Source organism: Populus nigra, chromosome 15, assembly GCF_951802175.1.
Source record: "Populus nigra chromosome 15, ddPopNigr1.1, whole genome shotgun sequence".
In the NCBI taxonomy this organism is placed as follows: Eukaryota; Viridiplantae; Streptophyta; class Magnoliopsida; order Malpighiales; family Salicaceae; genus Populus; species Populus nigra.
Window position 1 is genome coordinate 9055729 of NC_084866.1, and position 71228 is coordinate 9126956.

The following is a 71228-nucleotide window of genomic DNA, read 5'->3' on the forward strand; positions in this document are numbered from 1 at the left end:
ATTATGTAAATTAAACCAAGAAATTAACATATAAATAATAAGATAACTTAGTGATATGTTATAAACTTAATTTATCTTTGAATCATCTTTATAGTCTTGTTGAATCATCTTTCTAAGATATATTTCTCTTTTCTACTCATTTTCAAATAATTGTCGCTAACTATTGTCGGATAAAATTCCTAATTGCTAGTTAACTAATTTCACCGCCCCTTAATTGTGCATTAATCCTATCTGTCGCACCTGACATCGTGACAACCTTTTAAAAAGCTGATATCTAACATCTTATTCTTATAAAGAAAATGTCTCATTTATGGAGTGGCTACATAGTATTATAGTCATTGGGATCCTAACTAATCTTCAAAGATTCTATGACAAGAGAATAGTTACGCTAGAGAAAAAATACTATCACCTCTAAAACGTCTTATATTAGGTAAGTTAGATTGCTTATTTTGTCTTAAATTGTTATGAATTGTTGTGATATGTTATCAATGACTTATCTATAATATTTTTAATTTTGATACCAGTAAATATTAGGGTTTATATTTCTAACTTTGACATTAATAAATACTAGAATTGATATTTCTAACTCTAACATAAATAAATAACAAGATTGATATTCATCATAAATCCACTTACTTTGAACCGAATAATCTTGGATTGAGTTTTACAATTGTCATTATCCTTGTAAAAATAGCAAAAATAGGCTTAGAAACCTTTTATTCAAAACTCTAGTAATTTAGTGAATTTTCACAACTGTTTAGTTAAAAAGAAAGAGATTTTTTTTCAGGGGTTAGTATGTTGGCTCAAAAGACACTTTATTTGGGTTAAGATTTTAATAAACTAAATAAACTTGTTTTCAAACTCAAAATATATGTAATAAAAATACATTAAAAACACAAATGTTAAAAACATGTTTTTTTTATAATGCTAAAACATGCAAAATAATTATTTTTTGTTTGTTTTATACTAAACATAGTATTTAACCAAAAAAAAAAAACAAATGATGCGAAAGAGATTTTGTTTTTAGCTTGGATGCAAATTTTTAAGAAAATAAATGGTTGAAAACGTTTTTATGGCATTTTTATTTTTTAGTTGTTTATTTTAACAAATGCTAAAAATAAAACCATGCAACACACACCCATTTCTTTACTTATTTACACACACCCTTACAATTACAATTATTACAATCATAACAAACACGAATCAATAAAAAACTACATTGGGGTGACTGAAAAAGATCCGAATAATCAAGAAGAGCTACTGGTGTCACTGGCATAGTGTGAATAGTGGCAGCGTGTGGTATCTAAGCGCCCCGCTACTGGCGGCGCGTGGGTTCACGCGCCGTCGTTGCAGGAACGGAGAAATCTGGAGACCTGGATCGGTTTCTCCTTCTTTTTTTTTTTATTTTTTTAAATGGCGGTGATGGGTGTTTCATATTACCTGCAAACAAAAGAAAATCTCAAACACAAACAATCGATTTTTTTTTTTTTAGATCTGCTTCTCTCTAGCATGACTGGGTCGATTCGGTGGTTATGGAGAGGCTGGTATTAATGGGTTGATGGATTGTTCTTGAGAGAGGCATTGGGAGGCTGCTGGTTTGGTGGTTGGAGCTGTCAGTGGGAGGAGAAGGAGAGACTGTTGACATTGGCTGCTGGGTGGAAGAAAGATAACGACATTGCTGGTGGAGATATCTCTGGCTTGCGTGGAAGTCAAGAGAAAGGGGCTGCCGTATTTTGTATATTATTGGTGGCTGGATCTCACAGTGGCTGGCTAGTGGAAAAGGGGGCTGTGTTATGGTGGTTGACGGCCGAGAGAGGGGCTGATGGCAATGTTGAGGAGGTTGGATCAATGTGAGAGATAGTGTGGGATGAGTGAGCTACTGCTGCTGGCCTCTGATGAAGACCAAAAAAATGGCAAGGGGAAGCCTGTGGGGAGTAGCTGGTCTTTGTGTTTTAGATTGTGTGGTGCTGGTTAACGGTGAGCAGACAAAACCAAAGAGATGAGATTGTGACAGTGATGAAAATATGCGAGGGTTCATGTGGGTATGGTTTTGTGTCCTGTGGAGTACCAGAAAAAATAAGGAGTCGAGTTTTTTTATGATAAATCCTTTTTTTTTTTAATTAATGTGTTTATTAAGAAAAATATTCAAAATTTAACCAGTTGAATTACCTCTATTAATCAACCATCTCCTTTAATATACATAGAGTTTTAAAGTTTTAAACAAGAAATTTTTTTTTTTAAATTTAAATTTTTAAAATTAAATTTGAAAATAGATTTATATAATAGTTTTCTTAAATAAAAATACACTATAGTCTCTAATTCTTCTATACATTATCAAATTACACCCTCAATAAAAAAATCAATCCTTTATCTTTTAAATCTCAAAATCCTAACCCTTAAAAAAATAAATTAAAAGCAAATGAGTTAAAATTAGATTAGGATACCATCATCAGGTAATTAGTTCTATTATCCATTACCAGACACTAGTTTCATCACAAAACAAGTTTCATCACAAAACAACTAGTTCTATAATTTGTTATTAGACATAAGCTCCATTACGGGATAGCCAATTCCACTCATATTAATATTAAAGAGGAAACCTACCACGTTTATTAAAATGTAATTCCTTGATTCAACATAAAACTATTAAGGCGTCAATCACATTCCTAGAGCTTATGCTTCTCACGCTATTTTTTATTGATGTTTTAAGCTATTAGCTTCTCTTATTCCAACACGAAACATTATCATTGTAAATGTTTTCAACTATCAATTAAAATTCCATTTCAATACTCATTAAATTCAATTATTTTGTCACATTACTCATTCATTTTGTTGTATTTTTTTGATGATATACTTTCATTTTATCATTCAATAGAATCATCTCTTAAGTTTAATTGTTTAACAAATACTTTTACATTACAATCTGATTAACAAGAAAAATCTTATATATGAAGCTAAATCATCCTTATCAATTGTTAACTTCTATATTAATTATAATCTAATAGAATCATCATCAACACTTGGTTCCTTAATCTACACATTTTACTTTGCAATTTCTTCAAGTACTTTAATTTATATCACACCAAAAATACCATCATAACAATTATAGCACCATTTCATGCACAACACTATCCAAATAATAATAATTTATATCAGGGATGAGTAAAAACACTGAAAAACAGATTAAACCGAGAAAACCGAAAAAAAATAAGTAAAAAAACAGAACCGTGAAAAAAACCGATTAAATCGATTAAAATTTTTAAAAAATCGACTGGTTCAGTTTTGATTCTATAAGTTTAAAACCGAAAAAACTGAACTAAACCCAAACAAAAAAAACCAAGTCAAACCGGAAAAAAACCGAGTTAAACCGAAAAAACCAAGTCAAACCAAGCCAAAACCGGTTTGAACCGGTTTTTGTCCTAAAAAACCAAACCGAATCGAAGCCGGTTGGTTTGAACCAAGTTTGGTTTAATTTTGGTTTTTTTTAAATTTTAGTTTAGTTACTTTATTTTAATAAAATTAACTAAACCAAAAATAATCACCTCTAATTCACATTAATTCTGCACAATTACAAAACATTAAAAAGTTTCAAACATTTCTTCCATTCTCTACCTGTTAGCCGGCATCAATCTCTCTCTTGCCACCATCATCTTTCTTCCTATTATCGTGATTCAATATCAAACAAAACCATTTCCACCTCAATTGCTCAATTTAATCAATTTTGATATTTCCTCCAATTTATAGTAAGAACCCTAATTTGATTTTTGCTAGGATTTTGACCAAACTCTTCTAACTTTTGTTCAAATTATTATGGACGGGATATAAATGCTTTACCTAGTAATAATTTGAACCACTGAAATTTTCTCAAGCTTCTTCTGTCCTCTTCTTGATTCTTCACTTTTTATCTCTCCAAATCCAACTTCTCCTCTCTTAAATCTATAGTGTTTAAGTTTTTCTCTTCACTTCGATTCACTAGCAAATTTCCATTAAAGGAAGAATAGAAAGATGACAACTTTCCCGCCCTCGGCATGTATGCTGCTGGCTTATAGGGAAAAAAGAAGAGAGAAATCCTTTTTTATATATAATTACCCAAATGCACTTACTTAATTTATTTCTATTGTATTTGGGTAATAATCCTAACTTCTTGTATAATTTCATGCAGAAAATTCCATCTAACTGTCAAAATGACTATCCCTTTTTATTTATTTAATTACTTCATGTATTTATCTAGTTTCTTCATTAACATATTTCATATTTAGAATTTATGTGTGTTGAGAAAAAAAAGTGTTGAGTTAAGAGTTGAATATCGATTAATAAAACTTGGGAGGTACAATTACTTGTGTGTGTTTTGTTGCTAACAATTGTATCAGAATTTGAATTTAATGTTTTCAACTTGCGGAGTTTAAGTTGATTACAAGAGAAATGCAGGAGCCCTTTTCTCTCTTGAAGATAAATCAGTACTAGCTTTAGTGTCCAAAGTTACAAGCAGCAGTGCCTTGTAACGGCAGACAGCAGCAGCGAAAAATTACAGTAGTTAACGCAGCAGAAGCAATTATAAAGATTTACAACAGCAGCCCTCAATACGCAGAAGTAGCAGCCAGTAACAGTCACAGTAGTAGCTGTGTTTCCAAGCAGGAGTCGTGGAAACAAGTCAGTTCAGCCTTGGCAGCGACAGTTCCAAACCTTTCCAGCAGCAGCGAAACGAAGACATGAAGTACAACAACAGCTTGACAACACCATCTTCTTTGAATTTACAAGCAGTAGCCTTGTTTAATTTTGTTGACAGCAAGAAACTCCTCCAATAGTAGCAGCAGCTTTACAAGGAAAACAATTTTCTTGCAGATTTTCCTTCATGGCAGCAGCAACTAGTCTACACAGCAGCCCTTAAAATCAATCACAGCAGATCACGCCAGCAGCAGCAGCAGCAGCTTGTAGCCTAAACCAGAAACTGTCACAGACGCAAGACAAAACAGCAGTCCAGCAGCAGTAGATTTCCTAGCAGTCCAGTAGCTTCCAAGTGCAGCATCAACATAGCAGTAGAACATTTCCAGCAGCAAACGTAGTAAGCAAGTCAGCGGCAGCAGTTGAATTTTGTAGAAACAAAATCTTCAGCTAGCAAAGACAGCAGGAGTTTTATGGGCAAAGCCAGCAACAGTTTTTTTTAGCCATTCAAAAGGATGAGTTCTAATACGAAATTTGTGGATTGTTGAGTGTTCAAATTTGATGGCAAAAACAATTGTGAACATTGGAAAATTCAGATGCAATCTTTCTTTGAGTATACTGATGCTTGAGATGTTGTTGATATAAGAGTTCCAGAGTTAGCGATTATGAAAGAAATAAATCTAGCCTTGAAGAAAAATTAAGAAACCCAATATCACATCTTTTGAAAGGTAAAATTATCTATGAGAAAATCATGCATTTTAAAACTACAAAAGAAGCTTGAGATATTTTAGAAATTTTTTTACAAAGGTTTTGACAAGGCAAAGAAGGAATATTACATACTTCACGCATAAAGTTTGAGCTTCTCTGAATGAAAAACAATTAGGCTATTATAAAGTATTTTTCATGAACACAAAAATTAGTTAATATAATGAAAGCTAATGGAAAAAAGATGACAAATCTCCTAGTTATGAAGAAGATTCTTCGAAGCCTAACATTTCATTTAGAGTAAGTGGTAACAAATATTGATAAAAAAATCAAAAGATTTGAGTGAGATATCAATTGATGAATTACAAGATTTATTGGCAGTTCAAAAATGTTTGTGGTAGCCATTAAGGAATTATTATAATCTTAGTTAAACATGATGACCAAGGAGAAAGTCTTAAACAAGATTGAGCATAACCAACATGATCAAAGTAGTAGAGGTAGAGGTGGAAGAAATAACAGTTTTGATAAATCACGCCAAAGATACAGTGAAAGAACACTAACAATAAAGGTGGAAGAGATTCAAATTAGCATGAAAAATATCAAATTCAATGTCATAAATGTAAGAAGTATGGTCACAAAGATTATAAGTCTCATATTCAATGTCATAACAAGAAAAAATTTGGTCATTATTAGTATGAATATCGGCTTAAAAACTCAAATAATAGGAATGTGCACGCCAAATTTATGGAGATTAATAAAGATGCTTCTGAGATTTTGTTTTTGGCAAGCCATAATATAGAAAAGAAAAAAAATGTATCTTTATTGATGATTTGTCATATGAACAAGAAAGCAAGAGATGCAAATTTAAAAGCTAGGAGGAGTTGATTAATAAATAAAAAGAAGAGCTAAGAAAGGAAACCGAACATATAGCTTAGAAAAGAGAAGTTATTTCTAGGTTGTTCAAACATAAGAATGATTATCTTAAACTAGAGATAAAGACAATATAAGATCAACAGAAACAAGATATTGAGTCATTTAATCATAAACGTGAAGATTTTATGAATAAAATAGAGCAAGAATGCTCTGAATAATTCAACTGGATTCAGAAAGAACAAGTAGACTTCTTGTTGGGCATTAGAATATAAAAGAGGGAATTGGAGAGCAATATTGGTAAAAGATGTGAAAAGATAGAAAGTTATTTAACGGATAAAGTGAAAGCCTTTGAGTTAGAAAAAAAATGAGCTTCAACATATTGCTTCTTTTAGAGAAAAAAAAAGAAAAAAGGAACAAGTTGCTTTAGAAAAAAAGAAACTTAATGATGAAAAAAAATGAGAATCCTATGGAAAATACATCATAACTAGTAGATGAGTGAAGCCTACTTGTAACATTAATAAATAATGATCAACAATCATAATATATTAGAAAAGGTCTCCATTGATGAATGACTATGAGCTAACTAAAACTGATCAATATAGTGGATGTGATCCACTTACTCATTTTGTTTTAATTTCATATTATGATCAATGACTTCTAAAGATGTCATTAAAGAAATAAAGTGGAAAAATGCTATGGAAGATGGAATTAATATAATTGAGAAAAACAATATATGTGAGTTGATAGAGCTTTCAAAAAAACAAAAGACTATTAGGGTAGGATTTAAACTCAATATAGAGCTGCAACTCAACCACATTAGCTATCTTTCTATTCTATCCATTTAAAAACTTTATCATTATAGCCTCCCTATCATCTATAATATTAGCTTTTATCATTGCTATTTCTATTTCTTTGTCTTAATTCTCCACTCCTAAAACCTTTCGAATAAGCTTTCGAATCATTTTTTCCCTGAAAACTAGAATTTTCATCTTAATAATGTCCAAATCTCTATCCAAACCATCCTGAAATCTATCCTCCATATCTACTCTCTCATGGACAAAACCTATACCTTAAATGTTTTGTATATATGGTGGTGAAAACTAAAACAAATGACTCACTAACTACATGTTTTTTTTTTGTAATTTTCAAGAAACCCAACAAAGTAAATCCAAAATATTCCAAATCAAGAGTTATCTCCAAGAAACCTTAAGAATCAAGATTTTTTTCTTTGATTTAAAGTAACTGGACAAACTTTATTGATGTGTTATTACAAGCAACAAAAAATAAAACCTCAGACTCTTAAAAATAAATGCAGTAGTGTAATTAAAGATTGCTCTCATATAGAGTATCTAGCCTAGTTTTGTGCTACATGAACAAAGATGGAGGGGATTGAGTATAATGAAAATAATTTTAAGGAAAACAACTAAGAAACAACTCAAATTAAAATATTGAAATCAATCAAAAGAACAAACCTTAGTTTAAGTCAACATCTACCATCAAGTCTTTTACAACTGATCATCAATACAAATATATATAAATTCATACTTTTAATATTCACCATTGGAATTATTTTTTTTATCTCTCTTTAGTCGCAGTTAATTAGAAAACAAGCAATCTAATTAACCCTAACTACTAAAAAACTCAAGACAAGTGCTAAAAATTTAAACGAGTAGCAGTCTTAAAAATAGAGAGATTGATGAAGCTAAACAACACAAGCACAAACAATTGTATTTAAGTCGGATATTCTTCCTAAGATATACTAATTTCTAATGCGACAAATCATTAACCTTAATTGTTTCACAGATTAAAGATCAAACAATTATGTATTTGATATCTGACCTAGCAGTAGGTTGTAATGAATAATAAACTAGTAATTAAATAAGACAATTATAAAAATAGACATTGAATAACATTTAATACTTAAAGTATAAATTAAACAATGGAAACAAATTAGATCTTGTAGTTTTATTGATTTTGAGGTTTTATTTTCTTTAACAAAAAAAATTTAGTTACATAGTACCATGATGAAAACTCAAAAGAGAAAAAAAAAATAAAGAAGAAGGAAGGGAAAAGAGGGAAGAGAGAATTATGATCTCATCTCTCCCTTCTCTTTTACATGTTTTCTCTGGTTTTAGAAGCCTACAAAATCTCCTAGCAATACTCTTAATATTATCCTCCACTAATAACCACTAAATCTGAATATTTAATGAAATTATTAAATAAATAAAATAAAGTCCTATTATAACAAGGAAAATGATGTCTTTAGCTGAAAATTCATTCACCAAATCTGGAAGTTTCAAAAAATAAATTCACATCATATTAAATTTGCAAGCCAAAAAATGTTCCAATATGTTGGTAGTACAGGTGCAAAGCATTCATGCCCAATTTCCACCTTGATGCAATAAATATATATCTAAACTCAAAACATGAAAGTTGTAGATCTGTTTTCTTGGTTCCATAGCACTTTAAATCATCTCAATTGGAGCTTGTATGAGAAAGTTATGCTCGGATTACAAAGTTATGTTGAAATCGCCCAATTAACTTTATTTTTCCCTTAACGCCTCCATTTGCACCCTAAATCAAAATATAAAAATAATTAGTATATTTAGACATCAAATAAGTATAAAATACTAAACATTACAAGAGAGAAATATGACATTTTGCTTTCTCATCATCTATATTTCTTTGAATTAAGATTTGCAGAAAACCCTAAAAATATCTTTTCTTGCGATTTTCTTTGTTCTTCTTTTTTATTTTTTATAAGACTTTATTAAATCAAGATCACAAATATTTTTTTTTTAACTTGATGCCGCAACTAGTTTTTAGAGAAGATAAATAACTCGACAACAATGAAGTATGTGAAAACTTGAAGGAAAAATATATAAAACATAATTTTAAAGCCTTGCTTTGACACCAATTAATGTGAATCCTATGGATATAAAGATACAAAAATCCGTAGTCAAATTGACTCTTCTCAAGAAAGCTAAGATCAGGTTTGGAATTGAGCTTGACACAATAATAACTTATACCAAGATACCAAGACTATAAATAACTGTACCCCTACCCAACATCTATAAAAAGAAACAAATGAGAAGTATAAAAGATGCCATAAAATTTGGTTAATTCTTTGTTAAGTTAGAGTAGTTCAATGAAGAACAAAAAAGTATGAGCTAAACCTCTCAAACACAATAATAATTTTTGAAATCAAAGTCTGTTAAAACAAAAAAAACCTAAATACAAGGTAAATAATTATATTTAAATTATGTAAAAATACCCTAAACAATACTGAAAAAATAATAAAAAAGTTTTAAATAAAATAGAAAAAAAAATCATAAATCAACTAGAAAACTAATACAATTTTTGTACAGTAGTTTTTAGACCTTCTCGCTAAGTTTTTCTAAAGTCTGATTTCCCTGAAAATGTAACCCAATATAGAATAAGATATCTAGAAACTTATGATAAAAGCTTAGCACGATCCAACAGTTGGATAAAAAATTATGCTTGTTAAAGTAAAATCATGCATTAGAAAAAATAAGCCTTTATTTGCTTAAATTAATTAGCACATGAAGTAGATTGATCAGATCCCTCTTATGCATGAATTAAATTGATTAAGGTCTGATCTTTACTTGTTGATATTATATCTTTGAAATCCACCTTGACCTAATGTTATGAAAAAGCCCATTAAAAACACCTTTAAGCTTCTTTGCCCTTGATCTTATAATTGGATAAATGAAACTTGCAATGGATCTTTTGATGTAGTTCAGATCGCATAACTTATAATCTTGGAGTATCGGTACAAGTTCTTATAGTGTCAAGCTCAATCAGAAGTCTGAGACTTTCAGTGGAAAAGTTGGTTGGACTATAGGTTTTTGGACTTTTATATTCATGATGTTCGCATCAGACCAGTTAGAATTTCTAATGATCATAATATTAAATGTTAAATCCTTTACATCTCATTCATGTTTCATACCTTTCACATCTTCCTCTATAAAAAAAACTTGGAAAAAAAAGAGAGTGGTCGTCGCGATGCTAGGTATGAAAATGATTTGAAAAAATTAATTTAATTTTGAGATTTTAAGCTTATTAAAATGTGTTTAATGGTTGGGAATGAAATTTTATAAGTTTCTATGATGTTTTTTTTTTCTTTTTAAATGAAAATAGCTTGAGATTTGGGTTTCAAGAGTTTAGAAATCCAGACCTTGATTTTCTCATCATCAAAGGTGATGAAAAACTGTTCTAGCAGGTGATGCATTATTCGCTATCAAAAAAAGAAAAAGAAAATGGTGAAGGCCTACTCTTCAAGGCCTGGACATGCCTAGGATTGAAAGCCTATAAGCGCCTAAACTTTATTTTTAAAAGCCTAATGCATATACCTTGCCTTTTAAGCCTAAGACATGTTTGGGCCATATTTTTAAGACTAGGCGTGTGGCCGTGTGGGTTTAATTCTCTTGGCACTCCTCTACTTTTTTTTTTGTTTATAATTATTTTTGATATTTTAAAATAAAATCCTATTTAAATAAATAAGTATAATTAAAAAACCATTTAATTATGCCAAGATTATTGTTTTTATCGTCATATTTGCATTTTTTTTAATGATTATATATGAAATTGGTATGCCCAGTTGTTCAAAAAAATTGCACATGAATATTAAATGAAAATAAAAAAAATATTTTTATTTTTGGTTGACTTTTATATTATTTCCCTAATGAATTATTTTTTTTATTTTTTATTTTTATCAAATAAAATAATCAAACATTAATTTTTTTCTTGTTGAAAATTGCTTTAAAGATTGCAATAAATTTTTATTTGAAAAATCATGTTTTTAATAAAAAATATGTTTTTATCAAAATAAAATAAGAAATAAATGAGCATGGAAAAGGGGGGCTTTGGATAAAAGAATTGAACGACTCATCACACGCACAAAAAAAAAAAAAAAAAACTTGAGGCAGTCAAAACAAATTGTATAAAATTCCGATCTGAAGATGGTAGGGAATGGAAAATAAGTAGTGGAAGGGTGAAATTGCCAGAGACCCTATTGTGATTGGCTCCCTTGGTTGGGCCTTGGTTTCAATTTACTTTCTTCGTTGTTACCCGTTTCTTCTTGTTGTTGATACCCCCAGCTCCACCATTCCCATATCCAGAGCAATCCCCAAATTCGTTGCCTGTTGTGTCTTTTGCTTACCCAGATAAGGCTAATGAAGTACAACTAGGTGATACAACGAAAAGTCGAGAAGCAATGGACTACATTGAAGACGATCCAAGGTACCCACCAAAATCTTATTCTATGAATCGATCAAAAAAACACCCTTTATATCCTCAGCGCCAAACCCCAACTCTTCACTACAACTACGATTACGATTACGATTACGATTACCTTGACGTTGACGAAGACGGCGATGAGTTGGACGATGAATTCCTGGACAAGAACGACAGCAGCTACAACCCTGGAGGCGGCTATGCTCGCAGGTTTCAACGAAACGAAGAGGGTTTTGAAAGATACCCAAAGAGGCAAAGGCTGAAAAACCCAGTTTCGAATTATGAATTTGCTCCGAGAAACCCCAGATTATTGGCATATGGAGATGGGAATTCTGCCGTGGAATGGAGCGAACATGAGAAATTTGTTCTTTTGGAGGTGTGGGGTGATAAATTCTTGCAATTGGGAAGGAACAGCCTAAGATCTGAAGATTGGGTTGATGTTGCTGAGAAAGTGTCGGAGACTTCGAAGATCGAAAGAAATGAAGCACAGTGTAGGCAAATGATGGATGTTTTGAAGAGGAGGTACAAAAAAGAGAAGGCTAAAGGGGGCAATTTTAGCAAATGGGCTTATTTTAATAAAATGGATATGTTAATGAAGCAAGAATCTGGAACTGTCGGTGGGTTTAGTTTAGCTTGTGGAGTGGATTCTGGAGAGTACGTTTTTATGGATACACGCGTGTATTTGGATCGTGCCAATATGAATGATGAGATGAGGGATAGTCCGTGTGAGTCGGAGGAGGAGGAAGAAGAAGAAGAAGAGGAAGGAGGGAGTGCTGGGAATGATGGGATGAAGGGGTTGAGAGTGTTGGCTGAATCGGTGCAGAAGTTTGGGGAGATATATGGGAAGATTGAGAGTAGTAAGAGGGAGCAGATGATGGAATTGGAAAGGATGAGGATTGAGTTTCAAATGGATTTGGAGTTGCAGAAGAAGCAAATTTTGGATAGGGCGCAGGCTGAGATTGCCAAAATAAGAGAAGAAGATGATGATGAGGAGGATGAAGACAATTCTGATGATGATGATGTTTCTGGAGGGAATATCAGCAAATAATATAGGTAGGTGTTTGCATACTTTACATAATGGTTGTGTTTTAGTTTTGGTAACTGATCTTTTTTCTTTCTGTTGGGAGTTTTGTTGAGTAATTGACATAAATAGGATTGATTTTCTGCACATTTTATTTCCTTGTTTGGCTTGAAGTTTTGATTGCTGGCTTAATTTGGTTATTTTTGCCCTGCTTGAAGTAAGGAGTTACAATAATTGCCAGGTAAAGTTATGTTGGGGAACATATTTCTTTAACAAATTTAAGAACATGTCTAACCTAAATTAGCTGTGAATGTAGACATACCATATATTCATAATTTCCAATGTTTGGCAGCATTGAGTAAAACAGTTTTTGAAATTCTTTACTGGGATTGCCTCTCCATTTTGGCTGCCAGTCCTATGTGATGCGAAGCATTTAGTGTTGGTGAGGGAACGCTGCATACAGAATTTCTTAATTATACTTGATTAATTTTATCCTCATAAGTAAACATAGGAAATTGGAAAAAAAATTAAAGGAAATGAAGCAATAGAATGGAGTGTCACAGGGCACAAAATGGTTGAGAAGTTGAAGTGAATCTTGACATTTCTTGAAAGGAATTGATTTGCAAGAAACAGATGGATGTATTGACCTTGTTGAAAGTTCAGCAACTAAACTTGTTTATTTAAATTCAAGTTGATTTTCTGAAATGTGAAGATAAAAATGATTGGAAAATTTGATTGTGCATATAAACAACTTATGGAATATGGACAGTATGACAAATGGAGTTTTGTCTTAAATTCTTTGATTGGACCTGCTCTATGATCTGGCCTGAGTGGAGAGCTAACTTGAAATTGGTGATTTATTAATGGTGTCGTCATTCTTATCCTACATATTTGTGTTTCTTACTCACTGTGAAGAAAAGAGTTGTCTTGAATTCTTTGATCGGACCTGCTCCTTTATCTAGTCTGAAAAGTTGAGAGCTAACTCGAAATTGGAGATTTATTAATGGTATCATAAACCTTTCTCTATTTGCATACAGTGCTTGCAAGCCTGATAATAAAGAGACGTTAATTTAATCAGAAAAGAACTGGTATTACATATTTTTGTTTCTTCTTGATTTGAAGAGAGCATGAATCAGTGATTAACATTCTAGGGCAAAGGCATCATAGTAGGTTAAACATTAACAGATTTTCTTGATTCAGTTAGAATGGAAATTATTAGTATACCCACATCCCTGGCAATAAACATGAAATATATTTTTACTTGTTGGAAACAGAAAAGAGCTGGCATTACATTTTTGTTTCTTCTTGATATGAAGAGAGCATGAATCAGTGATTAACATTCTAGGGCAAAGGCATCATAGTAGGTTTAACGTTAACAGATTTTCTTGATTCAGTTAGAATGGAAATTATTAGTATACCCACATCCCTGGCAATAAACATCAAATATTTTTTACTTGTTGGAAACAGAAAAGAGCTGGCATTACATATTTTTGTTTCTTCTTGATATGAAGAGATCATGAATCAGTGATTAACATTCTAGGGCAAAGGCATCATAGTAGGTTAACATTAACATATTTTCTTGATTCAGTTAGAATGGAAATTATTAGTATACCAGCATCCCTGGCAATAAACATCAAATATATTTTTACTTGTTGGAAACAGAAAAGAGCTGGCATTACATATTTTTGTTTCTTCTTGATATGAAGAGAGCATGAATCAGTGATTAACATTCTAGGGCAAAGACATCATAGTAGGTTTAACATTAACATATTTTCTTGATTCAGTTAGAATGGAAATTATTGGTATACCAACATCCCTGGCAAGAAACATCAAATATATTTTTACTTGTTGAAATGACAGGTTAGGATGGCAGATAATTGTGGTTGGCAAATTTGGACAGTAGAGTACAGTAAGTTTCCATGACATCTGATTTAGTAACAGTGAATGCTGATTTTTTCGAATATTTAAAGTTGCTAAACATTGAAGTTTTAGAAGACCTGAATATTATGTGATGGCAAATTTGGACAATACAACACAATAGTAAATGCTGATGTTTTTCCAGGGCGTGTGATCTTTCAATAGTAAATGCTGCTCCCTCTGAAACATTTAAAGTTCCTGTACATTAAAGTTTCGGCCATATGAATATTATGCAATGTTGTTCTTCAAAATTTCCTTTAGATGGATGCATGCTTTTGGAGATCTATGGGATTTTAGAAAAAAATCTCCTTTGGTGTTGTAATTCTCTATTTGGAGTGCCTGAATTTCTGAGATGAGTCTTGTTTATTGTTCCTATATTCTGTCCTTAAAACTATAAATTCTCCTGCCCAAAACAAAAAGGTCATCAGGAATGCGACCATGTTTTGTGGAGAGAGTTTTTCTTTGAAAATAATTTGAACTCATGTTGAGCAAGAGTGATCCTGAAAAGAAGTTGCAGTTGGTTGTTTTATTGACTTTTTTGCTCAGTTGCATGTAGATGCTGATAAATTAAGGTATGGAAACTTGTCTGTGAAGTTTTCGTTGTATGATGGGAATGTGTTTTTGTTGATGGTTGTCAAGTTATCTTGGTAATAATGTGAGGGTCAACCTATGAGCTACCCTTAGACTTATTATGTTTGTTTCATGCGGTGATTTAAAGGCTTTGTTGATTGTATAACTGATTTTTCTTGAAGTAGATGCATTTTCTTTCTTGTTTTTAGCTTGCGAGACCTGAATAGTTTGCTAGATTTTAAATTTGGTTTATATTTTGGGCTGTTCAAGACACCAGTGCTACTTTATTAAGTTTTAGTGTCTGCAATTTCTTATAATGTTTTACCCTTTCCTATATTATGATAAATATTGTGGTAATTCTTGTAACAGTGATTTTGAAGGCCGTGTTCTTGGCATTTGAAGTTTCTTATGAAATTTGAACAATGCGTGGAGAGAGAACTGCTTTTAATCAGAGTTTACCAAAAAGCCTAGCTATGTTGGACTTCCAAGGTTTTTCAGAATTTAATGGGTATGTGGAAGTTATGTATTAAAGATCTCACATGCATTTTCTCATTGTTGGGATTTCATTGGTAGCTTAGATTCTTGTTCTACTTGTTAAAGAACTGATAACGATTTATGCTGTTCGACATTTCCTTTTAAGATGCCAGTATTATGTAATCTGAGTAGCCTCGTTGAATCAACAGCTAAAAAAAGTAATCTTTTCTGGTGAATCACACGGATATTCCATGTTTGTTCATGCAATTCTGGCTGAGAGTGAAAAACAAAAAAGGAAAGGACAAAAAAAGTAATCTTTTCTGGTGAATCACACGGATATTCCATTTTTAGCTGGGAGATGGTTGCCTGCCTGCCTGCCTGCCTGCTAAATTCATGCCCCCCTCCCTAGCCTAGATGTTCATAAAGAGATCAAGGAAGAAATGATAGTTCCTTGAGGGTAGTTAAGGCGAAAACATTAGTGTAATGATTACCTTGTCTTCTCTACTAAGCTTTAAATATTTATCCACTTGCAAATATAGTAATTGTCAAACGGCACCGCTAAAAATACTAATCTTTTTCAAAACAAATGTATTGCAACCACAAGTGAAGTTTCTTTACAAGAAAATAATTGCCTCACTGTATTTCTGCTGTGGATGGATGGATCGGAAGTCCTCATCTATATTTCGTCAGGGAACAGCTCCTCCTTTAGTGAAGGAGCAATCCACTGTATTTGAATGTCGGTGATATCCCAGAGATCATCACCCTCCTTTTGCACTAAAATTTCTTCTTCTTTCATTTTCGTGATCATCCTTCTCAATAAACTTGGTACTATTTGTTGCAATTTTGTCTCGCCCCAGACTCCCAAATCCGCCTTCATACATGTATCCATTCTTCTCAAAACTCCCAGCCAGAAAGTCCTAAACCCAGGGCTGGCTGCTATCTGCTTAAGGAACAGCATGTAAACATCTGTAAGGAGCTCCATTGCAAGTTTTAGAGTTCCTTCCATACCTCTCATCTCCCTTTCTGCGTTCTCACGCCTTGAATATTCCACCATCTTTTCGTGTAAGTCGTCTAACATTGCAAATATAACCAGGTTAAAACAAGTGATGCAGTTGACTGGTGTGAAGTCAAGCTCCTCGGCCAAAGTAAAACTTTTCTGAAGCGACGCAATTGCATGGTTTCTCATCTCTTCTCGTCGTGCTAAGCTGGTTTTTCTAAATGCTTCACCGAGTTTGATAAATAGATTCATGGTATAGTTGCCAGAACCTTTTATGATGTCCTCAACCGAGGAATTGCTTGCATTGCTTACCATGCTATGATTACTTCCCGGATCAGAGTAATTTCTGTACCAATGGATAAGTAAATTCACTGAATCTGATAGAAGGTCTAGTATCTTCAGGTTCTTCTCTAGCGGACTGTTCTTGAGTGCAACAAATCCAAATGCACAATCAATACAATAAGCGTAATTTATACGTGAAACATGTCCAGTGTCAGACATCAAGGTGATCAAAGTCTCAACACCTTGCTCGTAGGTTTCCAAGTGTCGGCCTGAAACAGATAACATATGGAGTGCTGATTTCCAGCCAAGATGAGTTTGTAAATTTTCCGGATATCCAATAAGAATCTTGCTTATTGTATTTGTTATGGACTCACAACATGTGTCAAGAATTTCTTTATCGAGCTTCCACATCAAATTTATGGATTTGAAAATCAACTCCTCTGAGATTTTATCAGCTCTGGATGAAGAAAGAAGCTTGAGACATACCTTGAAAAGACATAAAATGGCCTTTTCAGCAAATGGGATAGGGGAGAAAAGAGGAAACTGAGCAACTACTAGCAAATAATCATGGAATGAAGGCCAAAATGTCTGGAATCTGTGAATGTTGGCCAAAGCAATGACAGTTACCAAATCCCAACAGAACCCAACTGTCTCTTCCTCTTCAACTGGGGTGCTGAACTTTTGACCTTTCCCAGCCGCTGCAAATATCAAAGAACGCCCAAGATTCAGCACAGTGTCTTCAGGTAAAGTTGAACTATTGCTGAAGATGCTCCCAATTCGGCACTGTTTGATAATCTTGATGTTTCGCTCAAATTCACTCATTCCGAGAGATAATGAATCTTCCATGCTCTCTACTGATAGAAATTGTGAGAACCGACTAATAGCGTTAGGAGTCTGATTGTCGCCAAATTTAGGATCGTGGGAGGGAGAGATGACACCTGTTTCAGTACTTAAGTTTGCTGAGGCAGCATTATCAAAATCAATCGCAGACTCAGGAATTAGCTTAAGCCTTTTGAGTTTCAACAAGCAGTCCACAATATTCCTCCAGCCCGCTCGAATTGAATCTCCAAAGCTGTTTGCAATGGTGAAAATGGCAAGAGTAGCCATTTTTGGTTTCATGTCATTGCTAAAAGCGAACAATGTTTCTTCTGCAGAGGCATAAGGGTTTAGCAATGTAGTGAATTTGGAAAACGAGGCAATGAGCTCGTCAAGTGTATCTTCTAGGCCATACTGAGCTATCCTAGCTACTGACATCAATCCTTCAATGCATTCATGGAACATCTCATCTTCATCAGAATGCTCAAAGAATGCAGAAAGAGCTGCAATTGATGGACCTGCTACGCAAGCAAACATATCTCTTCCCAGCTGACGATCAAAATCACATTGGATGTAGAGCTGCATAACTTTGGATTGGTTCATCAGCTCCATCCACCTGCCTGGGTTCATCTCCACTAGCAAACCAGATTGACCAAAAACTGCGATTGGATTGGTTGCGATTGATTGGAAAAGCTCAGAAAGGTACTCTCTGGGAAGATCCTGCCCCCCATTGATTGCTCTATTGTTCCGGATAAATTCCTCCTCGGTCATCTTTTTCTTAACTTGTGGATTATGTTGATCAGTATTGAGCATTATGAGGGAGTAACAAAGGATGAAGACTGCATCCTTGCTAGCAAATATATCTGAGGATTGTTGGTCATAAAATCTATCCGAGAATGCTTCAAGGATCCGCTGAATCTTTTGGGATTCCCCTGGTAACCGAAAGGCTGCGAGATAGGTACGGAGTGCTGTGTCAAGAATCACGCCTGAAAATCCGAAGGTTTCTGCGAATTCTCGAAGAACTTGAAGATGAAACTCATCAGGATCACCAAGATAATCTCCCATCATGTTCTTGTCTAGTTCTGGTGTGTAGCGAAAGAACATAGCAATGTCTTTTGGATCTGCTGGATCTGAGACTAATTGGCAAAGTTTCAAGTACTCCAAACCTTTCTTCTCGTCTCGATTAAAATGGTCCCTAGCAATCAACAGTTTCTTTTTCTGTGTTCTCCTTATTCTTGAGTCTTCTACCCAAGTCTCCAAATCTAAATCGTCTTTGGACTTCTCGTCCCAAAAGGGTCTATACTCGGTAATTTCAACTGGATATGATCCAAAAGGACATGAATCACCTTGATTGTCAATGTTCTCCGCGATGGTGTGCATTATGATCACTAGACCTTCAAAGGCTTGGACTTGTATGGTGGTCAAAGGGACAGCCCCTGGAAATGCGAGCTTGCATAGCAACTTTCCAATCTCCTCGAATACACTTAGGCAGGTAGGATGGCAGTCATAGTTGACGTACACTTCCATTATAAATGATGATTGCCTCAAGAAATTTATAATTGCTTCAACTGCAACTTCTTGGAGGTGAACTGAAGATCCTGTAGAAGCTACTCTCAGTATTACAAATCTGAAAAAGGCTTCTAGTTGAAGACGAATGAACCTGCAGAATTAAACACAGACATAACTCAGAAAAAAAAAGTTTTGGATCAAATAAATAATCAATAACTACAGAAATACAAATCTCACCTTTTAAGAAAGTGATAAATATTCAAAACAATACTGCAGATCATGGAGAATAGAAGGGGGGCTGATCGAGTTCCATAATGGATCAAATGGTGAAACAGGTCATCCTGAATCATCCTCAAGAGTTTGGGGTGCTTCCCAATTTCAGGTCCACCCAACTCTATGCAAGAATTTATCAAAACCAAGGAGAAAAGCTGAACATCCTCATCAGCTGCATGAGATGTAGACCCTTCTGTCTCCACAACCTGAACCACGTTAAGCAATGAGCACAAGAAGTGAAAGATGTCAACAGCACAGCGAACTCCATAACCAGAATCTGAATCGGTGCCATCGTCAACATCCTCCGTATCAGACTCGCATTGCTCGGGTTTTACCTCAATTTCTAACAACCTCGAAAATATAACCTGTAAAACTTCATGCATTGCATATCTTGCACTGCGTTGAAGCAAATCACTCCTGTTCGCTGATTGTTGAACAACTTGGAAACATGTATTCACCAGGGTACAAACAGCATGATTCGAAAGCAAAATTGAAGCGCTGTGTCTCATGACTGCTGTCAAAACCTGTAGAATTCTCAGCATCACAGCTTCTTCACATGCTTGGTTTGTAGTTTCAAGGCGACAAGTGGAAACCCCAGTTACAATACAAGTTATTGCATCTCTAGCTCCAGGGGTCTTCTCGTTGAAGATTTCGAGCCTGAGAATCTTCAAAATGGCCGAAAGTGCAACAATTGTGGCGGCTGCGGGAATGTTTTCGCCTTGTACCACATCGAGAAATGGGGAGATATAAATGGAGGGATCTATGGTTTGCCATTCTTGTTGAGGATTGAAGATTAAGGAACGCAGAGATTTCAAGGAATTAAGAATATTGGTATCGCTTTGACTATCTGAAGTATAGAAGGACGGTTCTTGTTGCGGCCGCCGCATCACGGCCAAGACAGCGCCCAGCTCGGTGTTCAACATGCAGGCGGAGGTAATTTCTTTTCTTTTCTTTTTCTGTTGGTATGACTTACATAGCTTTCTTTCTTCTTCCTCTCCTCCTGTTGACTCCATTCTTTCTTTTTTCTTGTTTTACTCACCAAGGGGAAAATAACGATAAAAACGGTTAGGAAAGGAAGTTGAGGTCCTATAATCAACTAACGAAAACGAACAAAAAACGGAAATTGAGGTTGAGGTTGAGGTTGAGAATATAGCCTTCTTTTTTTCTTTTTTATTTTTCAATCCCTCTTCTGCTTCCTGAGAATAATAGAAAAAAATGATTTTGAGGTGGAAGTCATACCTGGAAATGAATATCCTGACACTTGTAAAAAATGTGGCGAACTCAGGAGAAAGGTGCTAAACAAGAGGATAATTTAACCTATCTTTGGATGGCAAAAACTTGTATGGTTAAGAAGGACTATTTGAAGCCATTTATATCTCCTAGTTTTTTGAGGAATATGCCTAAAGAAGTAATTGAATCGGCTGACAATACCAGGATTGAGCAACCTCATCGCTTATGAGACTAGGCGGGCAAGGAAAATCATTCCGCATCCCTTAGCACTGCAGAAGCCAATTCCTGCATCAATTTTCATTTCCCAGATCTCCCTTCTCATTTCACAACATAATAACAAGGTATAAAAGATATATATATATATATATATATATATATATATATATATATATATATATATATATATATATATCATCTTCAGATAGGGATTTCTACAAGACAACATGCATTTTCTATCTACTCTACTCTTTCAGCTACAAGATTCACACAAGCTCTTCCACTCATGCCACATGCAAAACAATGCGCCGAAAACATCGTAATCATCAACATTACTAAGAAGTTGAGAATTATGTATATTGTATTATATATTTGTGAAAACATGAAGAGTAATATATACAGGAATTATGTGTTACTGCAGATCTAGTATTTCAAGTAAGCAGATCATATGATAAAAGCTAATTACATTGACATCTTATAATCTCGTTGAATCAATTAGTGAGATTTGTTTTCCTTTACCACTCCCCTCAATTCACTGTCTTGTAACAGATTAGCTTTTCTTTAACACTCCTCCTCCTGTTGGAGTATATATATCAATAGTTCCCAACTTACTAAGAAGTTGGAAATTTGCTGCTGAGAAAAACTTTCAAGTTCTTAATAATTTCTGCTTCATTATTATATGTGATCTCCATGTCATCAACATATAACAACACAATAGTGAGTGAAGTCCCCTTCGCTTGAGTGAATAAAGAGTAATTTGCCTTGGATTGACTGAAACCGATGGTCTATATTGCTAAAGAAAATTCTCCAAACCAGCTTCTGGATGCCTGCTTAAGCCTATATAAAGATTTATGGAGTGGATAAACAATGTTCTCCCCTTGTCGATGACAACGATGACAACCCGGAGGAGGCAACATATAAATTTTCTTTTGGAGTTCACCATGAAGAAAAGCATTTTGAACATCCATTTGATGTAAAGATCAGTTGCTAACAACAACCGCAACCAAGAGGCAACATACAATAATGAGTTTGGCTACTAGTGTGAAGGTCTCTTTATAGCCAATGCTTTCATGTTGGGTGAAACCTTTTGCGACGAGATGTGCTTTGTAATGTTCAAGAGTCCCATCAGATTGATACTTAACCCATTTGCAGCCGATAGGTCATTGTCTAGGTGGAAGAGGGACAAAACTCCAGGTATTGTTGTCTGAGAGAGCTTTGAGTTCGGCTTGTATGACAGTGATATAGTGAGGGTTTTGACAAGCCTGTTCATAAGTAGTAGGCTCTACCGAGTGAGAGATATGAATAAGAAAACATCAATATTTAAGGGGAAAACATTAATAGGAAACATACTGATGAAGTGGATGTCGTGTGCTGAACATGGACCATGAGGATGTCGTTGTGGATGGGAGCAAAGTTGAGTGATGGGCCATGTAATCTTTAAAGTGAGCTGGTGGTTTGATGGGACAGGTGGATTAGTGTTACGTGGCTTGATGGGATCTGACAGTAACAACAGTTTCTGGTGGGGTTGCGGTGATTGTAGAAGGAAAGGTAGTTTTGGGTGTGGTGTCAGTTATGGTAGTTGCTGATGTGACTGCGATGACTGTAAGGATGGGTTTGGGAATGGGATCAGAAGGATTGGTGTTGTGTGATGGGTGAATTTTTATGAGAAGTGGATCTAGAGTAGGAGCGAGAGATGGATAAACAAGTTGCATTACAGGTTGGCTGTCAGGCGTGAGGGAGTGTAGGGAAAAATATGCTTATGAAAGATGACATTTCGTGAGGTGAAAAATTTATGTGTGATTACATCATACAACTTATAACCCTTTTGGCCAATGGGATAACCAAGAAAAATACAATGACGTGCATGAACATCAAACTTATTAGTAGGTGTGAGGTTGGTAACATAACTAAGACATCAAAAAACATGTAAGTGCGTATAGGTTGGCAATGGGTTGTGCAAAAGCTCGTATGGTGATTTATGAGAGAGTAATGGTGTGGGAAGGCAATTTATGAGATAATTAGCAGTTTGAATACTTTCCCCCTAAACTTTTGAAGGTAAATTGGCTTGAAATTGAAGAGCACGACTAATATTTAAAAGGTGCCTATATTTAAGTTCAATAACCCCGTTTTGTTGTGGTGTGTAAGAACAAGAATGTTGAAAAAAAGTCCCACACGAGTCTAAATAAGAGTGCATGGAAAGAAATTCACTACCATTATCTGTATGAAGAATCTTAATGTCTTTTTGAAATTGTGTTTTGACCCAAGAGAAAAAAGATTTCAAAATTGATTGTGTGTCGGATTTGAATTTCATAAAATGCACTCAAGTAAAACGAGTATAATCGTCTACAATATTAAGAAAGTACTGAGCCCTAAAATGTGTTGGATGCCTGTGAGGTCCTCAAATATCACAATGAATTAAGTCAAAAGGTGCATAAGTTTTTATTTTACTATGACCAAAGGGTAAACGAGTTTGTTTTGTTAAAGGGCAAATGTCACAAATATGTATGGAATCAAACATGATTTCAACATGATTTTTTGCTAATAAAAGTAAAGGTGCAGATGATGGGTGCCCTAGACGTTGATGCCATAGGTTATTGGTATAGTAAATGTGGTTGGCGAGATGATGATTTTGTCTTGGTGTAATGTAGTAGAGGCCATCAAAATGTTTGTCCAGACCAATCATCCTCCTTGTGTCCATGTCCTGCAAAATACAAAAATTCGAATAGAATGTTACCATACAATGTAAAGTTCTTGTTAATTTATTGACAAACAATAAATTGACATGAAATATTGGTACGTAAAGAACTTTATCGAGAGATAGTTCATGTGATAATTTTATAGAGGCCATGTGTCTTATTTTTGTTTGTCCCCCATTTGATAAACCAACATATTCATGTTGAGTATTTGTGTTGGGCGTTGATGGTGAATACGATATATGATCAATTGCTCCAGTGTCAATAATCCAACAAAGAGTTGAATGTGAACTTGTTTATGCTATATTGCATTTTAACGAGATACCTGCTATACATGGCTATCCATTACCATTGCAGAGCATGACTATGATCTGATTATACTCCTCAATAGTGAATGTAGGGCCATCTGGAACTGGAGTGTTAGGCTTGGAATTTGTAGCAGTGTGAACAACACTTGTAGTTGATTTACTAGTGGTAAAAGCACAGATAATTAAAGGAGAAGTTTAGTGCTTAAACTTTAAATGAGTGTTTGATAGTATAATAGTTTTTATTTTAAAAAATAAATCCGTTTCACTTGAAAAAATATTAAATTGATATTTTTATAATACTTTTCAATAATTTTGATTTACTGATGTGAAAAATAAAAAATAAAAAAATTATTTTAATGTATTTTAAATAAAAATACATTTGTAAAGTACTTTACACCACAACACCAAATTTACAATAAAAAATAAACCTTTTTTAATAGGTTTTTTTTTATTATTGATTTTGAGTTCTTACTATTTATATCTTGAGTTGTTCTTGATGGGGTTAACTATAAAACTATGTATATCTTGAACCGTTCTAGTTTATTAATTAGTTTTTGAATTGAACTAATATGGTTTTTTTTTTAAAGATGGATTGAGATAAATAAAAAAATAATTCAACTGTTGGGAAAATTTTAATATGCTTAAGAAGTAATTAGTAAAATGCTATTAGTTATTTTATAAAATCTACTTTGAAAAAAAAAAGACATAAAAAGAAGATAACAGGGAATATAAAACCCTTGATAAATAAATTGATAAAAATATTCACAAGAATTTCGCTTTTTTAAAAGTTGTATGCTGCCCACTTTGAATAAAAAAATAAATATAAAGAGAAGATGAGAGAGAATATAAATTTCATATCATGAATAATAATAAAAAGTCTTTATTTAGTATTTATCTCTTATACATATATCTCATTATTTCTTTAAAGTGAACCCTTGTAAATCATTTATACGTTATCACTATTTCCTATGTAATCACCATAAAATTACTCATTTAAATAAATAAAATAGATATATACAGGAAATATTAGAGTATTTTTTTGATATTACAATAATAGTTACTTTTTAAAATACTTTTTATTTGAAAATTGAAATAATTTTTTTATTTTTAAAAATTTCTTTTTAAAATCACTATATCAAAACAATATAAAAACATTAAAATAAATTAATTTTAAAAAATTAATTTCTTAAAAGCATTTTAAAAATGAAAAAAATAAACAGCTTTAAAATATGCATATTTTACTCCCCTTGCGTATCAAGCACGTGAATGTTTTGGGATCAACCAATAACAAAATGCCAGATCATCGAAAGAATATAGAAAATTTTGAGGTATCGACCCACAAGCAACCGCGGGAACCTTCCAGAGATCAAACCAGCACAGAACCTTCCAGAGAGCTCACCTCCTATATAAACCTTCCTCTTCGCTGACCTTCATCATCTCTCTTCCTTGTTCATAATCGTTCTCTCATTTCCCGTAATTTATCTCATTGTTCTATTTCTGTGTCGAAAAAAATGCCAAGCAGATCAGCAGGAGTAATAAAGCAGGACTGGGAGCCGGTGGTGATGCACAAGGCGAAGCCCAAGTCCCAAGACCTTCGCGATCCGAAGGTAGTGAACCATGCCCTCCGATCGGGTGCTCCAGTCCAGACAATCAAGAAATTCGACGCTGGGTCTAATAAGAAAGCAACGGCACCGGTGGTGTATGCCAGGAAGTTGGAGGAGGAGACGGAGCCAGCGTCGTTGGGCAGGATTTCTACGGAGGTGAGGCAGGCGATTCAAAAAGCGCGGCTGGAGAAGAAGATGAGCCAGACAGAGCTTGCTAAGCTGATTAATGAGCAGCCAAAGGTGGTCCAAGAGTATGAGAATGGAAAGGCGGTGCCTAACCAAGCTATTTTGGCCAAGATGGAGAGAGTGCTAGGCGTGAAGCTTAGAGGGAAGACTGGCAAGTGAGATTATGTAAATTAGTAATGTTAGGATTTGGTTTGTGTTCTTGCGAAATAAAGTACAAGTTTTATGGGCAACCCCAATTACCTTCGAATTATCAAGTCTGGGCTTGGTTGGTGTTTGTTAATGTTATTTTAATTTCTTGCCGAATTGTTATACCAATAGTTGTGAGATCTGCTTCCGAGCTTCAATCAATCGAATGTAAATACTTCGAAGTGAGTAGAGAATTGGCATATATATACTTCACAAGCTAGAAGCACTCTTGTAGGTGGTCATATCCAAGGAGAGCTACGTAAAACTTGTAGGGATCGTTCGTGTCAATTGTTATTTTGCCATTGACAAGGACTGTCCTGTTCGAGATCATAAGACGAGCGGGTGTCTGGAAAAGATCATGGATTGGATGCCCTTCATAAGACTATCTCCATGTTAACAAAGTCGTTCCTTCTCTTAATCCATGTTCCATGTTAAATTTAAGAGAGAATTTTATCATATTGTCATGTTTTTAAACCCAATTTGATAACTAACTCGAGTGAATTTGAATTATGATTTTGATTTTGAGTTAGAAAAATAAATCTGGTTAACTTATTTTTTTTTTTTAAAAATAAAAACATCAAAATTTTTTATTTAATACATTGAAAATTAAAATTTTTCCAAGTTAAATACATAAATCTGATACCACAATTGTTAGACATATACTCTGACAGAGTGGTTTAACACGGCCATTCTTTTAGGCATTCAACAGCTACTCACTAGAGTCATGTTTTATTGGATGATCAAAAGCTTCTAGTTTTTTAGTGTAAATAGAAAAAAGGGTTTGAAGAACAGAGAATTAGAAAAACAAGTTCTTTATTTAAGAGGCTTCTCCTTCGAGGTGTCTATCCTTTCCAGGTTCTGCCCTTCAACATTACACAAAGCCTCTATATATACTACATTTGAGGCTTTTGCATACATCACTCATTACATCATACTGAAGGACACTTAATTTGCTTACATCATTGATTACATCAGAAAGCACTGAAACACACTTAATAATATACCCTTATGATACAAATGACAAGCGAATCAGAACATCAGCCGACAATAGGTTCATGATCTGGAGAGAGATTTTGATCTGATAGGTTATCCTGATCTCGAGTAGTTTGAACTTGTAGGACCAACACATAGTCATCATTAGCAACCATTTCCATCTCATGTGGTTCCAGAAGTGTTGGGATGCCTAGAATGATGTGTTTGAGTTTTTTGTTTTTGTACCGCATTTGCAGGTCATGGAGATGAGCAGAATATTGAGGGTCATATAAATCATAGTCAATTTCTTCATCAGGATTTGTTCCTTTAGGCCAGATTTCATCAGGAATAATGTTGTTCTTTAGGCACACTGTTTTCTGCAAAGTCCTGAGTTCCGGAAGGTTGTCCAAGGGGTGCTCATACAGGGAGTAAGGATGAGTTTTGTAGACGGTAACCTGGGGAAAACTCATAACCAGATTGTCTGTTGAAGCTTTGAAAGGCCCGTGGAATATGAAAATAGAGAACAAATGGGCAAAAGCCTGCTTAATAGACTTATTTTGAGATGCACTACGATGTACTTCGATCCAGCAAGGTTGAGGATGGGGCCAGTTGGTTTTTTCATTTTGGAGAAGGGAGATCCATTGTGTGGGGTTGTGGAACCAAGTGAGGAACTTCAAAGTATAGTACCAAGAGTCCGCTGGCCAAGAAGTCCTAAGAAGGCTAGAAAGAAAGCAATCAGTGGGAAACTCAATGGCAATATGGTACAGGTGACAGAAATACCATAGAAAGAAGTAGAGTTCTTTGGGGAACAAGCCAGAGGGTTTGAAAGCAAAAAGATGAATGAAAGGATATTTAGGGTGGATGCCTAAGCTTTGGAAACAAAAGAAAGACATATCATAGTTAAGAAGAAGGTAGTCTTGGAGGCTAAACAGCTTGTCCTTAGCCTGCATGTCAAGAGTGTGGTTAAGAACCATTTCTTGAGCAAGATGAGGTAGATCATCAGTAGGAAAGTCTTGGCTGGGTGGAGGTAGGTTGAAAGAAGAGGCCATAAGAATCAGGGGAAGGAGTAATATTTGTGTTTTGGGTGGTCTGGTGAGCATGTCTGGGATCAAGTTCTTGGTGCCTTTTATATGCTCGACGGTGAAGGTGTACTTGGAAAACCACTCTGCTAATCTCAGAAGCTGGGGATGAGGAAGCATCTTGCGTTTGAACTGTAGCATTTTTGGAAAAGAGGAACAGTCCATGACGACTGTAAAGTGATAGGCTGCCAGGTGGAACTCAAATTTTTGAATGCCATACTTTACAGCTAAGATTTCCTTGAAAGTGGAGTGGTAGTGGGTTTCTGACTCCTTGAATGACCCACTTTTATATCCACATGTGTGTCGGTGGCCATTTTTGTCCTCGTGGAGGACAACACTCCACTTATCACTGACATCAGTTTGGAGTATGCGCTAGCCTGTGGATGGAATGACTAAAGCAGACAGATTTTGTGTGGCTGTCTTTAATTCTCTAACAACTCGAGTCTGCTTTTCTGTCCAAGAATCCGCATCTTTCTTAAGCATGAGCTGGAGTGGTCTTGTCATTTGTGCAACTCGAGGGATAAAATTTTTAAGATATTGAACAATGCCCAAAAACTGTTGAATTTGCTTTCTCGTGAGGGGGCCGTTTGGAAACTTTTGGAGTTCTTCAGCTATATGGGTGTCAGGTGTATAAGCACCATCTGCAAAGACCATGTCTAGAAATTGGATTTTCTTTTGACAAATAAGCATCTTGCTCTCAGAAAGCATGATGCCATGGTGGTGAACAATCTCTGCAAATTGCTTTAACAAAGTAGCATGTGAGTCCTCATCTTTAGAGAAAAATAACACGTCATCAATGTAGATTAAAGCTGATTGAAGCATAGTTCAAAGACTTTAATCATGGCCTTTTGAAATAATAAGGGTGCTACTTTAAGACCAAAAGGCATGACTCTCCATTGATAATGATGATCGGGTATGAAGAAACCTGTTTTGTATCGGTCTTTAGGATGAATACCTAGTTGCCAAAACCCTTTCTTGAGATCAAACTTGGAGAAAACTTTGGCATTGTGAAGGCATGAGAATAATGTCATGGTATTGGGTAAAGGGAACTTATCATCTTGGAGGAAATGATTCAAGGGCTGGTAATTGATGACCAGCCTGAGTTTGCCTCGTTTTTGTTCAGACCTTTTATTAACATAAAAGGCTTCACAGGACCATTGAGAGTCTGTAGGTTCAATTAAACCTTGGGCCTGTAACTGGGCACATTCCTCTTTAGCTAGCATCTTGTGCTCAGGATTCATTCCTGAATGACTAGCTTTCGTGGGATTAATGTCTTTATTAAGCTTGAAAGGAAGTTTAATAAAAAACTGCGGATTTTGCCATAATGGATGAGGACATTTAGCAAGAAAGTCTTGATGAGAATTTGAACATGAGTGTTGGATAATTTGGGCTTTGAGGAGGGCAATGTTTTCTGTGGAAGAAGGTTGGATTTCATAAAGTGAATGGATAATGGTGTATGGAAGGAAATGAGATTTATACTGAATACCACGAGGAAGGATTCTGAACTTGGATTTGAAGTAAACATCAAACCCAATGACTAAGTCTTTGCCAGGTAAAGGAGAACCAAGAATATGGGTTTTGACAGAATATTATGGCAGAATTTGTATGGTAATAGGCTTTTTAGTTTTGAGTTGGGTGCAAAAGACTTGGTTATCAGCGGCTCGAAAGTATTCTTTATGGGTGACCCAAAAATAGGAGGGAAGAACTTTTGGGTTAAGAATGGTTTTGTGGGCTCCTGTGTCAAATAAGGCTATGGCTTTGATGGGCCTAGCATATGTGGATGTAAGAAGGGTAACAAGGGCTAAGGGTATTGGATGTGAAGGAGAAATAGTAGGTTGGGCTAGGTAAAGTTCATAGATCTCATTATCAGAGCTTTCATCGGTGACAACAGCTATGGTATCAGGAGTGATTTCATCCGTGAGGGAGAATAAGGATTCAACTTCATCACCATCAGGATTGAACTGTGTATTTTGGGCTAGAAAATCAATTAACTTCAATGACTGGGCCTTCTTTGAGGACAGGCTTTTGCAAAGTGGCCTTTGCGCTTATAGATGAAGCATCTGTTAGAGCTGGAAGTGAAGTGCTTGGGGCGTCGAGTGTGGCGGCGTCTTAAGAACTTCCATTTCTTCTGGCGACCATTGAAAGAAGATCGGTGGATTTTCTTGAAATGCTTCTTCTTTTTCATGGAATAATTGCAATCAGTATTATCTAAGCATTTAACAGCAAATCTGATCGCTTGCAAGCACAAAGCATATTTTTGTCAGGCTGTAATAGCTTGGTAAAATATTTGTGTTGATCATACATTTTGTTGAGTGCTTCCAACACCTAATGAAATATGGTGCCAAGAGATTGGTTGTCAATAACTTTTTTTCTGGTTTTGAATAATTTGAAAGTCTCATGAGCCAGGTCTCGAGGTATGGATGCCAAAAAGACATGTTTGGGGCTTGGATCATCCGGACCAGAGAGAATATGGTATCGGCGGCACATGTCTTTAAAATGCCTTTCAAGATCAGATCGCAAATAGGAACAACACTTCATTTTGAAGTACTCATACCGTGCTATTTCTTTGTCATTTAAAGCTTCACCAAGGAATTCATAATGAAGCCAGCCTAGAGCTTCAGAAAGAGACGCACTATTCACAAATTGCATTTGTCTTTAGTCACCTAAGGCATGGAACCAGTCCCATAAAGTGTCGGAAAACTTTGCAAAGAATTGTTGTAATGCATCCCTGAGGGTTGCGCCGTCCTTGAGCATATAGCTAGTTAGCCATGAATGAAATTCAAGAATTTTTTCTCGCCATTTGACGCATGGGATATCATCCAGAGTAAAATAACCACCGGTACCTGGAGAATGGTTATGGGGATTATAATGGCGAGGATTGAGATTTACCTTATCATCACTACTAATTGGTTCATCCACACAAACTCTTGTAGTAGAGGTTGGAGGCGACTTTTGCCGAGTCCGTGATGATTGAGGATCTGATGTCGGTGCTAGAGGGGGATCAACCATCAGTAATGGTGGTATAGAACAAGTGTTAGAAGAATCTTCATCAGTAAAAGAGTCTTCAGAAGGTACCAAAATGTCATCATCAGGAGTCTCTTCGTCAGATGTATTGGGAAGGGGTTCATAGGTAAGGATTTTAGGAATAGTCTGTTGGGAATAAGTGGTAAGAAAAGACTGAATAGGGTTGGAAGGGTGGTTTGACTGGATCATAAGTTGATAAGGGTCCTAGAAGTCTTGAAATGGATCATCAATGTCATGCTGTTTAGATTCAAAAGAATCAGATGATGAAGAGATGATAGGGGCTGGTGATCTGGGTTTTTTGGAAGTGGTTGGTACTGGGGCTTTCCCTTTATCTCTTTTGGAGAGAGGTTTGAAAAGTTTTTAGTGGCTGGGTTTCCAAATAGTTGAGGTGTGGTAGGTGGAGTTTAGGGGTTGTAGGAAGGGGAATGTTTAGCCCAATAAGGGTCTGGATAATTGGGGGTTATCCTAGTCTGTGGAGGTTCAGGAAATGGTAAAGGCTTAGATTTGGATTTGGCTAATTCAGCCTAAAAAGACTTGAGTTATATTTTGAGAGACTGAATCTCGTGTTCCTTTTGAGGGTCGACATGTCTGCCATTAGAAGCTTGAAGGAGTAAATACTCATGGATGGTGGAGATCCTTTGTTGAATTTCAACACATAGTTGTTCGAGATGAAGAATTCGAGAATCAACAGAGACAACCATCTTTTTCAGATTAGTCTGAACCAAGTTAACCTTAGATTCTATTCGATGAAGAACAAAATTTTGAGCAATGGCATTTTAACTTTGCCAATTGAGAACTGCTTCCGCTTGGGTGACTTGTTTAGGGCGGCCATCAACATCTACGCCTTGAGGGTTGTGGACTTGGGGAAGAGTACGAACCCTATCTTTTATCTGTTCTTGTAAAGCAGGAAAATCATCATCATAAGGTCTTGTAGGTTGATACATGGAGATTGTGAGGACATGTTCCGGAGAGGCCTAAGAAGGAGGAGTATATTTGACAAGATAGTCAAACTTTCTAGAGGGTTGTCCTAAAGTGTCAACTGTTCGGTCTCCTTGATTGTATCTGGCTTTCAGCTTCTTACCAGAAGATTTCCTTTTTGGCTTAGAGGAGTCATCTTCAGTATTTGGACTACAACAATCTTCACAAGTACAAGTGTCCCAAAAAACATGATTATCCCGAGCAAAAGAATAAACGGGGAGACCGTCGGTAGAGAAAGATTTTACAGGTACTGGTAGAGGATTGTTAGCTGGTTGCACCATCGAGATGGAGGAGGAAAAGATGCCTGGTGGAGAAGTAGAAGATTCTCCTTTCTTAAAGATGATTTCAACAGTACCATCGGCCTTTTTGGTGAACTCGGGTTATGTGGATTGGATAGGGACATAGCTTTGATGCAACTTTTCATAATTGGTAATCCAAGAAGAGGGGAGTAGTTTCAGTAAGTCCTCTTTCAGGATTTGGCGCGGGATATGAGTACAGGTGGCTCTTTGATTGGTATCAACAGTAATAAGCAAAGCATCATTGGTTACAGGGAGGACTAAATCAAAGGCATGATTTTGGACCCGATAAGCCATTTGATAATGAAGAGTGGCTTGATAGGTGTCCAAAACTTGATCAGCACCAGTGATCTGTAGTTGGACTTTCAAAAAGTGATGAAGTTGAGGATCATCCAAAGCCATATTGAAGTTGGGATAGAAAGTGACAACTACTATGCCACAATTAAATGTAGTTTCAAGAGATCCAATGCATGCATGTTGATACTCTAAATATCTAGTATCTAGAAGAGCTAATCTGGCTGCAACAGGTAAACCTTTTCGGCCATGATAAGACAAGGCTAGTCGGATAACACCAAAATGAATATGGGTATATCCTTGGGAAATCCATTGGCCGGGAAATTCTGATGGAATTTCAAGAGTAACAAATTGTTTGCGAGAAGTAACAGGAATTTTATGTTGGTCAAAAGAGGAGGCTTGAACATATTCTTTGGCCACACGAGAAGGTTGTTTGATGAGAGTTTTAATACTACGGATAACAGAAGGAGACTTTTTAGCAAAAGCATGGTAAGGATTGACAAGAGGAAGGTTTGTTTCAGAGATTTTTTGGGTATCATCTAAAAGGCTAACCTCATAGAGATAGTCAAGTTTGGTAGATGTAGACTGGCGAATGGAAGGGGAAGGGGGAAGATGGAAGGAGGATAAAGAAGTTAGAAGGGAAGAGGAAGGTGTTAAAGAGAGAGAAGAGGAAGTCATGGTCACTCCCAAACCAGAGAGGCTCTGATACCACAATTGTTAGTGTGGATGAACCAATTTGTCAATGAGATTTCCTTATCTTTACTTTGTTATTTTTTCTGCATTTTTTATACACCATTTCACTCTCAGATCCATTGATTTTCCTCTTCTTATTCAATGTTGTATTATTCTCTTCCTTCGTTATTGATTCCTCTTTAAACAAGTTGAACAAAAATTGAATTAGTATATGATTTGGTCAATTTGAGAACTAGCTCCAACTTCTTCTTATAACGACCCATTCTCTTTAATTCATTGATTTCCTCTTCATATGAGGAGTTATGGTAGCTATCGTCGTTGGTAGAGTTATAGCTAGTGGATCAACTGAGGAGAATAGAGGCAATAATAGTACAACTGGTGATTATAGAGGTGGCAATGAAGGTGAGATCGAAGAAGAAATCAAGAATGAACTAAGAAAGGAAAGAAAAATAAGGGAAGAAAGAGAAATAAGAGAAATAAGGATTTGTATCCTAATCACAAAACAACATTTGTTAAAAAAAAGAGCCAGGTTTCATTCGAGTTACACTAAATCACCTAAATTCCTGATTGACCTGACATGTCACTCGAGTTTGACTGAGCCAATTGCAACTTCAGTTTTGTTTTTTTTAAAACCTGACCAAGGTCTTGGATCGTGTAGGTCCTGGGTCAACCTTTTAGGACATATTAGGTTTTGGAAAAATACATACTACTTCTTATCAACCTACCACTAGATAAATCACACATATTACCAATCATGTAGTTTTTAAAAACTGTTTACCTAAGATGTTGATGTTAGCGTATATGTCATGTAGTCAATCGATTGGTTACACGTGACAATGACTTGTTCATATAAAAATATATTTTTTATTAATAATTTTTTTCTTTATATTTAATATTCATTTATGTTTAATTAATAAATCTAATTGATTACTAAATTTAGAATAAATATAAAGTCATTGAGACATAAATACTTTGCAAAGAAAAATTTAAAGTGGTTATAATTATGAAATTTCTATTGAATCAATACATTGTTCCTAAATTATCTTAATTGATGTTGTATTAAGACATTGTTCTTTTTAAAACCTGACCAAGGTCCTGGATCGTGTAGGTCCTGGGTCAACCTTCTAGGACATGTTAGGTTTTGGAAAAATACATACTACTTCTTATCAACCTACCACTAGATAAATCACACATATTACCAATCATGTAGTTTTTAAAAACTGTTTACCTAAGATGTTGATGTTAGCGTATATGTCATGTAGTCAATCGATTGGTTACACGTGACAATGACTTGTTCATATAAAAATATATTTTTTATTAATAAATTTTTTCTTTATATTTAATATTCATTTATGTTTGATTATAAATCTAATTGATTACTAAATTTAGAATAAATATAAAGTCATTGAGACATAAATACTTTGCAAAGAAAAATTTAAAGTGGTTATAATTATGAAATTTCTATTGAATCAATACATTGTTCCTAAATTATCTTAATTAATGTTGTATTAAGACATGATATTAATAGGAGTTATTGAGACTAGTACATATTATATTCTTTCCTTTATGAAAAGAATTATTTATTCTCATATGCTGAGGTATGTAAGTTACTTAGAACTAATATGTAGGTGCTTGTTAGATGATATGTACATTGAACTAACCCGCATGAGGATTTCATATAGAGAGATCATTCGAGCCTAGAAAAAAGCTCATATGACAATTGTGTAAGTAATCATTAGATTTGAGATCATGAAGTTATCTTATAAATTAAATGTTATGCATTGATCTTACTTAAATGTTATCCTAATAAAGGCTAACAAATGAACATTATTGGGTATAACATGAATAATATGATTGTATTTGAGTAATAAAAAGAGGATTTATCACCCTAGGTGATTTAAAAAAATAGTCTGTATGTTCTCAAATAATATTGATTGTTAAATCTTTGCACAAAAAGATTTGAAAAGGACTTCAAATCTTATTGAAATAATCAATGACCATGGTGTTGAGAATAAATATGATTTAACAAAGTATACATACTCCATGTAATAATGTTTAAATCGGAACAATCTTGATAAATGAATAATAATTACACTAAAAAACAAGTCACTGAAAAGTTAAGTCAAACCACTTATGAGTTTTCTAATATTTAAGGGATCATGACATGTTGCTAGACATTGTACTTAATCTTCAAATATATATCATTATATTTATTGAATTGATAATAAGTTAAATTATTTAATTCTATTTTATATAGGATTGTGATTTATATTTAGATCAAAATATTAAGGAACCTAATGGGTCACACGTATAAGAACTATTGGTCAAAAAATAAAATGAGATAATTAATCAAGTGTAACTTCATTGTAAATAAGTTTTAGAACTTGAAGACTAAAATGTACTTAATATATGAGATTATAATTTTAGACCTAGAAAATCAAATAGGGACTTGATTAAATGAATTTCTAAAAATTTCTTAAAATAATGTATGTGATATTGTTCAGGGGACAAATTGATATTTCTTTATTTATAGGATTATCAAGTTTCTATATAAATAGAATGATATGCCTCATATTTTTTGTAGAGAAAAACTATATAAGTTATAGACGATATAAAAACACTTGAAAAAACAAAACAAAAGGCTAACACTCAAAGACTTAGTGATCCCTCTCTCTTAAAAGGGTTATAGAGTATTTTCACTGGTGGTTCATGTAGATTATTGTTATAAATTAGAAACTTGGACGACTTGTGATTTATGATAAGTCAGTCTTGAGGAAGTTGATCAAACCTAAAAAAGAATACCTAATCGTCAGGTAATCTTCACATAAACCTTAAACAACCCTAGATTTGTTGAACAAGATCCTTGAGACTCTATAAATATTTTTAAATTTACCTCTCCATTGCGTCTAAGAGTTTTAGAAAACCCAATAGTAAGAGTCCTAACTAGCGAACATGTCCTCTAAGAGCATTCATTAATATATAGTCATTTAAGCATGTAAGTTTTGTGTGTGGAGATGAACTAGGCATACTACTAACTGCAAATCCAGGTAAAAATTTTGGGAAGTTTTCCAAAAAAGAGATTTGGGGGTTCATCTATCAAACTATTAAAGAAAAAAATCAAGTTTATGTTTCCCATTTCAACTATAAATAAAGAGCTTACAAGAGTAAAGTGTGTGTGTGTGTATCAAAAACACATATAGTGATAGAGAGAAGTGAGGAAAAATTAGAAACAGTGAGTTGCATTGAGAAAGTTTTTCCTTCTCATTTTGTGTAATTTTTTTTCGATGAGTAAAACTAATAGCGCTATGGATATATGCAAATTTTCAAACCATATTAAATTATGTGTTCTTGATTCTAGGTATTCATCTTAGGTCCTAACAACTAGTATTGAAGTCTTAACGATTGTTTTTTTGTTCAGAAATAAAAAATTATTCAAAAACATGTTTGGAATATACTACTATGAGGACATTAAGAAATATCATGTAAAATATAAATCATAATGAGTCCCATGAGCCTCAAGCACCTAGAAAACATGTGTCCATATATAGCCCATATTCATTCACATTCACATGCACCTTTAGATGTTTTGGTTATCCTTGTTGTTTGATAACCCAAACACATGACCTTTCAACTCGATCGAGTGCATGTTAATGTCATATAAATAGACACATCATTTGTCACATCATCTAAAGGTCCGATTATCTCACCACAACACCAAAAATGTTGTTACACACATCACTAGTCACGTTAGCATGATGGTCTAGTCATTTACCATGTGTTTGTCACATTATCCCCTGTATAAGGTAATAATATAATATGGAAAATAGTACATGCTACCTATGTTATTTCTTAATTTAATCCCATCTATAAGGATATATTTCTTTTGATAAGGTCTAAGTCCTCTAAAGTTTGATTTTGATAATTTCATACTAGTTCCAACTAACTTGATCATTTTGAATACAATCACAATGTCTGATTGTCCAAACTAGACTTAAAGTTAGTGTAAGAGGAAATAATGATGAGAAAATAAGTAAAGACTGTTGGAATTAGAAAACAATTGATGGCATGTATTTTAAGTATTGGAGAATACATGTTCAATATTGTCTCTATAGGTAGAACTTCATCTTTTTCTATTAGGGAAAATGATGGAAAAGATGGAGGAGAAAAAAACAAAACCTTCTAATTAGACAAGTTTTAGGTGTTGCCTACCTAACTTTATCAAGGAAAGTTTCATATAGTATCATAAAAGAAACGACCATTATGGATCTGATAACAACTCTATCTAGTATATATGAGAAGTCGTTGATAAATAATAAAGTGCATTTGATAAAAACATTATTCAATCTAAAGATGATGGAATGAATATTTATTACATAATACCTAAATGAATTTAGCATCATAAAAAATCAATTGTCATATGTTGAAATTGAGTTTGATGATAGGATTTTAGCTTTAATCTTATTGGCTTCACTTTCAAATATTTGGGAGGCTATGAGAATGGTTGTAAGTAACTCTATTGAAAAATCTAAGTTAAAAAATGATGACATTCGAGACTTCATTCTTGGAAAATTTTTTCAAAGAAAGGATGCAAATGAAAACTCAATTTCTAGTGCTTTCTTAAACCTCAAGACAAGAGGTAAAAGATCTATCAGAAGCTAAAATAATAGCAGATTGTAAATCTAAACTTAAGTGTAAAAGTAAGTCTATGCCTAGGAGGCAAAGTGATTATTGTAAATATAGAAAATTTGGTCACCTTATAATGAATTGAAGAAATTCAAGAAAAGCCGAAGCTGATTTTGTAAATGTTATTACTAAGGAGGTATATGATTTTCTAATTCTTGTTATTTATAGTCTAGTTAATGATTGAGTTCTTGACTTAGACACTTTGTTCCATACTATTCCACATCAAGAAATCTTATAGAATTATGTTATTGGTGATTCTGATGTGGTATACCTGGCTGATGAAGAACCATTAGATTTTATAGGCAGAGAAATATAAAAATCAAGTTACCAAATGGTTTTATATGAAATTTATAGCAAGTGAAACATGTTCTTGAACTAAAAAAGAACTTATTCCTTATGGGACAACTTGATGATAATAGTCATTCAATAAGTTTTATGAAAGCCATATGAAAGGTCTTTAAAGGAGCAATGGTTTTGGCTTAAGGTAAGAAAACTAGTACACTGTATATGATCTCAGGACCAACACATACCATTGTTGCTATTAAAGCTAAAAATCAAGCAAAACTATGACATTACAAACTTTTCCATATGACTCAAAAGAGGGTGAAACTATTTCTATCAAAAAAGGAAGTTGGTGGATTAAATTAGTTGATCTAAACATGTGTGAAAGCTATATTACAGGCAAGCAAAAGAAACTCAATTTTGTAAAAGGTAGCAAAGCCTTCATAACAAGAAAGATAAAACTAGAACACTTAGATTTATAGGGGTTTTGTCTAGTGGCATCTCTTGGACACTCTTGATATTATGCTACCTTAATTGATGACTTCAATAAGAAGGTATGAGTTTACCTTTTAGAAAATAAACTTCATGTGTTTTAGACATTCAAGAAATGAAAGGTTAATGTTAAGAATGAATCAAACTTGAAAATTCTTGAGGTTTGATAATGGAAAAGAATATATCGATAAATGTTGTAAGGAATAATGTGGAGCTAATTGTATCAGGATGAAAGAACATTATAGGCACACCATAATAAAATGATGTTACTGAGCATATAAACAAGACCATCAATGAATAAGCTAGAAGCACAAGGCTGCAAAAGCATTAAGCTAAATTTTAGGTTATCTCTAACATTTTAGTATAAGGTAGATAACATTGTGGTTTAGTTGATCAACCAAAAACTTTTTATCTTTTTGAAATTCAAAACTCCAGAACAAGTCTAAACCTGAAAGGAGGTAAAACTCTCATATTTAAACGTATTTGTTTATCTTTTATATGTGCTTATAAACCCTAAAGCTAGAAGCAAGTATGATCTTGTCTAAGAAATGCACCTTTATTAGGTATACCATAATGAGTTAGAATATTGATTTTGGAATAATAAAAAAATAAAAAAAATCATTATAAGTAAAAATATCATGTTCAATAAAAAGATAGCATATGAAGACAAGGCAACAACAAGTTTTGAAAAAGAAATGAAAAAGAATAAGATAATTAATGTGAATGATATTATAAAGGGTATTATGTGGAACAATGATCACTCTAATGAAAATATTGATCCACATGTAGAATAATATATAATAACAACTTATAGCAGAAGGTCTTTTAAAAATATCATATCTCTAAAATATTTCTCATCATTACCAAATTATATTTTGTTAACTAAAAATATAAGCTAAAGAGTTTTGATGAACCATTACAAGTTAAAGAATTAAGTGAGTAGGAGTTAACTATGACATATGAAATGAATTCCTTATTAGAGAATTAGACATCAGAGCTAACCAAACTAACCATAAGAAAGAAGGATGTAAACAACAAATGGGTTTACATGGTGAAAATTAAATAAAATGATATTAAACGATTCAAGGTTAGACTTATTGTGAAAGAATTTTAATAAAAAATGGTATCAATTTTATATTTATCTTTTTCTTTGATGGTGAAGCTAACAACAATCAAGATAGTAATGGTTATAGCTACAAAAGCTCTACATCTGATGTGAAGACTACTTTTTTTCATAAGGATTTTGATGAAGATATCCATGTGTAGTAGATAGAGGTTTTTCAGTAAAGAGAAATGAAAATATGATTTGCAAGCTAAAAAAGAGCTTGAATGATTTAATACAAATTATACGATAATAGTATAATAAGTTTGATAATTTTATTTACAACAACAAGTTCATAAGATTGAACCATTGTTGTTATTTGGATAATTTTGATAAATATTATATTATTCTACTACTTATATGAATGGTATACCAATTATAAGATCTAACATTAAGGTAATCAATAAACTGAAGAGGTAGTTGTCAAAATAGTTTGAAATGAAAGATTTTTGAGCTATAAAACAAATCATTGGTACGAGAATCGTTAAAGATAGAGCTAATGGTACCTTGAACCTCTCATAGAAAGAGTCTGTACTCTATAAACATAACATGGATGGAGCAAAACCAGTAAACACAACCTTGGTTAGCCATGTTAGACTAACTAAGAAGTAGGCACCAAAGATGGACAAAGAAAAAAACTACATGAGTTAAGTTCCTTATGTATTAACAATTATGAGTCTCTTATATGATATAGTATGTATAAGGACATATATTATACATGTAATGAAAACTATGAGTAAATACATGAGTAATCTAGGCAAATAACATTGAAAAATGGTTAAGTGAATTTTAAAATATTTAAATGGTTCTTCAAATATGTCACTTTGTTTCATAAAGTTAGACTTGGAGTTTCAAGGTTACATGGATGCCAATTTAGCTGATAATGCTAATAACATAAAAAGTACTATAAGGTTTGTATACACTTTAGGTAATATAGTTATGTGTTGGAATTTGAAGCCATATAAGATTATTGCTCTCTCTACTATAGATACTAAATATGTAGCAATAACTAAAGCTACATAAAAGAAGGTATATTTGTATAGTTTTTTGAAAGAACTACACAGAGAATAAGAAGGGTACTATTTATAGTGACAATCAAAATGTAATCTTTCTTGAAAAAAATCTAGCATTCCATTTCATAACTAAACATATTAAGATTAGATATCACTTAATTTGACATTTGTTTGAAGATGAGCATTGATACTAGAGAACTTCTATGGCAGTAATAATCTAGTAGACATGTTAATAAAGGGAATTGCACTTACAATCTGAAGTTTTGCAAAGCTTTAACAGGGTTTGCAAAGTTTTAATAGGTTTCAATGATATAAGACAAATTTGGTGTTGTTTATCTCTAAGTTAGAGATTATTGTGTGTGGAGAAAAATTAGGCACACAACTAGTTATGAATCAAGCTAAGAAAGTAAGGGAAGTTTTTTAGGAAATAGATTTAGGGGTTTGTTTACAAAATATTTGGGAAAAAAACCCATGGTATGTGTTTTTTCATTTCAACTATAAATAAAGGGCTTGTAAGAGAAGACTATCCAAATAAAAAAACTACACTAAAGTGATAAAAAAAAGTTAGGTAAAATTATAAAGAGTATATGAGTAAAGTTAAGATATTTTTCTTCTCTTTCTTTGGTGTAATTTTTATTTTCTCTCCAATAAGTAAATTTTTTTTGGAATAAGTCGATATATTAAAAGGGCTAACCAGAAGGTAGCCAAAAACAAGATACATGAAAGAAAAGCATAAAAGAAAAGAGAGTCACAAAAACAAAAAGCAAATACAAAAGGAAAGAAAAAGAAAGTCAACAAATACATAGCCGAAAAAGAACATCAAGATTGAAAAAAGCTGATACGCCATGCTTAAAGCCTTGATTTGGTGTTTGACCAATCTATAATACCTTCAGGTCCCATAATTAAAGTAGTGCCAATAGCCATAAAGAACTTATCAGCAGACTTGAGCCAATTTGAGAGGCGATAAAAATTAAGGAGAAACTATCTTCGAAGGTCACAGCTCCATCATTAAAGATTACCTTGTTTCTCATAAGCCATATACTCCAACTAACACAACAAGAAAGCATAGACCAAGCCTTACACTAGAATTTTCCAAATACTAGGTTGGGCCACTGATGTAAAAGATCATCCACACAGCAGGGAAGGCAACCACTAATACCCCACCAATCCAAGAATTTCATCCATAATTTCCACACTGGTCTATAATGGAGGAGAAGATGATTTGAAGTCTCAATCTCATTTTCACAGAAGATACAAAAGGCTTGATCAACTGGGATTATATTACGACAACGTAAGAAATCCTTAGTGCATAATCTATTCTGAACAGGTAGCCAAAGAAAAGATTGAACCTTAGGAGGGACCTTTTTTTGCCATATCGAAGCCTTAAAAGTTCTAAACTCTGGATTCACAATTCTGTCAATAAGTAAAGAACAAGTTTTAACTGTATAATCTCTATCTATTGAAGAGGACCAAACTTTCTTATCTGAAGTTGTTGCCTTTAGCCGAAAGCTTTCTAGAGATGAATTGTGTATTCTTGATTTTAGGTATCAATTTTGAGTCTCAACAATAAAAGCTTACTGTAATGAGTGTCTTTCTCAGTCTAAATCTAAGTCTTAAACTAAACAATTTGCTGGCTCAACATGAGAACCATCCATGAAGTCCTCAATTCTTACTCGAGGTCATTGATGAATTCTAGGAACAAAAATATCCCCAATAACCCAATCTTTCTCCTTCATACCAAACTTTTTAACAAATTCAACATACAGTTCTCCCTGATATATATGTACTTATATAATAACAATGACACCAATAACACATAAATGCTATTACATTAAACTAAATTTAGACCATACTAGTTTCCCTAAATGAAAGTCTATATATATTAAGACCGAAAGCAAATATTATCTTACCTTGTTAGACAGGATGCTAGTGAGAGCAAGATTATAAAACATCATAAAAAATTAGTAAAGGTGACTTGTCACCTAATTCAAGTGAAATTGATTTCAAATTGCAAGCTGCAACATCCTTTATTACTTGGCATCCAATTTCTACATACCTAGTAAAACTTTTTGACATAGCAATGATGTGTATTGTCATAAACTGTAGTACAATTTTCTAATTTCTTTTAGCAAACTCAATGACACCTTTGTTGGAATTAATCTTAAAGTCAAAGTGTTTTTTTATTTCTTATAGGTATCTTCTAGATAAATACGTAACTATTAAAGATATATTTATCTTTTAAATCTCTTGAATTATTCTAGAATAGTATAAATATATGGGTTTAAGTATTATAATCCAAGTAGGATGATATGATTGATATTGTCTTCCATCATGTTTTCTTTTTACCTTATTATTTCTAACAAAGTGACATGAACCAAGTTAGGTTCAAATTTAACCTTAACAAATTTGTTTACAAGTTTTGCGAAATCAAGCATCTCTCAAACCATATATCAAAACTAGCTAAAATTTTACAGGGAAATACTAAACAAGTAAAACTATATTTTGGTAAATGTTCAGGTCAAATAAAGTTCGAGAACATATTACTAGACAAATCTTGTCAAATCTGTTAGACTAGACCTTTGTGTACTGTTTAAGACATATCTGGCGCTACAAGTGGAAGTTTGTTGCGATTCAGGTTGAGTTGAAAACTAGACATCGCAAGTTTTACAACAATATATGATAGGCCCAATAATTCATCCAAACAAAAGAGAACGACGTATTTGAAGTCAAGATTGAAAATCTATCAAGAATGTGCAAAAGTTGGAGATTCGAACTACATGAAGGAATTTTGACATGAAAACTTTGTTTTTATTATCTTATTTTATTTATTTATTTAATGTTGAATAATTATTTTTTAATTTTATTTTATTTTGGCTCATTAGACATTGTTTAGTGGTTTATTTTATTATTGGACGTATGTTAGTTGATTATTAGTTTAGGCCCATTATCTTGCAACCCAAAATGGTCCCATTAGGGTTAGTTAGAAGAGACTATATTATGTTTTTTTTCTCTAGAAATTCTGCCAGCAAGTTAGAGAATAAACATGAGTTTTTTTTTTGGTTTGTGGCAAAACAATCTTTCTTTGCAGGGACAAAGATTGTACATTGACTTATCGAATATTAACTAGCTTTATGACGTCATTCGCATGCTTAGAGTTCTTAGATATAATTAAGATTATCTTTTTGTCCAAGTTTTTTTTCCAATATCTTTGGTTTTTAGATACAAGGTTATCTATAGGTCAAGATTTTGTCAAACCTGATTTTGACTTTTTTTTATTGTTATCTACTTGATTGAGAATTGCTTAACTATATAATTAAGAGATTGACATCATAAGGTATTAGAACTAGTTCGATCTAGCAGAGACGTTTGAAAAAGATAACAGTGTGGATAGATAAGTAACATCTAAAGAAGAAACAATAGAGGTGTAAGATAATAATGCCTAACAAGATATTTGAGAACTTGTATCAAGATAAATAGAAGAAACCTAAGAAAACATGCTTAAAACATGATTAAAACAATTTCTTATACAAGAGATGCTGTACAAGAAATACTATATATAAAGAAAAGAAGAGAGAACTCTACATAAAAGAGATATAAAAGAGATGAACAATGGCTAAAGAGTCATGATGAAGAATGTAGCAGCAATCACTAGACAAGAAAAATGGTTTAGATGAGCCATGTTTAAGCAAGTGCAATTGCTATAATAAGAAGATAAGTTTAGTAGTAACAAATTCTTCTTGTGTGAGCTCTCGAACAGTAACTCAATAATCTAGTATTTTTTGTTCTTGAGTCAACACTAAAGTTACTTAAGGGAGAGAGTTCTAATGGAAAGTATCCACAATCCAAAGGCTGAGAAGGCTAGGGAGAATACTTTGTCCGATCAATTTGAGGCTAAATGGGCTAAGAATGTTTTGCCATGGGACCTGGGGTAGAAAGGTCTGGTGTTACATTTATTTATTATCCAAACCTTGCTGGAGATGAGGCTACTCTTCATCCTGATCTAGAAGAGTTTGGTCCATCCATGGGAGATGAAGGGTTCGTTTTCCTTGCTTGGTTTAGAGAAACAGTACAGTATGCTGACTTTATGGTTTTAAAGATGAACGAAGGGGAGGTGGCACTGAAATTTCTGTCTGATTTGTTAAAAAACGGAGCTATATGCTTTATTGATGAGTTGTTCTTCAGTTGCTCAGATCAGAATGATAAAAAAGATCGAGTGAAGTGACACTGCATGGACCTCTTCAAGAGCCTTAACTAGGAGCACTGGTGGTTTCAACGGAATCAAGAGCAATGTACAACGTGGTATTGACATTTTTGGTCACAACATAAACATATTTCGAGGGAAATAGGCCAAGAAACTCTAGGAGGAGGGAGCCTGTTGCTTTCAAGTATGTCTGGATCATGTTATGTAAAGGACTGTAACAAAGAGATGATGGCGGTCCAGATAAACTTTTAAGGTTGCTGCTTGCTGTAAACATTACACCGCCTATATATGATTTGGATAACTGGAAAGGAATTGATAGTTACCATTTCAATGTTGTGGTGACAAAACAAGATATAGATGATACTTTCAACCACCAATTGATGTTTGTTGAACCCTATGTGCGATGCTGGAGTCTTGTTTGAACTGTGCATGTGATTTTCTAACGTTATCATAGTTATTTCAAGTTTCTTGTAAGAATGCAGTGGTGGCATCCAAAAACACATTAAAGTTTTTATCGTAAATAAAAAATGAGAAAGATGCAACAACCATGGCAAGATATCCTTCAATACATTTCAAATTTCGAGTTTCGAGACTTTCAAAATTAAGGGAGTACTAGAATTAATTATTAAAAATATATTTATTTTTTAAATTTCTTGAATTATCCAAAACTAGTATAAATATACTAAGTTTATAACGACTTCTTCTCTTAGAAGACTAGGATGACATGAATAAGATTATCTTCCACCATGTTTCCTTCTCACCTTGTTATTTCTAACGACCTCACCTTGTCAAAGTCCATAGGAGACTGTCGGTACATATCCAGTTATGACATTGAGAACTCCATCAGGATTGCCAGCCTATTTAGACTATCAAAAATATTTATAAAAAAAAAAACAGAAGATAAATAAGAACACCACAAGAGCTGGGAAATGTCAACTAGCTTGGTTCGTATAATATTGTAGAAATGCGTTGGCAACTATCAATCAATTAGTATTATCATCCAGATTAATAAGTTGAGCTTACCAGCTTAGTAAGATGAGCATAGAAGAGAGCTTAGAGAGGTGTCAGTGGGTTCACGTAGGGTTTGATTAATGCTCGGCAGGTTTGATTACCACGGTGCACCCAGCAGTTAAGGCTGTACTAACCTTCATAAAGAAGATGGAGCTAGGAACGTTGCAGAGAGTTATGTGTCCTACAAAGCCAATGGGTTCACGTAAGGTGTACCCTGCAACTCGCAAGACATTCTCAACACTTCCCTGTGAATTTTATCTGCTGCTCCCGCATTGTAACGAAGAGAATATGCTGTTGAAGGAATGTCAGAAGCTTTGGCAAAACGGAATAGTTTTCCGGCATCAATAGTGTCTAATGCTGCTAATTCTTCTGTGTTTTGGTTAATTTAATTTGCAAATTTCATTATAATCCTTCCCGGATCAGTACATGATATAGCCGAACTAGGAAAAACCGAAGGTTCTGATGATTCGGATAAGGATTTGATATTACTAGAAAGGATCCGACTCATATAACCTTATGAATAACTTTATGGACTAATAAGATAAATTTAGGTTTAAAAAAAGGCTTGGTCTCACTAGATCAAGTTGGTACCTTAAAACTACGTAACAGGAGATTCATTGTTTGATTGGACTCAAATTTTTCCAAGTAATTTTATGATTAATTTTCTGTAAACAAGAAAAAAATCATTGATTGGATGATTGGATCTTCTAGAATTAGATTTCAGGCCTAGATGCTCCTCTTTAGGCCTATTTTGTTATTTTCTTATGTTTTTTACAGATTCTATATTATAATTTGGATTTATGTTTTACTTTTATGTTTTTCATGTAGGATTTTTAGATCTATTTAAAAGGTTTTGTAAATCTCTTGAGAAAATAGCCATTATATATTTTTATTTTTAAAAAATAAAACTGTGAAATTAAGATTCATATATGAAACCTTTTCACTTATTAAACATCATATGTTTTTAGTGTTTTAATGTATTTCTACATTTATTATATTTAACTTTTATCTCTTCAATACCATTTAACAAGTGTTACACAAACATCGAGGTTAAGTTTAATAAACCTTACATGATTAGTGTGTGTATATATTATAATACTAGAGAGAATTATATATAAAGTAGCCTCATCAAGAAGATGGAGGCTGAAAAAAGAAAAAAGGAGATTATAAAAGGCAAAACAGAAAAGGAAAACAAAGAAGTGAGAGACAAAACTAATTAGTCCAATTCATTATATATTTAGGAATTTCTTAAAAGATCAGAGATGTGTAAGTAAAATTTTGTAATCGAAGAATTCAATCAAAAGGCTAAACAGTGAAAAGTGAGGGGAAAAATCATTAAAAAAATTTCAGTTAGAAATTTTTAATGTAATTTTGAAATTAAATTGCAAGAAAATTACGTAGAAAAATATAGAATATGATGCATTGTCCAACTTAATTTGGTAGGAAGCCTATATATCATACAAATAACCTTTCATAATGAATGGTGTGCATCATCATAGTTTTCAATATAGTAGTGAGAGAAATTCCTTCATTTTAGTAGGCTAAAATTTTAATGTGAGCGCGTGTCTGCGTATATTATCAAAGCTAATTCTAGTTTGAAAAATGCTATAGATACATATTCATTGACACTATTCACTGAAACAGTATAATAATGTCATTACTCATACTAACAAAAAAAACAAGTGCCTTATTTGTGGGGTATTTAGATCTTTTTCCATGACCCATTAGTCATAAAAAGATTGATTAAAAATATATATATTTTTATTTTTATTTTTTAAAACACAATAAAATAACCTAATTTCCTTTCAAATCAAAATTCATCAAACTGGCAAACAAGAGTAGTAATGTCTTTTTAATTTTTTTAAACATAGTAAAGTGACAAATTTACATTTGGAATAAAAAATGTAAACCATGCATGCTAAGGTCTTTTGTTTTTTTCACTCTGTTTTTTTTTATTACGAGATTCATCTATGACATTTTGGTATTTTAGCAGGGTTTAATAATTAATTCAATTGAAAAAAATGATGGTTAGTTGGAGATGCCTACATATCCAGGGAAGACCTTAAGACACTTTCTGGTGGCTAAAAATACTTTTTTTTATTGTGTCGTTGAAAGCGTTACAGTGTCTTCTTGCTTATTGGATAACATATGTCGACAATTAACAATTTGTTGTCAGTAAGCCTTTTTTTTTCCTCTCCTCCATTAAATATTACAGGTTGGTCATCTTTGTTGTTAATGTTTCAACTTTATCTCTTATTCTTTGATTTTTAATTTTTGTTAATGACCATTTAATGAAAGTTTTATGTGTTTTCAACTTCATCCATTAATTTTAATTTAACATATATTATATTTTCCAAGTTGGTCCTTACACTTTTGATTACTAATTTTTTTTTGGCTATTTTGTAAAAGTTTTATTGGTTTTAAATTTTATCATTCAATCTAAATTTATGGTATTATATTTTTCAATTTGGTCAGCATTGTTTTTATTTCTAATTTTTTCTTGATCCTTTTGTAAAAGTTTTATTTGTTTTTAATTTCATCATTCAATCTAAATTTATGGTATATTATTTTTACCAAATTTATCCTTATTCTTTTTTTTTTATTTTGTTAAAGTTATTTTTCTTTTTAATTTCACTATTCAATCAAAAAATATTTTTATTTTTATGTCAATTTTGATTCTCATTCTTTTGATATTTTTTTGGGTCCTTTTGCTAAATTGATTTTTCATTTTAATTACATTCTTCAATCAAATATAAAATTTATTTTGTATTTCAATTTTGATCCTTATTCTTTTAATTGCTATTTTTTAATCTTTTTGTATAATTGAAATATATTATTAAATTTATCCTCTAATAATTGATTGATTAGGAATTAGAATTCATAATTTTTCCAGATAGAATGGTTTAGGTTTAATGACTCAAGTTATGAGTTTACACTACTAGAATATTGCATAATACCAATGAAATATTTTGTCAGCATATATCAACGAAATCATGAATGACAACTGATCGTAAAAAAACATATTGTTGTTATGCATACTAAAGATAGAATTAAACCATTAGAGATTTATATCTAATAATGGCAAGTCCTGTGATTTTTCTCCAACTCTTTAGAACTTTTAACGGGATTTAGTCCATTGGTAATTTCATCTTTAGTTGTTAGTGATAAAGTCCTGTAATTCTTTTCCAATTTTTTAGAACTTTTCGAGAGACTTATTTCATCATTTGTTCTGTCAATGATTTAAATTTCATCGATAATTCCGTCACTATTGTATTTAATATTTTTTAAAAAAATATTAAAATAAACAAAACAAGGAAAAAATTAAAAATTAAAAAAAGATAAAAGAAAAAAATCAAAATTTTATTATTAATTTAAAAATATTGTTGAATACAATTTTTCTAGTGGATTGAAGCTCTTGGAGGAGGAAGAGAAGGAGGATCTTTGTTGGAATAAGGTGGGCGACAAGATAGACCACATGTACTAGTAAAGATTAACAATAACTGCTCAAGAACATTTATTTTGTCCCTTAGGTCGACCATCTGAGCTTTAAGTCAGGTTATTTCTTTATGTGTTTAATGATTTATAAATTGAGCTACATAGTTGAGTTATCTAAATTATTTACTTTTTAAAAAAATTGATCCATTTACTGTCATTATTTTTTTTCTAATTAAAATAAAATCAAATTATTCTGCCAATCTAATTTATGATCCAAGCCACAAATTTTTTTTTATTTTTTTCATAAAAAATTGTTCAGATGCGATTAGAAATACAGTCCAAACAATAATCAATAAAAAATATTTTTTTTAAAAAAAATATTAAGTTTTTTCTACAACCCGAAGTATACATGCACTTGAGCATGCTCCTATATATTTATTAGAGAAAGATATAATTAAGCGCATACCGCTCCGGACAACTGGGGCCTCGAGCCACTTTCAAAAGCGTGACGGCAGCCTTCCCAGAAATCAACATCCTCTTTATCTCCTTCCGCAATTCTCGCTGTGGCATATCCTGTTCTGGGGTCTATGGTTTCAAACGTTTTCCCTGAGAATCCTTCTTATATATAATTCAACGATGATGAAGAAGCTTGCAATAAAATATGGTGCATATTAATTATTGGAGACATTCACTCATGTTGTTTGTCATATTCATGTTGTTTTTACAATTTCTTTCCCACAATTAATAGCAGAAAATATGCTCGCATAGTTTTTTTTTATATATATATAATTTGTTAACCTTAAATTAATTAGCAATAAGTTTAGAATTCTATTTTTATTTTATGTTAATTTTATATTTAATATTACTTTTCCAATTTAGAATTGTAATAATCTCTCAACCATTAATTTTGATAAATAAAAATTGTGTATTTTGGATTTTTTATAGCTATGGTGTTATTGATTTTGAAAATTTTTACACTTAACAAACTCATTATGCAATTGATCGCTTATTTAAGAAGTATATAATATTAAACTATTTAGTAACAGTATATAATATTAAACTATTTAGTAAGTGATCCAATGATAAGAGTTTGAGATCAAAAAATTTGCTTTCCCTGTGGTTTCAGGTTTGAGCTCTGTGATTGTTAATATGATGGTCACTAGAAACTTACATGATCATTAACTTCAGGGCCCGTGAGATTAGTTGATATGCGCGTAAACTAACCCGAACACTCATATTAATAAATAAAAAAAGAAGTATATAACATGAATCATGATTAGCTCATATTTTTGTCTAGACGGACTCAAACCAATTTTATGTCATAATATATGAGAAAATAAGGGTTAAATTATTAGTTTACAAAGAGTAGTGCTTACAAACACATTGGGCAGCACAACAACAAGATGTTTTTGTTAATAATCAACATCAACCAAATATTTTTTATATAGGAAATAAAAATCTGCAATATGTTGGCAATGTTAAAGTTTGAGGTTTTTTTTTAATTAGAAGTTAGTTTTTTTTTAAAAAAAAATTGATTAATAATTTTAAAATGAGCGCGTTAAAAACCGAACACGTCGAAAGTAAATTTTTGAATTTTTTTTTTAAAATACTAAAAATATAAAAAACAATACAAATACATAAAAAAAAATATATTTAAAGGTACAGGAGAATCACATTATTTTTTCTTTTATTTACACCTAATGAGCTCAACACATGCAGCATGAGCTATCTTTTTTATGGAGTCAAATACACCCTATACAATATCCCAATACGTTGGTGAGGGTGGCCATCCACCAAAATTTTTAAATTAATTTTTATAAATTTTAATGAGTTAGATAAATTTTAATTTTTCTCATATGATTAAAATAAAGAAAGAAGATTGAGACATAACAAAGCTGACTTCCTTCAAAAACATTGATGGGTCATGGGTGAACTTCACTGCAATAATTTGGATTCACCACTTGGTTGCCAAGGAAAGGTGCCTCCTTCGATGAAGGAGGCAAAATGGATTTAAATAGATAGAAAGAGTCATTGACGCTATTAGAAAATGAGGAACTACTGAGTTGACCAAGCATGTTCTCAGAAAATGGTTGTTACGCAGTTTGGAAGTCGCTGAAGGAAACCTTCCGAACTAATATTATTTGGTACAACGCGGAGGCGGAGAAGAAAGACAATACATTTTTGAATTATTCATTTAGAAAGAGAAGGAAAACACGACACATGAGTAACTCCTCCGATGAAGCTTGACCGGAACCACCCGTTCATCTTATTCATAGCCAAGGAGAGTTGTATATGGGGGTTACAACAGACTTGACCTGAAGGAACTTATGAAGGGCTTCCATTCCAAGATGCCTTCCAAATCCACTCATCTTGTATCCTCCATACGAGCAGTCGTTATCAAACGCGAAGTAGCAGTTGATCCAAATGGTGCCTGCGCGGATGGATCTCGACACAGTATTAGCTACATCCAAGTTCTTGGTAACAATACCAGCTGCAAGGCCATATTTTGTGTTGTTTGCCTTCTTAATTGCCTCATCAATTGTCCTGCAAAAAAGACACGAGAAAAGATGTTCCAATATGACAACGTTCGTGTTGACAAAACAGATGTCAAGAGCATGTTCTTGACGATTCTGTCGAAAATTGCCATTGCTTGAAAGCTGATGCGCAATTCATTCGTGAATCACACCTGTACGCTAGTTTATATTTAGTTGTTTCTCAAACAAGAAAAGGCCGGTGAAATAGTTAATTATTTACCAGCAAGTGCTTCATGGATTTTCCTTCCTAATTCATGGGAAAGACGAAATTAATGTCCGAGTAATGTACTTACTTGAACTTCATGAGTGACATTACCGGTCCAAAAATCTCATCTGTTGCTATCATCATGTCCTCCTGAGCAATTTGTCGCTAAGAATTAGTAAAACGAAGGTTCATAAGAATGTATGATCACAAGGACCCATTGAACTTCAGGAAGTTTACCTTAACATCTGTGAAAACTGTAGGCTCAATGAAATATCCCTTCTTGCCTACAGGTTTACCACCTGTTAACAAAGAGGCCCCTTCTCGTTTTCCATGCTCGATGTACGAAAGAATTTTATCAAACTGCTGCTTATCAACCTGAACATAATTATGAAACACATATTACAGATGGTGGGTTCATAGAGTACGTATCATTTCGAATTTGTGCCTTCGTCTGGGAAGTAGGGACTTGCGAGCTTTTTAAATATTCTCAAAAAAAGAAACTCATGCATCGATCCATGATCATTCCCTACCTGTGGACCTAGGCGAGACCTTGGATCAAAAGGATCCCCAACTACCCAATCTTTTGCCTTCTCCTTCAACTTCTTTACAAATTCATCATAAATCCCTTCCTGAACAAAAACACGGGAACTCGCGACGCAAATTTCTCCCTGGAAATATGAATGCAAGGAAGTTGATTATCACTCTCCAAGCAAAAAGGTTAGTACTCTGCATTTTAATCTGAATTCATCTTTGAGTAGAAATGTAGAAATATGCACGCAAGGGAAACATGTTTGCCTTGTTATACAGGATGCCAAGGAGAGCAAGATCTGCAGCTTTATCTACATCAGCATCGTCAAAAATTAGGAGAGGTGATTTGCCTCCTAATTCAAGTGAAACTTGTTTCAAGTTGCTTGTTGCTGCAGCCTGCATTATTTTCCGTCCAACTTCGGTAGACCCTGTAAAACATACCTGAAAAGACCAGGACACGGATACAAGGTTCAACATTTAGCTCGCACGGAATAATTAAAATCCTTTCCAGTTTCTTGAAAATCAAACAAAAAATAATATAAAGTGACCAAACTAGCTAGCTAGACATCACCTTGTCGACGTCCATATGAGATGCAATGGCAGCACCAGCCGTTGGTCCATATCCCGTTATTACATTGATAACTCCATCAGGCATTCCTGCCTGATTGATTATCAAATAAAATAAACGTAAGCAAATTAATCCAAGAACTTTAATGAGGGCACTGCAGAATCAATTTCGCTTTTTACAGAGTTATAAGAGAGCCGGTGAGGAATATTACAGTTCTGCATCAAAAGACAATAACGGGTTGCCAAGCTTACCTGCTTGGCTAGATGACCATAAAATAGAGCCGAAAGAGGTGTTTGCTCGGCTGGTTTTACAATCATGGTGCACCCGGCAGCTAAGGCTGGGGCTGACATCATGAAGAACATGGAGCTAGGGAAGTTCCAGGGAATGATATGCCCTGCAACACCAATGGGTTCACGCAGCGTGTATCCATGAAACTCGCGTGACATTTTCAACACTTCTCCATGAATTTTATCAGCTGCACCTGCATAATAACGTAGTAGACGTGCTACATTCGGAATGTCCACAGCTTTGCCCCCGCTAAACAACTTCCCAGCATCAATAGCGTCCAGCGCAGCTAACTCTTCTATATGCTCATCAATTAAGTCTGCGTATTTCATCATAATCCTTCCTCTTTCCTGCAGGTCACATTTCAAGAACAAAACAAGATCATCCTTCCTGTTAGCATCGCACTAACCCATAAACAGAATTGTTGTGTATAAAAATATGCGTTCTTGTTTATTTGTTACTAATCCATTTGCCTCATATTTTAAATGTCCTAAATGTAAATTTCCAGATAAACCTCTGCTTTATAGCGTTCCACTTCATCTGCAATCTATCCATTTTAAAAACTTTTTAGTTTATAACCTGGTTTTAATTCCAATCACATTACATTAAAGATCATTTTTTTTCAAGTTTATATTCTATAACCTGTAATGTAAGGCCACGTGCTCTTGGACTTGAGCCGAGTGCATGTTTTATTTTTTAATTAAATGAATAATTACTTCAATTGAACTTTCTTATTTAAAAAAAAACTCAATAACATCAAGATCATGGTTTGTGTGGATAAAATAGAGTCGAATGAAAGCTTTTTCTTTTTTCTCTTTTCCCTTGAGTTTACTCTCACCTCTCTCAACTATAAAGAACTAAAATGTAATATAAATAAAGTTTCATGCTTGATATAAAAAGTATGAAAACTATAGGGATCAAAGTGCAGAAAAACATGCCTCTTGAATAGTACAAATAAAAAAAAAAACTCTTTTTTTTGTTAATGTTGGTGATTGTTCTTTCAATAACTTTTTACCTATATCTTGAAATTTTATTTTGCAATTATGATATTTAATGTAATGTAAAAATAAGTTATGACACATCATATACACGCTGAGAGCATACACAACATGATAGTGACATGAATAGTCTTCTAAGATTTTATGAATAGTAACATGAACAGTCTTCTTGTTTTAGCTTTTTTGTATTATTTATTTAATTTAATTTTTATTTTTTAAAATTAATATTTAGTAGTAACAAAGTAGCTTTTTTTTTAAAAATTGAATATAGCAAACAAAATTGTTACGAAGAATTGACAAATGAACCTAAAATCTGTCCATGAAAAAGGTCAGCATGAATGTATAAGATTCAATTTAAAATTTGAAATGGTTATAAAATAAGCAAATTATATAGCTTGTTCGTACACTATGTCGTATTGTCAATTGCTAGATTAAACACACCAAATTATTTAGTAGTGAAATATTATTTTATATTGATAATAAAATCATTTGAATTAAAAATACTGTTAAAGACAATTTAAATTGAGAAATTTGTTTAAGAAAAAAATTAATTTCTCAAGAAATAAATAAATCTTTTCTTTGAAAAATAGACAAATATCATTAAAAAAAAGTTTTAAAAATTATCATAATGTTAATTTTTTTTTAAATAGAACTACTAAATATAAATTAATTAGAGATAATTTTTTTTTTAAAAAAAACTCTTATATAGATTGATGGTGCTTTCACTTTCCCCTATACTTTATATCATCAGTAAACCAAAAAATTCAAAAAAAAAAAAAAGATGAAATGATTAAGAGAGAAGTAATGGAAACAACAAACCACACACTCTCTCACATCTTTCTCTCTCCAAAATAACATTAACAATCGACAATCAATGTTGGAAAAAATAAGATAATAAAATAAAACTTATATACAAATAACAAGAATCTTTGCCTTATCCCATAGCAATTGCAACACTTTTAGCTTTTAAATAATATTTTATATTTATTAAAATATTAAATTATTTTTTAGTTAACTTGATAATAACTAAATAATTAAAATTAAAATATAAAAAAATCTCTAAATATCATTTCAAAGTTTTTTTGTTTCTAAAAGTAATTTAGTTATATTATCATTTTTAAAAAAGTAAAAATTCAAAAAGTTCGTAGATATTAATTTAAAATTTTTTATTTCTAAACATAATTTAATTATTGTATTGTGCTAAAAATATTAAAAGATTAAATTATCACTAATTATGCTTTTATGATAATTAATTAATTTTGTGAAAAGATTGTATTACCTCGAATAGTTAATTTAATGATATTTTTTTAATTCGTAGTAGAAATCTGAAAAAATAATTAATTTTTAAAACGCCAACCACTTTTTTAATGCTTTATTTTAAACTAGATAAAGTTAACATTAAAAAATTAGAGTACAAACAAGATCATCACCTGCAAGCGTGCCGATCCTTAGGACAACCTATATACGCTGCGCTAGTAAGAGTAGAGTCGTGGCTCATCGTGTCACCTCATTTTCATGTTTTACATTAGCCACGTGTCATTAGCCAACACCATATATTGGACTACGTGTGTGCGTCCGTATCAATCAGCATGCAAGAAAAGGATGTTTCAAATAGAAACAATTTCACATATATTGGACCACGTGTGTGCGTACGTTCCAATCAACATGCAACAAAAAGATCTTTCAAATAAAAACAAATCAAAGGCTAAAACCTTTTAAAAAGGCGTGTATTAATTTGTTTTAAAATATTTTTTATTTTAAAATATATTAAAATAATATTTTTTATTTTTAAAAAATTATTTTTGATATTAGCACATCAAAATAATATAAAAACATTAAAAATATATTAATTTTTTTAAAAACATTTCAAAACTTTTTAAAAATATTTTCCAACTGCAGTGTCAAACACTGCTGGTAACTTTGGTTTGCTAGTAACAAATTAAATTGTTTTAAACTAAAAAAATAATTAATTATTTAACATATCATTCTTATTTTTAAACATTTTAAATTTTATTACTCATCAATATATGATAACTTACTTAACGAGTTAAATTTGAGTTTTAATGATTTTATAATTTATTTGATTATTATTGCTCTCCAATAAAAGGAAGCTATTTATTATGTAGGTGTGAGGGTTAACACAATCTCGATAAAAAAAAAATATATAAACCTTAAATTATTAAATAAGTCTCTAAAAATTGATTGAATTGTATAATCTTACTGCAGATTATGACTTAGAAATGCGTGTCAAGATCCATTTGCCTCATAATTTGAATGTCGAAACTGTAAATTTCCAAATAAACCTCTGCTTTGTAGCGCTCCACTTCGGCACCGTTTGGGAACGCGGCTGCGGCCGCGTTTCCAAAAAATTTGAAAATTTTTTGTTTTTTGTTTTTGATAAAATTTAATATGGTTTGTATGTTTTTTATCGTTTTGATGTGCTGATGTCAAAAATAATTTTTAAAAAATAAAAAAACATCGTTAGCATGCATTTTGGCACGAAAAGTTATTTGAAAAGCACCCGTAACCACACTGCCAAACACGCTCGAATTCATCTGCAATCTATCCTTTTTAAAAACTTTTTAGCGTGTTCGGCAGTGTGGTTGCGAGTGTTTTTTAAATAACTTTTCATGCCAAAATGCATGTCAACGATGTTTTTTTATTTTTTAAAAATTATTTTTGACATCAGCACATCAAAACGATCCAAAACGTATAAATCATATTAAATTTTAGTAAAAAAAAAATTCAAATTTTTTAGGAACGCCGCCGCAGCCGTGTTCCCAATCGATGCCTTAGTTTATAACCTGGTTTTAATTCCAATCACATTACATTAAAGATCCTTTTTCTTTTTTAGTTTATATTCTATAACCTGTAATGTAAGGCCACGTGCTCTTGGACTTAGCCAAGCTTGAGTGTATGTATTTTTTTTTAATTAAATAAATGATATGTTGTTCGCTGGAATAATTTCTGGTCATCTTTATTTATTGAAAAGTCAAGAGTTGAGTTTTTAGATTGAAAAACTAATTTTTGACATATTTCTACCTACTACCACCAAACAAATATCCTAGAAACCTTCTTAACTTGATTTTTAACGATAAATAAATTCTAAATAGCCTAAAAATTCATAATCAAATCAAAATGAATTTTCAAAGCTTAATCTACTTTTTTGATATAATTAAAGAATCAAACTATCTCAATTAAATTTTTTTTTTTTAAAAACTCATTAACATCAAGATCATAGTTTTTGTGATTAGAATGGAATCCAACGAGAGCTTTTTTACTTGTGATCCTCTTCTATTACTAAGTCAGACATCATCATTTAAGAACTTGAACATGAGAATTTCTAGTTAATGTAACAATATGTTTTTAATATTAATTTCTCTTGTGATAGTTAAACAATAATTTTTATTATTATTATCATCTTCATTATCATCCTTGATGAAAAGTGGAATGCAACAAACATTAATGTACAGAGATATTGTCAACTTCAGCATCATCTCACCAGTCACCACCAGCTAGAAGTCAAATCTTATATAGGTATTTTGCCATAGAAGTTCATGCATGTAAAGCTACTCATTAATTTTGTGTATATTGATAATTAATTCTTAGCTAGCTAGGGTATTTATTTAATTACATGTAGCTAGGGTAGGTGGATTCAAGAGTATAATGCACCCTTGAATATATTAGGATTTGGATTTTGGAGGTGGATTTATTAAGTCCTTTAAAATACATTAGGCCAATTTGCAAAATACATCATTAAACTTAGAAATTAATATAGCCTTAATTACCGTATACATAAACTAACCTGAATATATTTTCATTGAGGAATTGATTAGTAATGAAATTGAATTTGTGTTTTGTTTAAAACATAGATATAATCTATTTGATTAAAAAAAAAATATAATTCACTGTTCATAAATCCCACAGTATTTTTACATTTGAAATGTAGGGAAAGAAAAGCATGAGAGAATTGCTTTACGTGAATGAACTATGCTATACTGTTTGTATAATCTTACTGCAGATTATGACTTAGAAATGCGTGTTATGTCATGAGTTGAAAACTGTAGCGTATTCGTCAATATACTAGCTTGGAGGGCAAAGCTACTTCTACACTAATTTCTCAAAGCACTGCGAATCACGCAATCAATTTCTGACCGCAGGGGCTAGAATAAATTATACGGCGAATTAGAATAGTATATTTTTTATTTAATAATTTTTTTAAACGTTTAGTTTTTTTTATTTTTAATGTATAGCTTAGATAAAAAGAAAAAAGAAAAAAAGAGAGAGGAGGTGTTAGATAGGATTACGTACAGCACCAGACATGCGAGGCCAGGGACCGTCATCAAATGCCTGGCGGGCAGCCTTGACAGCCAAATCCACGTCCTCTTTATCTCCTTCTGCAACTCTAGCTGTAACCTCTCCTGTTCTTGGGTCGATCGTCTCGAAAGTTTTACCTGGAAAATTGTATTTAAATTAAAAAAAAAAAAACACCTTTTCACCACCAGAAACGTAGTCGATCAAGGTTAACATAATTTTGAAAAATTAGAAAATAAAATATTCTTACCAGTGTTAATTGTACTTTATAATATAAGCTGTCTTATTCACTGTGCGTCAGTGAACACGAAAGTTTATATTATAAAATATCATGCATTGTTAAATCAATTATTCGACAACAAAAAATTAGAGCAACTATACACAAACTGACAAGCAATCCATATTTTTTTAATAAGTTCTTGCTGCCCCTTTTATATTATATGATTATTGTGCAGGCCATCATGAGTCGCATTATGTAAAATTTATTCGCACCATGATTCAAGACTTTTATTTAACAAATATTTTATAAAATAGATATTTCCTCCTTTTTAATAAACAAATTTCAAGTACAAAATAAAAATTAAAAAATTCGTCAAATAAGATAATGTTCTCAGGTAAGTTACATTGTACAGACACAAATAGCTGTCTACAAAGAAACTGACAGTAACATTTAGCCCAGCCCAGATGGAATCAGTAAATGAAATGACGATAATATTTTCCAGCCGCTGCCATTTTGTAGTGATAGAGTGAGGAAAATTGTTTCATTTTTCGATTGGATTTTTTCTTTCCTTGAGAGAGTCTATGGTGAGAAAAGCTGTGATTTTCATGTCGACACATCTTTTTTCATAGCTAAAATCACCTTAGATAGACAAACAACATAAGCTAACACCGAATCGATCGTGCTCGATGGGGTGCCAAAGACAGGGACGATGAACAGATATATTAATTAGCTTGTTGTTCATGATAAAACATAAAGAAAGAGAAGGCCTATAGCGAAGATGTTGATTTTGGAAAGAGGACACGACGAAAATTCCATCATAAATGGTACCGGTGAAAAGGTTAGGTGAATGAATCAGGCAAGAAATACTCGTGTGTGCGCGTAGGACTGATTCAGTACGATTGGGAAAGATAGAGAGGTACAGAAACAAACCTGAAACTGAATCTACAAATTCTCCATTGATGAATAGCTTGGTGAACTTTATCGTTGGCAGTTTGACTGGAGAAGCAGAGTTTTCTTCGATATAACTACCCATCTCTCTCTCTCTCTCGCCACCCAGAAGTAATTCTATGTTACAGATTCGGTGATTTCAACACAAAATGGGAGGCCATATTTATGGAAGGTAGAGGAGGGCTGCCGCTAGATATCATGTGTGCGTTGGCCATTAGTTGCAACAATAGGTGTGTTTACTAAAAAAAAATATTTAGTATTTTAAAAGAGTATTGAATAATAAAATCAAAATATTAGTCAACTCTCTTTATCTCCCCTTACCCATGCCGCTTTTCTCTCTTCATCTAAGCTATGTCTGTTTTTTCTTCATTTTACGTGCTTCTCTCTTCTCAATTCTTGTCTCTAGACTCAACTCTCAAAATCCTTCTACACTCTTTCCTCCTTCGTGCTTATCGCCATCTCTATGCTTCCCCACGTAACGGGAAGTTTTACTTGTTTTAGGCACTTTTTTTTTTTGTTAAGTATTAATATTTAGTTGGATGATGCAAAAAAAAAAAAAATAATGTCACATCCAATCTAGATTTAGTAGCCCAACTAAACTTTCAATGGCCCAACCAAAGCCACGAGGAGGGGAGAAAGGAGAAAGAAAAAAAAAAGATGAAAAATATTCTATTGAAGCCCAAAAAAAAAGGAAAAAAAGAAAGAAATATATAGACTACCTGAACTCTCTTTCAAGAAAGCCCCACTGAACCCTCTTCAAATGAACCTAATTAAACTCTCTTTGTATCTCACCCACTCTCTCACTCATCAAGCCACACATGAATATGGGTCTACACTTTAGACACATATCATAGTGAAAAATCCCTTAACCTATCTCATTTGATATCTAAAAAGGCTATCATTTCACACTAATAACTATCTCTCCCACCTTGTCTCCTTATAAGATTCCTACTTTTTTCGTCAATGTCTATCCCTCTCAGGCACACATCACAATATAAAAGTTCTCATCTTTGCCTGAAAATGGTCATCCTTTCCACTAGTGACTATCTCTCACCTAGCTCCTACACTAATTCTCCAGACCTAACCACCCCTTATCACCAAAAAACTATCTCTTAGAACAATTTTTCCACCAATAACATAGAAGGCAAAATAATCAATGACTCAACTTCTTATATTATCATTAAACTTCATCTCCTAACAATTCTTTCATTTAGGATACTTCTCATGACAAGTTACATATTAGGGACAAATAAGTCTAGTAACATGACAAATATAAAACAATAAATATTTTATCTTCCCTTGGTTCAACTAATTAAATCTTTCAAACACAATATATTTAAAAATATTAGGGGAAAATGATGTTGCAAAATAAAAAAAGATGCTAGATCCAAATAAGGCCAGACAACCTAATTAAACATTTACTAGTGTAATTGAGGCTAAGAGGAGAGGAATAAGAGAAGAAGGAAGAAACAAGAAGAAAGGGGAAGAAGGCCTAACCGAGGCCTAGAGAGGAAGGAAGGAAGGAAAAGAAATTCAAAGGCCAATCAAAACCTCCTTGAAGGAAGCCCAACCATACCCTCCTAAAAAAAGGCCCAATTGAACCCTCTCCTAGCAAGCCCAACTGAACCCTCTCTTCTTCTCTCATTCTTTCTCACTCATCAAGCCACAAACATCTATATGGCTACCTTGCTAAGCATATAATATAATTAAAAAAAAATCTCAACCTATCATTTTTATTAGTATGACGTGCTTATAAAGCCATCCTTTCACACAAATGGCTATCTCCCTTACATTGTCTCCTTAGAAAATACTTACTCTCTCGCCAATGACTATCTTCCCCAAGCATGCACCACTATATAAAGTTTCCATCTTTGCTTGAAATGACTACCCTTTACACCAATGGCTATCCCTCACTTGGCTTCTACACCAAATCTCCTGGCCTAGCCATTTTATCTCACAAATAACTATCTCATAGGACAACCTTTCCACCAATGACATAGAAAACACAACAACCAATAACTTAACTTTCTAGAAAAGAAAATACTATTTATCATTTTTCCTCCACTATGTAAGTTTACAAGGCCTGCAGATCTATAAATACCACAGGTCATTAGGTAAAAGAGGAAGAGACAATTGATACATGCTCACACAATATCATACAAGACCATAACTGCTATATATATTGTTACCCATTTTTGGGTTCCTACAAAACAAAAAAATAAAAATGAGAAAATACAAAAAAAAGTATTCAAAAGAAATTCAAAAAAATAATAGGAGCGAGAAAAGGATGCTGGAATGATGAAAAAAGGACAAAATTGGTTGATGAGGTTAAAAGATGCAAAATGTTGAAATTTGACATTATATTTTTGACTGGTGAGAGCCCTATTCACAAGGAAAATTCAATTTGAGAAAGAAAAGTCCAAAATCAGATGTTTATGGACTCAATTAAATTTTATCTAAGGTTTAATTGAATTTATGGAGGGTTTGATTGCAAGAACATTAATCTTTTAAGTCAATTTAGGTTTTATTGGAAGAAAGTAAAGTTTTGGGGTCCAATTATAATTTTAAAGAGTTGATTTGGTCAAATCAAGGGCTTAATTGCATAATTATTGAAGTTTGATGGCCAATTAAGGACTTAATTGAAACAATCCGAAACCAAGGACTAAACTGGAAAAGGCTATAAAACCAAGGACTAAACTAGAAAAGGCTATAAAATCAAGGGATCTAATCACTCCTCAACTAGCTTATTACTAGTTCTTAGTAATCAAAGCGTTAAAATAGAAAAACAATTTGCAAATTCCACAAAGCAAGACATTCATTTTTCAACTTCCATTAATCTATCTAGATAAACAAACTCTCATTAAATTTATATATGTACTCAATACCTCTTAAACAAGATATTAATAAACCTTCCTTTTATGCTTAATATATCAACACATAGTTATGGGGATTTTCTTGGAAGAAAACAAAATTTTTGTTCTAATGTTTAAGGTTAACTTTCTTAGGTTGAGATTATTATCTTTTTCTTCTTCATTTTTTTTCTTTTTTTTAATATATATACATATAACTTAAAACATAATGCATTTTTAACCCATGTAACGAGCTTTCAGCTAATGACTCCCAGACCAGTTGGTCTTAGGGCATTAGGTGTTGAGACACCCCTACGAGCTTAGTAGCTCGAGTTGCAGATACTGATACGTAAATAGTGCAATGTTTGATTTTCTTAAACTTTTCTCCTCAACCCATGTAACAAGCGTTATACCAATAGCTCCCAAGTCAGTTGACTAGGGTATTAGGTGTTAAAACACCCATTCGGGCTTAATTACTTAGGTTAGGGAGGCTACGAAACCAAACTTATCTACATTTTTATTATCATCAATATCATCAATTTGTTTTTTTTTACAAATTATATACTATCCATTTCTCTTAGTTGTTACCTTTAACAAAAGAACATAAATAATGTAATGATCCAATGTGCAACCCACAATCATATGTTAAAATGTGTGTGTGAAAATGAAGGTTTAAGAATACTTGTTAAATGAGTATATAAACAGCATCAAGTGATAACAATGCGAGAGTTTGTAAACCTGAATATTTTAAGAAGTATTCTAATAGACCTTGATAAGAATATTTACTAAGATGTGTCTCAAGAGTCAATAAAATTCCTCTTTACTCTACCATCTTAATAACAGTTTTGTCAAATGATTTTAATAGTAGCAAAAACTGTTAGAAGTTAGTTTTTTTTTAATGTCAACCACTACCCTCCCCCCCAACCAGAACGAGAAATTCTCCTTAATGTCATAAGGTAGAAAGATAGAGTATAGAAGACATCACCTGAAACAGCGAACACTGACAAACCTGAAACACACTTAAACAAATATAAGAAATAACAAAACAAAATAATATGCTATTAATAAAACCAAAAGACACAAGTATTCACAAACGAAGGCTCAAATCCAATATAAGCTTTTTATGGCTTTCCTTAGTTGATCAATTTATGCGACTCATGGAAGGATCAATTACAGGGATGAAAGATTGTAGTTGGTCAATCAATTGTTCAGTAATAGCAGAAGATATTATGATTTGTTGTGCCGAAGATGTTAGAAATTCCTATTCCACAGCTTGATCAAGAAAAGACAACAAATTATCATAAAAACCATTAACATTTAACAGACCTATGGGTTTATGGTGAATGTGCAGTTAGGCCCAAAAGAAAATATAAAAGATCTCTTCCAATGTGCCCAGACCACCTGGTAAAGTAATGAAGGCATCAATATGGTTAAACATTGCATTCAGTCAATCAGACATTGTGGGGATCTGTAGTTTCTCTCTAATTGTTTTGCCAATGATGTCCCCTTTTGCTAAAGCTTTGGGGACGACCCCCAAAACCTGATTACCTCCTAAAAATAAAGCTATTGACACCCCCATTAACCCAAGGCTGCCTTTTCCATACACTAAATATATCTAAAGATTCCTTATGTTTTGAAATAAATCCTGACTTTTGACAATTTTCACAAGCTTTGCAGAACATATGTGTGTCTTTGAGCATGGTGGGCCAATAAAATCCATATTGTAAGATTTTTGTAGTCGTCTTTTTTGATGAGAAATGACCCCTACATGCCTCAAAATGATAAAGTTTAATGACACTGCTTACCTTATTGTCGGGAATGCATCTTCGAAATATTTGATCAGGACAATATTTGAATAAGTAAGGGTCATCCAAATAAAATTTCTTTACTTCATTCAAAAACTTACCTTTTTCTTCGGTACTCTAGTGAATTGGCAAATCTCTTGTAATAAGAAAATTGATATTTTTAGCAAACCAATGCATTGAGCTAAGAAAAAGTAAGGATTCGTCAGAAAAGTAATCATCGATTGGTGTGATGTTAGATGTCGAATCTATTGTCAATCTTGATAAAAGATTCGTATCAACATTTTTGGTGCCTTTCTGATCCGTGATTTCTTTATGAGAATAAATCATTTACAAATCTTCAGATTCATCAAACTCAATTTTACTCAAAGTAGAATCAATTTGATCATAAACTAATTCTTCAATAACATCTACTTCCTGTGAACCATTATCATCTCCAGGTTGCTTGCAAATATTAAAAATATTCATCTCCAATGCCATATTTTCAAAAGATAGCTTCATCAGTCCATTCCTACAATTGATCAATGCATTAGAAGTTGCAAGAAACAAACGTCCTAAAATAACAGGAAATGAATTACAGGTTGTGTGTCCAAGACATTAAAATCCACAGGATAAATGAATTTATCAACTTGTACTAACACATCTTCAACTATTCCTCTAGGCACTTTTACAAATCTATCAGCAAGTAAGAGAGTTACAAAAGTTGGTTTTAACTCACCTAGATTGAGACTTTGAAAGACTGAATATGGGAGTAAATTTACACTAGCTCCAAGATCAAGTAAAGCTCTTTCAATTTTATGTTCTCCAATAAAGCAAGAAATTGTAGGACAACCAGGGTCTTTATATTTCAAAGCATTATTGTTTTGAAGAATAACACTTACTTGTTCGGCTAAAAAGTCTTTCTTTTTCACATTCAATTTTCTTTTCACAGTGCACAGATCTTTCAAAAATTTAGTATAGGAAGGTACTTGTTTAATAGCATCCAATAAAGGTATATTGATCCTTAAATATTTGAAAGTTTCAAAGATTTCAAAGTTGTGATTGACTTTCCTTTGTTTGGTCATGGCATGTGGAAATGGAAGTGCTGGCAGGGAATCAGTCTTTTCTTTGCAATATTTAGATTCAACCCCTTCCTTACCCTCAGAGATTGACTCATCATCTTTCTCACAAGGTTTAAGAATGTGTTTTTTAATAACCTTACCACTGCGAAGAGTAATGACTGATTTGACTTGATCCATGTGTTGGCTTCCAGAACTACTTGCAATCACATTGTATTGCTCCTTGGGATTTTGTTGTGGTTGAGATGGAAACTTACCTTGTTCTTGAAAACTAAGAGCAAATGTGAACTTTGCAAGAGTATCTTTAAAATCTGTCATGCTTTAAGAAAGTTGAGTGTTGATTGTCTCCTGCTTTTCAATGAATGCATGCAATGTTTCCTCAAGATTTCTTTTAGGAGGGGGAGCATAAAGAGGTGCATATACATGAGAATTTTAGAAATTATGGTCTGCTTGAAACGGTGGCTGTGAAGTTTGTGCATTATTGTTATCACTCTTCCAACTAAAATTTGGGTGATTTCTCCAACCAGGGTTGTATGTTTGCGAGTATGGGTTATGATTGGGTATTTGGAAATTGTTTAAAGCATGGGCTTGTTCATAAAGGCATTCTTTGAAAGAAGGCAAAGTTGGACAGTCATTGGTTGAATGTTCATTGGTTTCACAGATTTGACACATAATGTCTTGAACAGATTTTAATTGACCACTCTTTTTCAATTCTAGTGCCTCGACTTTTCTAGCTAAAGATACAAACTTGGCTTGGAGATCATGATCTTCCCTAAGGTTGTACATACCTCCATTAGATGTATGTGGTTGGGTTTTACTTGGCGCCTCATAAGTGCATGTAGTGTCCTAATTTTGAACATTTTCAGCTAGCAAGTCTAGGTATCCCATTGCTTCATTAGGGTCTTTATCTTCAAAAGTTCCATTACACATCAATTCAACCATTTGCCTATCTCTAGGTGTTAACCCTTCATAAAAATATGAAACCAATCTCTATGTTTCAAAACCATGATAAGAGCAAGTATTAAGCAAGTCTTGATACCTATCCCAATATTGGTAAAATGTTTCTCCCGGTTTTTAAGTGAAAGTGATGATTTGTCTTTTAAAAGAGTTTGTTTTGTGAGATGGAAAAAACTTCTTTAAAAATTATTGTTGCATTTCATCCCAAGCACGAATAGATCCTAGTCTCAAATTTTATAGCTATGGTTTAGCTTTATCTTTTAATGAAAAGGAAAAAGCTTTAATCTAATGGTGTTCATGCTGCAATTTAAGTCATTATAGGTGTTACAGACCTCCTCAAATTCCCTTAAATGCAAGTATGGATTTTCTAAATTTAAGCCACGAAAAGTAAAAGTTGAATAATGCATGGCTTAAAATTAAAATGAGATGCATCAGGAGGAAAAACTTTGCATGAGGGTGTATTTGTTCTTGTGGGATTTATGTGGTCTAAGTGTTCTCACATGATTATTCTCATTATGAAGCAATTGATTATCTTCTTCGGCCATATTTTCTGAAACTGATGAGGATACCCTACAAAGTCTACCACTTAATGTACGTGACCAAACTCTCATGCATGTGTAGGAAGAGAATAAAAGGAAGAAACGAAAAGAAAAGAAAAAGAAACAACACAAAAGAAACAAAGTTAGATACAAGAAAAGTGAAAAGTGAAAATAAAATAAATATTATAATTTATACAAGAATTTACCTCCCTGGCAATGGCGTCAAAAACTTGACACGACTAAAAGATTGATGTCTTCTTCCAAGTGCAGGAGTGTCGAAGTAATAAATAACCCAACAAGACTGGGGTCGAACCACAGAAAGGTTAACTATATAAATTATAAACAACAACAACAACAACAACAATGATGATGATGATAATAATAATAATAATAATAATAATAATAATAATAACAACAACAATAACGAGAGCTTTGAGATGTGATATTGATATAAGGATTAAACAATGATAAAAACAATTGTCAAGGTTAGAGAATCCACTAATGGTATTTCAAACAAGTATAATATAAACTCTTATTATTCAACTGGAAACCACATACAAAGGAGGTTCCAATCAGATTATAAATTGTTAACATGATTACTTTAGTTATTACATTCGAATAATGTTAATACTTGTAAATGTTGTCAGGCATTCATGATTATAACTTATGTTAACAACAAATCAAGTTCCTTTCATAGCACAAGTGTTGGTTATACCATACGGTTTTGGCTATGAAAGTGCCAAGTATTTGTTGTACCAAGGGTTATATAACATAAATCTAGATTAACCATTTAATAAGCAAAGCATTAAAAGTGAACAAGATAACAAATATAAAACATGTTAGTATTAAACATTAAATTCCATGTTGAGTTTACACTATACTTGTTCTTACACCATTAGTGTAACCTTTTCACCTTGACGTAATAAACTTAGCTAAACATAATGAAGAAGAGAAACATAAATAAACAAGATAAGAACATAAATAAGATATAAGTTAACTAAGTAAAGGAAAGGAAAGGAAATGAAAAGCATAAATAAGAGATTAATATAAACAAAACTTAAGCATTACAAAAATATAAAGAGAGAGCAAGAGCATGATCTTGATCTGAAAATCAAGATGCCTAAATGCATGGCACATGCCTCGTTTTAGAGGCCAAAATTTGAAACTATTGATTTGATGACTAATTGTTGAGTGGGTGGTCATATCTTGACTTGGTGACAATCCTTATCTTCTTGTCTGAACAAAACGTCATTGATAATATTAAAATTTGAACAGACTTAAATCATGAAAGTTCTAGGACATTGTCTCAGCTTTCCAGGAAAAAATGAATCAGTGTATTTGGACTTCTAGAACTCGAGATATAGGTTGAACAATGAACACTGTCTAGGCTACAGGACAGATTCGGACTTCTCTGTTGTTGCTACAATTTGGACTTGAAAATGACCTTTTTAAATATTGGACTCCACATGAAAGTTTTAGGTATATGTCTTAGCTTTCCATCCATATAAAGCAGATATAAATCTAAGATCTACAGCTCCAGATATGACTCGATGACCGAACAGTGTTCTAGTTTGGACTGAACCAACATCTCTTTTCTAAGTTTGGCCTTCTCTTTGTCCTTTCAATTTCAGTACTTAAACTCATCAATCAATCCTTTCATTTATGTGATAGGCTTGCATTTAAGATGAACATTTTCTATAAATTAAAGGTATCTTATGGTATCAGACTTGTTATTATAAAACATGCTTTAATTAAGGAGTTACTGATACTTCAAGTGCAAAATGATGATATAAAACTTTGATAAAAATACACTTTTAAGTACTAATCAATTGGTCACAAGATACTTTGACAATTTTATTTTATGTTGAGGGTAGGTTTGTATTGATAACATTATGTCATTTTATTTTATATTAAAGGTGGTCACTTTTTAATGAGACCATTTTATTTTATATTAAGGGTAGTCACCTCATGATGTGAACATGTCATTTTATTTTATGTTAAGGGTGGTTGTAACTCAATGAGACTATGTTATTTTATTTCATATTAATGGTGGTCGCCTTTTAATGAAACCATTTTACTTTAAGTTCAAAGTAATCACCTCTCAATGAGATTGTATTTTTTTTTTAATTTCCTTTTAAAAGGTAGTTGTCTCTCAAAGAAACTTTGTCGATTTATTTTATATTGATGATAGTTGTTTTTCAATGAGATTTTTTCTTTTTATTTCCTTTTGAGGGTATCACCTCTTGAAGACACCTTGATATTTTATTTTATGTGGAGAGTAGGCCTTTCGATAAAATTGTTTCTTTTGATTTATTTTTTAGGGTAGTCACCTCTCGAGAAGGTTGTGTAATTTTATTTTATGTTGAGGGTAGTTGCTTCTCAATAAGATTGTGTCATTTTATTTCATGTCGAGGGTGGTTGACTCTCGATGAAACCATTTTATTTTATATCAAGGGAAGTCACCTCTTAATGAGACAATTTTATTTTGATTTTGAGGGTAGCCATCTCTCAATAAGATTGTTTTCTTTTTAGTTAAGATATCATGTATAATAAAAAGCTTTTTTTTTGTGTTATTTTTCTTTTCTTTACAAACTTACTATACAAATTCATAGAAAAATTAATTTTTCAATGGCTTTGTATTGCATGTATTGTAAAAATAGGACAATTGTCATAACTCATTTTTTAACCCTATTTTTAGTGTAATTTCAAAAATAAAAAAAATTACATAAATTCAAAAAAAAATTAAAAATGTATCTTGGATACAATTTAACCAATTTGCTATCATTTTATAATTTTTTACTCTTTCACAAAAAAATTGCAAAAAGAAAATAAAATCAAACAACTAAAAGAAACAAAAAAAAAAGATAGGTGAGAGGAATATAAAAAGGAAGAAAAATGAGACCAAAATAAACATTCAAGTTTTGACCTACTTAACAATGGTTTAATTTTACCTTCTCGTTTTATTTAAATATACATGTAAGTTGTATTTATGGCAGCTCAAGGGGTATGAGGTTGTCGAGGATTTAACATACAAGGTGGAATGATGTTGTATGTGTTCATGTGTATTTATTTGTTGTAAATTTTGTGTTGATAAAAAAATATAAATTATTAAAAAAATTAAAAAAGGGGTTTTTTTAATTATTTTTGGTGTGCATATATAAAAATCCCTAAAAAAGGTGGCTAAAAAACTACATAATTTGTGTGATTGCATATTAATTATTTTCTTCATCGCAAATCAACCTATGATGGAAAGATCCAATATCATGTCATACCCGTTGGATATTATCTAACAGATAATAGAATCGGTTAATACATGACTATGACATCTCATGTGTAATGTTGTCATTTGTTATTGTTTGTTATGTTATGTATTAATTCTTTTTATTATTCACAAATCAGGTCAAGATGGTAAGGTTCGATACTGGGCCCTATCTTATGAATGTTGTCTAATGAACAATCAAACCAATTAATACACGACTTTGTTTTTTTTTTTTTTGTAATTTTATGTTTGTTGTTGTTCATTAAATTTTATATTAATTGTTTTCTTTATACACAAATCAACCAAGGATGATAAATTTCAATATTGGGCCTTATCTTTTAGATATTATTAGTGAATAATAGAATTAATTAATACATGACTATTTTTTTTATGTACACTTTTGCACTTGTTTTTGTTTGTTACATTATGTATTAATTGCTTCCTTTATAAGCAAATCAACCCAAGATGATAAGGTGATAAGATTAGATATTGATAATAAGGTGATAAGATTAGATATTGGGCATTGTCTTTTGGATGTTGTCTAGTAGATAATAAAATCGGTTAATATATGATCATGTATTTTTATGTACAATTTTGTACTTGTTGATTTTTATGTTATGTATTAATACATGACCATGTTTACATGTTTAATTTTGAACTTGTTATTATTTGTTTTGTTATGTATTAATTGTTCCTTTATCCACAAATCAACCCAAGATGGTAAAGTTTAATATTGGGCTTTTATTTTGGATGTTGCCTAGCAGGTAATAGAATTGATTGGTATGTGATCAAAATTATCATTTTAAAGTCATTGTAGTTCTAAGATGAGAA

The 71228-nt window shown here is 32.7% G+C and overlaps 4 protein-coding genes and 1 pseudogene across 5 annotated transcripts; 2 read left to right on the forward strand and 3 right to left on the reverse strand.

Annotated features, from left to right (window-relative positions):
• Nucleotides 1–11206: 11206 nt before the first annotated feature.
• LOC133674460 (trihelix transcription factor ASIL2) lies at nucleotides 11207–15714 on the forward strand. Of its 2 annotated transcripts, XR_009835234.1 has the most exons (3): nucleotides 11207–12549; nucleotides 14378–14426; nucleotides 15374–15714. XR_009835234.1 is itself a non-coding variant. In XM_062095568.1 (2 exons), the coding sequence occupies exon 1, from the start codon at nucleotides 11477–11479 to the stop codon at nucleotides 12542–12544; it is 1068 nt and encodes a 355-aa protein (XP_061951552.1). In that variant the 5' UTR covers nucleotides 11208–11476; the 3' UTR covers nucleotides 12545–12549; nucleotides 15374–15714. The 2 variants fall into 2 exon arrangements, 1 of the variants encoding a protein (XP_061951552.1); XM_062095568.1 differs by lacking the exon at nucleotides 14378–14426 and having other exon boundaries at nucleotides 11208–12549.
• Nucleotides 15715–16017: 303 nt separating this feature from the next.
• LOC133674461 (ARF guanine-nucleotide exchange factor GNL2) lies at nucleotides 16018–20755 on the reverse strand. The gene is made up of 2 exons (XM_062095569.1): nucleotides 19320–20755; nucleotides 16018–19233 (listed from the first exon to the last, which is right to left on the reverse strand). The coding sequence occupies exons 1-2, from the start codon at nucleotides 20366–20368 to the stop codon at nucleotides 16155–16157; spliced, it is 4128 nt and encodes a 1375-aa protein (XP_061951553.1). The 5' UTR covers nucleotides 20369–20755; the 3' UTR covers nucleotides 16018–16154.
• Nucleotides 20756–25230: 4475 nt separating this feature from the next.
• On the forward strand, nucleotides 25231–25822 carry LOC133674210 (multiprotein-bridging factor 1c). The gene has a single exon (XM_062095229.1). The coding sequence runs from the start codon at nucleotides 25314–25316 to the stop codon at nucleotides 25749–25751; it is 438 nt and encodes a 145-aa protein (XP_061951213.1). The 5' UTR covers nucleotides 25231–25313; the 3' UTR covers nucleotides 25752–25822.
• A 19853-nt stretch (nucleotides 25823–45675) lies between these two features.
• On the reverse strand, nucleotides 45676–50029 carry LOC133674703 (aldehyde dehydrogenase family 2 member C4-like; annotated as a pseudogene).
• Nucleotides 50030–51298: 1269 nt separating this feature from the next.
• On the reverse strand, nucleotides 51299–60395 carry LOC133674530 (aldehyde dehydrogenase family 2 member C4-like). The gene is made up of 9 exons (XM_062095691.1): nucleotides 59916–60395; nucleotides 58763–58905; nucleotides 53420–53803; nucleotides 53172–53261; nucleotides 52868–53041; nucleotides 52603–52740; nucleotides 52310–52447; nucleotides 52161–52222; nucleotides 51299–51877 (listed from the first exon to the last, which is right to left on the reverse strand). The coding sequence occupies exons 1-9, from the start codon at nucleotides 60016–60018 to the stop codon at nucleotides 51604–51606; spliced, it is 1506 nt and encodes a 501-aa protein (XP_061951675.1). The 5' UTR covers nucleotides 60019–60395; the 3' UTR covers nucleotides 51299–51603.
• Nucleotides 60396–71228: the final 10833 nt, after the last annotated feature.

Bases quoted from the DNA above. Each gene is read 5' to 3' on its own strand.
- LOC133674460 (XM_062095568.1), top strand. From the start codon at position 11,477: ATGGACTACATTGAAGACGATCCAAGGTACCCACCAAAATCTTATTCT.
- LOC133674461 (XM_062095569.1), bottom strand. From the start codon at position 20,368: ATGGAGTCAACAGGAGGAGAGGAAGAAGAAAGAAAGCTATGTAAGTCA. The intron at 19,234-19,319 runs GTGAGATTTGTA...TTAATTCTGCAG, and splicing joins ATTTATCACTTTCTTAAAAG to GTTCATTCGTCTTCAACTAG.
- LOC133674210 (XM_062095229.1), top strand. From the start codon at position 25,314: ATGCCAAGCAGATCAGCAGGAGTAATAAAGCAGGACTGGGAGCCGGTG.
- LOC133674530 (XM_062095691.1), bottom strand. From the start codon at position 60,018: ATGGGTAGTTATATCGAAGAAAACTCTGCTTCTCCAGTCAAACTGCCA. The intron at 58,906-59,915 runs GTTTGTTTCTGT...ACAATTTTCCAG, and splicing joins ATTTGTAGATTCAGTTTCAG to GTAAAACTTTCGAGACGATC. The intron at 52,448-52,602 runs GTAGGGAATGAT...AATTATGTTCAG, and splicing joins GGTCTCGCCTAGGTCCACAG to GTTGATAAGCAGCAGTTTGA.